We start from the raw sequence: 72,089 nt of genomic DNA on the forward strand, positions 1-72,089 counted from the left end.
TGGAAAGTTGCATGGCAATATATCTCGGAATGGCTATGGAAATGCCATAATAGGTAGGTATGGTGGCTGTTTTGAGGAAGATATAAGGAGGCTTATGTGTGATAGAGCGTATCGTATCACGGGGTTTGGATGCACCGGCAAAGTTTGCACCAACTCTCAAGGTGAGAAAGGGCAATGCACGGTACCGAAGAGGCTAGCAATGATGGAAGGGTGAGAGTGTGTATAATCCATGGACTCAACATTAGTCATAATGAACTCACATACTTATTGCAAAAATCTACAAGTCATAGAAACCAATCACTACACACATGCTCCTAGGGGGATAGATTGGTAGGAAAAGACCATCGCTCGTCCCCGACCGCCACTCATAAGGAAAGCAATCAAATAACACCTCATGGTTCAAATTTGTCACACAACGTTTACCATGCCTGCATGCTATGGGACTTGCAAACCTCAACATAAGTATTTCTCAATTCCACAATTACTCAACTAGCACGACTCTAATATTACCATCTTCATACCTCAAAACAGTCATCAAGTATCAAACTTCTCATAGTATTCAATGCACTCTATATGGAAGTTTTTATTATACCCATCTCGGATGCCTAACATATTAGGACTAATTTTATAACCAAAGCAAATTACTATGCTGTTCTAAAAGACTATCAAAATAATATAAGTGCATCATGAGAGATCAATTATAAAATAAAACCACCACCGTGCTCTAAAAAGATATAAGTGAAGCACTAGAGCAAAATTATCTAGCTGAAAACATATAAGTGAAGCACATAGAGTATTCTAATAAATTCTGATACATGTGTGTCTCTAAAAAATGTGTGTATAGCAAGGATGATTGTGGTAAACTAAAAAGCAAAGACTCAAATCATACAAGATGCTCCAAGCAAAACGCATATCATGTGGTGAATAAAAATATAGCCTCAAGTAAAGTTACCGATAGACGAAGACGAAAGAGGGGATGCCTTCCGGGGCATCCCCAAGCTTAGGCTTTTGGTTGTCCTTGAATTTTACCTTGGGGTGCCTTGGGCATCCCCAAGCTTAGGCTCTTTCCATTCCTTGTTCCATAATCCATCAAATCTTTACCCAAAAACTTGAAAACTTCACAACACAAAACTTAAACAGAAAATCTCATGAGCTCCGTTAGTGTAAGAAAACAAATCGCCACTTTAAGGTACTGTAATGAACTCATTATTTGTTTATATTGGTGTTAAACATACTGTATTCAAACTTCTCTATGGTTCATACCCCCCCTATACTAGCGATAGATTCATCAAAATAAGCAAACAACACACGAAAAACAGAATCTGTCAAAAACAGAACAGTCTGTAGTAATCTGTATCAAACGTATACTTAGGTAACTCCAACAATTCTGAAATAAATTGATGGACATGAGTAATTTGTCTATTAATCATATGCAAAAAGAATCAACCTAAAAGCACTCTCCAGTAAAAAAAATGGCAGCTAATGTCGTGAGCGCCAAAGTTTCTGTTTTTTACAGCAAGATCATAAAGACTTCACCCAAGTCTTCCCAAAGGTTCTACTTGGCACAAACACTAATTTAAAACATAAAACCACATCCAAATAGAAGATAGAAGAATTATTTATTACTAAACATAAACAAAAAGCAAGAAACAAAAATAAAATTGGGTTGCCTCCCAACAAGCGCTATCGTTTAACGCCCCTAGCTAGGCATAAAAACAAGAATAGATCTAGGTATTGTCATCTTTGGTATGCAATCCATAAGTGGCTCTCATAATAGATTCATAAGGAAATTTAATTTTATTCCTAGGGAAGTGTTCCATGCCTTTCCTTAATGGAAATTGGAATCTAATATTTCCTTCTTTCATATCAATAATTGCACCAATCGTTCTAAGGGAAGGTCTACCAAGAATAATAGGACATGAAGGATTGCAATCTATATCAAGAACAATGAAATCTACGGGCACATAATTCCTATTTGCAACAATAAGAACATAATTAATCCTTCCCATAGGTTTCTTAATGGTGGAATCCGCAAGGTGCAAATTTAAAGAACAATCATCAAATTCACGGAAACCTAACATATCACACAAAGCTTTTGGAATCGTGGAAACAATAGCACCCAAATCACATAAAGCATAGCATTCATGATCTTTAATTTTAATTTTAATAGTAGGTTCCCACTCATCATAAAGTTTTCTAGGGATAGAAACTTCTAATTCAAGCTTTTCTTCATAAGATTGCATTAAAGCATCAACGATGTGTTTGGTAAAAGCTTTATTTTGAGCATAAGCATGAGGAGAATTTAACACGGATTGCAACAAGGAAATACAATCTATCAAAGAACAATTATCATAATTAAATTCCTTGAAATCCAAAATAGTGGGTTCATTGCTATGTAAAGTTTTGACCTCTTCAATCCCACTTTTACCAATTTTTGCATCAAGATCTAAAAACTCCGAATCATTGGGACGCCTTTTAACTAAAGGTGACTCATCTCCAGTCCCATCTTTATCAAGATTCATATTGGAAAACAACGATTTAATAGGGGACACATCAATCACTTTTATATCTTCATCATTATTACCTTCTAGCTCTTCCGGTTTGGCAGCCATCTTATTAACTAAGGTGGCCTGGTTATCCGAAATCTGGGCTATTAAGTTTTCAAGATGAGCAAACTGAGATTTCAAACCATAAAATTCCTTAGACATGTCATCGAGCTCTTTATTCATGTACTCCATAAAACCTGTTTGTTCTTTAAGCTCGTTTCTGAAGAAATTATTATGCTCAAATTGCAAAGACATAAAGCTTCTAATGATGTTTTCAATTTCTTCCAACCTTCTAAGGTTTGGATCAACGTTTTTTGGCAGAGCCATCAGGGCAAAGGGCACACAAGAGGCAAGCAGAAAGAAACGAACAAAAAAAGGGAGAATAAAACGACAAGGTTGAAGTGGGGGAGAGGAAAACGAGAGGCAAATGGCAAATAATGTAATGCGAGGGAGAAGAGTTTGTGATGGGTACTTGGTATGTCTTGACTTGGCATAGATCTCCCCGGCAACGGAGCCAGAAATCCTTCTTGCTACCTCTTGAGCATGCGTTGGTTTTCCCTTGAAGAGGAAAGGGTGATGCAGTAAAGTAGCGTAAGTATTTCCCTCAGTTTTTGAGAACCAAGGTATCAATCCAGTAGGAGACTACACGCAAAACCAACGCGATAAAGGGGTTGTCAATCCCTTCACGGCCACTTGCAAAAGTGAGATCTGATAAAAATAATAAGATAAATATTTTTGGTAGTTTTGTTGTATAGATTGGAAAAGTAAAGATTGCAAAATAAACTAGAATTGTAGATTGGAAACTTATATGATGTAAACTAGACCCGGGGGCCATAGGTTTCACTAGTGGCTTCTCTCAAGAAAGTTTGTATTACGGTGGGTGAACAAATTACTGTCGAGCAATTGATAGAAAAGTGCATAATTATGAGAATATCTAGGCATGATCATGAACATAGGCATCACGTCTGTGACAAGTAGACCGAAACGATTCTGCATCTACTACTATTACTCCACACGTCGACCGCTATCCAGCATGCATCTAGAGTATTAAGTTCATAAGAACAGAGTAACACATTAGGCAAGATGACATGATGTAGAGGTATAAAATCAAGCAATATGACATAAACCCCATCTTTTTATCCTCGATGGCAACAATACAATACGTGTCGTTTCCCTTTCTGTCATTGGGATCGAGCACTGCAAGATTTGAACCCAAAGCTAAGCACTTCTCCCATTGCAAGAAAGATCAATCTAGTAGGCCAAACTAAACCGATAATTCGAAGAGACTTGCAAAGATATTTAAATCATGCATAAAATAATTCTAAGAAGAATCAAATATTGTTCATAGATAATCTTGATCAGAAACCCACAATTCATCGGATCTCGACAAACACACCGCAAAAAGTATTACATCGAATAGATCTCCAAGAAGATCGAGGAAAACTTTGTATTGAGATCCAAAGAGAGAGAAGAAGCCATCTAGCTAATAACTATGGACCCGAAGGTCTGTGGTAAACTACTCACACATCATCGGAGAGGCTATGGTGTTGATGTAAAAGCCCTCCGTGATCGAATCCCCCTCTGGCAGATCGCCGAAAAAGGCCCCAAGATGGGATCTCGCGGGTACAGAAGGTTGCGGCGGTGGAAAAGTGGTTTCGTGGCTCTCCCCGATGGTTTCAGGGTATAAGAGTATATATAGGCGAAACAAGTAGGTCGATGGAGATACGAGGGGCCCATGAGGGTGGGGGCGCGCCTACCCCCCTGGGCGCGCCCTCCTACCTCGTGGCCGCCTCGTTGCTTCCTTGACTTCGTCTCCAAGTCTCCTGGATTGCATCTGTTCCAAAAAAGATCCTCGCGAAGGTTTCGTTCCGTTTGGACTCTGTTTGATATTCCTTTTCTGCGAAACACTGAAATAGGCAAAAAACAGCAATTTGCACTGGGCCTTCGGTTAATTGGTTAGTCCCAAAAATAATATAAAAAGGTATATTAAATCCCATTAAACATCCAAAACAGATAATATAATAGCATGGAACAATAAAAAATTATAGATACGTTGGAGACGTATCACATACCCCCCGATACTACCCATAGATTCATCAAAATAAGCAAACAACACATTGAAAACATAATCTATCAAAAACAGAATAGTCTGTAGTAATCTAGAAACTATCCATACTTCTGTAACTCTAAAAATTCCGAAAATTTAGGAAAACATAGGCAATTCATATATCAATCTTGTGTAAACAATTCAGAATTTTATCACGCTTTTGTGATTTCTAACAATTCTACTACTGGGCGCAAAAGTTTCTGTTTTTCAGCAAGATCAAATCAACTATCACCATAGATCATCCCAAAGGTCTTACTTGTCTAACACTAATGAAAACACTAAAACACAATTACTATAGAAGTAATATTGTGTAGCAAAAACAAAAAAAAACATAAAATAAAATTGGGTTGCCTCCCAACAAGCGCTATTGTTTAACGCCCCTAGCTAGGCATATTGCAATAGATCTAGGTGTTGTCATCTTTGGTATTTAATCAATAAGTATCCCTCATAATAGATTCATATGGCAACTTAATTTTCTTTCTTGGAAATTGTTCCATGCCCTTCCTTAACTGAAATTGAATATAATGTTTCCTTCTTTCATGTCACTAATTGCACCAGTCATTCTAAGGAAATGACTACCAAGAATAATAGGACATGTAGGATTCTAATCTATATCAAGCACAATAAAATCTATAGGCACATAATTCCTATTTGCAACAATAAGAACATCATTAATCCTTACAATGGGTTTCTTAATAGAGGAATCCGCTAGATGCAAATTCAAAGAGCAATCATCAAATTCATGGAAACCTAACACATCGCACAAAGTTTTTGGAATAGTTGAAACACTAGCACCCAAATAACATAAAGCATAACACTCATAATCTTCAATATTAATATTTATAGTAGTTTCCCACTCATCATAAAGCTTTCTAGGGATTGAAACTTCCAACTCAAGTTTTTCTTCAAAATATTTCATCATAGCATCAACGATATGTTTAGTAAAAGCTTTATTTTAACTATAAGCATGGGGTGAATTTAGAATGGATTGCAACAAGGAAATACAATCAATCAAAGAGAAATTATCATAATTAAAGTCCTTGAAATCCAAAAGTGTGGGTTCATCGCTACCTAAAGTTCTGACCTCTCCAATCCCATTTTTATCAATTTTTCATTAAGATCTTCAACATCCAAATTATTGGGACGCCTTCTAGGTAAAGTTGACTCATCTCCAGTCGCATATTGATCAAATTTTATATTGGCAAACCAATATTCAATATGAGTCACACCAATTACTTTAAAATCTTCATAATTATTATCACAAAAACTAGAAGAACATGCTTTTACAAACCAATATCTCTTAGCACGTATCCTAGCGTCTCTTTCTTTACTTTCATTAATAGAGATTCTAATAGTTTTTCAAGACTCATTAATATCATGCTTGGGTGGCATACATCTAATCTTCAAAGAATCAAGCTCAAAAGAAATCTTATCAACGTTTCTAGCCAAATCATCAACTTTAAGCAATTTTTCCTCTACCATACCATTGAAAATCTTTTGAGAATTTATAAAATCTTTAATATTATTCCCAAGATCAGAAGGTGTCTTATTATAGCTTCCATAAGAATTGTTGTAGGAATTACCATAATTATTAGAGGAATTACTAGGAAACGGCCTAGGATTAAAATTGCCTCTATACGCATTATTGCCAAAATTGTTCCTACCAAAAAAATCCACATCCATAGATTCATTATTATTCTCAATCAAACTAGACAAAGGCATATCATTAGGATCAATAGGAGAACTCTTACTAGCAATCAATTTCATAAGTTCATCCATCTTTCCACTCAAAGTACCAATTTCTTCAATCGCAAACACTTTCTTACTAGTAGAAGATCTTTCGGTATGCCACTTAGAGTAATTTGCCATAATATTATCTAGCAGTTTTCTAGCTTCTCCTAATGTGATTTCCATAAAAGTACCTCCCGCGGTGGAATCTAAACGGTTTCTAGATGCAAAATTTGATCCCGCACAAAAGTTTTGTATGATCACCCATAAACTTAAACCATGAGTAGGGCAAATTTCTTATCATTAATTTCATCCTCTCCCAAGATTGTGCAACATGTTCATGATCAAATTGCTTAAAATTCATTATATCGTTCCTAAGGGAGATGGTCTTAGCGGGAGGAAAATACTAATAAAAGCATATTTACACTTGTTCCATGAATCAATACTATTTTTAGGTAAAGATGATAACCAAGTTTTAGCACGATCTCGTAGTGAGAACAGAGATAGCTTCAATTTAACAATATCATTATCCACATCTTTTTTCTTTTGCATATCACACAACTCAACGGAAGTATTTAGATGGGATGCAACATCTTCATTAGGACTACCAGAAAATTGTTCTTTCATAACAAGATTCAACAAAGCGACATTAATTTCATAAGATTATGCACTAGTGGCGGGAGCAATCAGAGTACTAATAAAATCATTATTATAAGTGTTGTAAAAGTCACACAACTTAGTATTTTCTTGAGACATCATGACAAAGCAAACAAAAGGGCAAACAAAAAGACGAATGGAAAAAAGGCAAATATTTTTGCGTTTTTTCTGAAACGTTTTAGAAGTGGGGGAGAGGAAAACGAGAAGGAAAATTGCAAATAATGTAAATGCAAGAGATGAGAGTTTATGATAGGTACTTGGTAGGCTTGATGTGTATCCTCCCCGACAACGGCGCCAGAAATTCTTCCTGCTACTTCTTGAGCTTGCGTTGTTATTTCCCTTGAAGAGGAAAGGGTGATGCAGCAAAGTAGAGATAAGTATTTCCCTCGGTTAAGAACCAATGTATCAATCCAGTAGGAGGAACAAGCAAGTCTCCAATAGATGCACCTGCACAAACTAACAAACACTTGCACACAATGCGAAAAAGGGGTTGTCAATCCCTTCACGGTCACTTGCAAGAGTGAGATCTAATAGAGATATATATATAAAATATAAATAAAAGGCAAAATAAAGTAAAGGTAAATAAATTGCCGCAAGGTATTTTTGGGTTTTTGGTTTTATAGATCTGAAAATAATATGATGGAAAATAGACCCGGGAGCCATAGGTTTCACTAGAGGCTTCTCTCTTGAAAGAAAACATACGGTGGGTGAACAAATTACTGTTGAGCAACTGATAGAAAAGCGCATAGTTATGACAATATCCAAGGAAATGATCATGAATATAGGCATCATGTCCGTGACAAGTAGAATGAAACAATTCTGCATCTACTACTATTACTCCACACATTGACCGACTCCTTCCTGCTGATACGTCTCCATCGTATCTACTTTTCGAAACTCTTTTGCCCTTGTTTTGGACTCTAAACAAGAAGGGTGCATGTCTCAAAATATCATTTACCTCTGTTTTAAATATTTGAGCTCTGGCACCGCTGCAAATCACTGCTTCCCTTTGCGAAGGGACTTTCTATTTACTTTTATGTTGTGTCCTCACCCTCTAAATAAGCGCCAGAACCTGAGAGCAGTGCTGTCATGTTGATGCATTGTGTGTAGCTAATGCTGGGTGCATCATGACTGGATCTTTTCTACCATGATTTACAATATTTAGTCGCTGCTTGAACTTTGGAGGTGCTCTACATTTATGTTTTGCGGTCTCAGAAAGGGCTAGCAAGATACCACTATTGTCATATTATATCATGGTTGTTTTGATAACGTGTTGCTGTTTGAGATGTATTATTATTGCTCGCTAGCTGATTATGTCATTGATATGAGTTAATATAATTTTTAGGAGTTATTGTCGGCATGGTTAGTTATAATGTTGGCTGGAAACCTCGGTGCTGTTTAAGCTTATTTATGCGAACAAGAGCAAAAGAGTTCGTAAAAGTTTTTCTTTTTCACTTTCAGTTTATCAACTGAATTGCTTGAGCACAAGCAAAGGTTTAAGCTTGCGGGGGTTGATACGTCTCCAATGTATCTACTTTTCCTAATGTTTTCCCTCTTGTTTTGGACTCTAATTTGCATGATTTGAATGAAACTAACCCCGGACTGACGCAGTTTTCAGCAGAACTACCATGGTGTTGTTTTTGTGCAGAAATAAAAGTCCTCGGAATGGAACGAAACTTTGCGAGGAACTTTTACCCAATAAAAGAGAATTTTTGGAGCCAAGAGCCACCTGAGGGGGGCACCTGGGGGGCACAACCCACCAGGGCACGCCAGCCCCCCCCCCCCCCAGGTGCACCCAGGTGGGTTGTCCCCACCTGGTGGCCCCGCAGACCCCGAAACTGACACTATAAAATCCTATTTTTCCAGAAAAAATCAGGGGAAAAGAATTATCGTGTTCCCAGAGACGGAGTCGCCGTCACCTCCTGTTCTTCATCGGGAGGCCAGATCTGGAGTCCGTTTGGGGCTCCGGAGAGGGGGATCTTCGATCTTCGTCATCACCAACCCTTCTCCATCACCAAATCCATGATGCTCCCCACCGGGAGTGTGTAATTCCTTCGCAGGCTCGCTGGTCGGTGAGGAGTTGGATGAGATTCATCATGTAATCTAGTTAGTTTTGTTAGGGCCTGATCCCTAGTATCCACTATGTTCTGGGATTGATGTTGCTATGACTTTGCCATGCTTAATGCTTGTCACTTTGAGCCCGGGTGCCATGATTTCAGATTTGAACCGTTTGTGTTATCACCATTATATCCATGTTCTAGATCCGGTCTTGCAAGTTATAGTCACCTACTACGTGTTTGTAGCGACCCGACCCGAATGGATCGAAGTCTCTGTGCTTAAGTGTCATCCCTGGATCGGTATGCTGACACACACAATACTCGAGGATTTATAACAGAGGTAAATCACATGTATAAAGTAACGTAAATACTATTACCTCAATCCATATAGCGGAAGTAACAACAAAGTTGTCGAGTCCCAACAACACCAACGGCAAAGTTGACTGTAGACATCATAACCCTAATGTATCCCTTACTCGTTGTAAGATCCCTGCAACATGAGACGTTGCATCCATGTACATTGAATGTACTAGCAATTTCACACCATAGAATAATAAGGAGAGTGTCTATCTCTATATGCATATTTGGCTGGTGGAGGCTCTAAGTTTAATTTTGCATAAAGCTAATTTTTCCCTACAACAAAGGAATAAATTTTATTCACTACTAAGTTAAATTACCCATATTGAGAAGGTAACCCCAACTCAATCCCAAAAATCACCAAATCATTAATAACCCAACAATTTCATTATATAGAGTGATGAGATCAACCAATAATTCAAATACCAGATATTCAAAATTTCCATAACCGAGGACACGACAAATCATGATTTGTTTATACACTATGCAGAGGTTTGCGCACTTTTCCCCACAAGACTCAATCTCCTCCGTTGAATTTCTCGCACTGCATGATGTCTGAGAAACGGATAATCGAGACACGGTCTTTCCGAAGAGGTCCCCTTAACCGATAGATAGGCCGGTACACCTACAATCCCCTACATCTGCTAGCCTATCATGGAGAGGTTTCCCACAACTTACTATCCTATGCCAGAGACCATAATGGCATGTGGCTGCACACGGAAGTTTCTAGCATGAATAATTTTATGATCCCTTTGAGCCTGATACGTCTCCAACGTATCTATAATTTTTTATTGTTCCATGCTATTATATTATCTGTTTTGGATGTTTATTGGGCTCTAATATGCTCTTTTATATTATTTTTGGGACTAACCTATTAACCGAAGGCCCAGTGCCAGTTTCTTTTTTTTCCTATTTCAGTGTTTTGCAGAAAAGGAATACCAAACGAAATCCAAACGGAATGAAACCTTCGCGAGGATCTTTCTTGGAACAAACGCAATCCTGAAGACTTGGAGTTGAAGTCTAGAACTCCGCGAGGCGGCCACGAGGCAGGAGGGCGCGCCCCCACCCTCGTGGGCCCCATGGAGCTCCACCGACCTATTTCTTTCGCCTATATATACTCTTGTACCCTAAAACCATCGGGGAAAGCCACGAAACCACTTTTCCACCGCCGCAACCTTCTGTACCCGTGAGATCCCATCTTGGGGCCTTTTCCGGTGATCTACCGGAGGGGGAATCGATCACGGAGGGCTTCTACATCAACACCATAGCCTCTCCGATGAAGCGTGAGTAGTTTACCACAGACCTTTGGGTCCATAGTTATTAGCTAGATGGCTTCTTCTCTCTCTTTGGATCTCAATACAAAGTTCTCCTCGATGTTCTTGGAGATCTATTCGATGTAATACTCTTTTGCGGTGTGTCTGCCTAGATCCGATGAATTGTAGATTTATGAACTTGATTATCTATGAATATTATTTGGTTCTTCTCTAGATTCTTATATGCATGATTTGATATCTTTGCAAGTCTCTTCGAATTATTGGTTTAGTTTGGCCTACTAGATTGATCTTTCTTGCAATGGGAGAAGTGCTTAGCTTTGGGTTCAATCTTGCGGTGTCCTTTCCCAATGACAGCAGGGGCGGCAAGGCACATATTGTATTGTTGCCATCGAGGATAAAAAGATGGGGTTTATATCATATTGCTTGAGTTTATCCCTCTACATCATGTCATCTTGCTTAATGCGTTATTCCGTTCTTATGAACTTAATACTCTAGGTGCATGCTGGATAGCGGTCGATGTGTGGAGTAATAGTAGTAGATGTAGAATCATTTCGGTCTACTTGACACGGGCGTGATGCCTATGTTCATGATCATTGCCTTAGATATCATCATAACTATGCGCTTTTCTATCAATTGCTCGGCAGTAATTTGTTCACCCACCATAATACATGCTATCTTGAGAGAAGCCACTAACGAAACCTATGGCCCCCGGGTCTCTTTCTTATTAAATTGCATCTCTTTTATTTACATCGCATCTCGTTTATTGTTTTGCAATCTTTACTTTCCAATATATACAACAAAAATACCAAAAATATTTATCTTACTATCTTTATGAGATCTCACTTTTGCGAGTGACCGTGAAGGGATTGACAACCCCTTTATCACGTTGGTTGCAAGGTTCTTCATTGTTTGTGTAGGTACTAGGTGACTTGTGCGCTGTCTCCTACTGGATTGATACCTTGGTTCTCAAAAACTGAGGGAAATACTTACGCTACTTTGCTGCATCACCCTTTCCTCTTCAAGGGAAAACCAACGCATGCTCAAGAGGTAGCAAGAAGGATTTTTGGCACCGTTGCCGGGGAGATCTACGCCAAGTCAAGACATACCAAGTACCCATCATAAACTATTTTCCCTCGCGTTACATTATTTGCCATTCGCCTCTCATTTTCCTCTCCCCCACTTCACAAAATTTGCCCTTTTCTTCCGCCCTTCTTCCGTTCGATCTTGTGTTACCATGTGTCTTCTTTTTGCTTGCATCTTCGCTTGCTAAAACTTTATGGATCCTCATCCACTCGCTAATCTCTTTAAGAGATCCAATTATGATGAACCTATTGCTAGTGAGTTGAATGCACTAGATTATCTTTATGAAGTTTTGCTTGAAATTCATGAATCTAAAAATTGTGATGAAGAAATCTATGAAGTGATTCATGATAGCTCCTTGAATAAAAAGCATGATTGCAATGGTTTTACTATAAATTCTATTTGTGTCAATTGTGCTAATAACATGCAAAACCCCAAGCTTGGGGACGCTAGTTTTGCTATGTCTACTATTTGTTGCAATGATCATGATTGGGGTGATTCTTCTTATAATCTTGAAAATTTATTTAGGCCCCATGATGAATATAAGATTGATAATAGTGTTTGCCATAATATTGAAAGTGGGTTTGAAAGAGTGTCAACTTTAGATCCCACATATTTGGACAATGTTCAATCTTATGAAGTTTTTAATAAAAGTGGGTTTGGAGAGGTCATGACTTTAGTTAATGTTAATCCCACTATTTTGGAAGAGTGTCAACTTTGCATACATGTGGATCGTGTTAAGAATATGTTTTGTGATAGCTATATTGTTGAATTTTCTTATGATCCTACATGTAATTATTATGAGAGAGGAAAATATGGTTGTAGAAATTTTCATGTTACTATCCGCGAGGCTGGAGAAGTCGGCACAAGAAGTAGGCGGAGTAGAGGCAGCAGTTGCGGGCTCAGGTGCGGCTAAATCGCAATATTACCTCTCGTTATGTTGAGATTGCTATTGCTTCTTTCCGCTTCCTTGCATATGCTAGTTTTTGCTTGCCTTCATAATTTGTTTGCCTATAAAATGCCTATGCATAGGAAGTATGTTAGACTTAGATGTGATTTTCATATGCTACATGATGCTCTCTTCGTGTTTCAATTGCTATCTTTTATGTGAGCATCATTGAATTTATCAATGCCTAGCTAGGGGCGTTAAACGATAGCGCTTGTTGGGAGGCAACCCAATTTTATTTTTTCTTTACTTTTTGTTCCTGTTTAGTAATAAATAATTCATATAGCTTCTGTTTAGATGTGTTTTTATGTTTTAATTAGTGTTTGTACCAAGTAGAACCTTTGGGAAGACTTGGGTGAAGTCTTTGCGATCTGCTGTAAAAAACAGACACTTTTGCGCTCACGAGAATAGCTGCCATTTTTACTGGAGAGTGCTTTTAGGTTGATTCTTTTCGAAAATGATTCATAGACAAATTCCGCAGGTCCACCAATTTATTTCAGAATTTTTGGAATTCCAGAAGTATGTGTTTGATACAGATTGCTACAGACTGTTCTGTTTTTGACAGATTCTGTTTTTCGTGTGTTGTTTGCTTATTTTGATGAATCTATGAGTAGTATCGGGGGGTATGAACCATAGAGAAGTTAGAATACAGTAGGTTTAACACCAATATAAATAAAGAGTTAATTACAATACCTTAAAGTGCTGATTTATTTTCTTATACTAACGGAGCTCATGAGATTTTCTGTTTAAGTTTTGTGTTGTGAAGTTTTCAAGTTTTTGGGTAAAGATTTGATGGATTTTGGAATAAGGAGTGGCAAGAGCCTAAGCTAGGGGATTCCCGTGGCACCCCAAGGTAAAATTCAAGGACAACCAAAAGCCTAAGCTTGGGGATGCCCCGGAAGGCATCCCCTCTTTCATCTTCGTCTATCGGTAACTTTACTTGAGGCTATATTTTTATTCACCACATGATATGTATTTTTCTTGGAGCATCTTGTATGATTTGAGTCTTTGATTTTTAGTTTATCACAATCATCCTTGCTGTACACACCTTTTGGAGAGACACGCATGAATCGGAATTTATTATAATACTCTATGTGCTTCACTTATATCTTTTGAGCTAGATAATTTTGCTCTAGTGCTTCACTTATACCTTTTTAGAGCACGGTGGTGGTTTTATTTTATAGAAATTATTGATCTCTCATGATTCACTTATATTATTTTGAGAGTCTTTTAGAACAGCATGGTAATTTTCTTTGGCTATAAAATTAGTCCTAATATGATGGGCATCCAAGATGGGTATAATAAAAACTTTCATATAAAGTGCATTGATACTATGAGAAGTTTGATTCTTTATGATTGTTTTGAGATATGAAAATGGTGATATTAGAGTCATGCTAGTTGAGTACTCCCTCCGTTCCTAAATATTTGTCCTTTTAGAGGTTTCAAATGGTGACTACATACGGAGCAAAATGAGTGAATCTACACTCTAAAATATGTCTATATACATCCGTATGTGGTGACCATTTGAAATCTCTAGAAAGACAAATATTTAGAAACGGAGAGAGTAGTTGTGAACTTGAGAAGTACTTGTGTTAAAGTTTGTGATTCCCGTAGCATGCACGTATGGTGAACCGTTATGTGATGAAGTCGGAGCATGATTTATTTTTTGATTGTCTTCCTTATGAGTGGCGGTCGGGGACGAGCGATGGTCTTTTCCTACCAATCTGGAGCATGTGTGTAGTATCTTGTTTCGATAACTAATAGATTTTTGCAATAAGTATGTGAGTTCTTTATGACTAATGTTGAGTCCATGGATTATACGCACTCTCACCCTTCCATCATTGCTAGCCTATCTAATACCGCGCACCTTTCGCCGGTATCATACACCCACCATATACCTTCCTCAAAACAGCCACCATACTGTGACGCCTGGATAATTAAGCTACAGTAATCCCCTGTTAATGGTGCCATGTCATCACATTACTGTTGCTAATCCTCACTTGATCCAAATCATGATTCAAATTCAAATTCAAATTAAAGTTCAAAGTTCAAATTTCTCAAACATGCAAAATAATATGTTCAAAGTGTGGCAATTATTCCATAACCAATTATGGTGCTGACACAACATTTTGTAAAAGTATTTAAATGCTCATTTGTGAATAAAACAGTGGCTAAAAACAAATTGTTAAATGCTTTTTAAATTATAAAAATACTAAACTATTTTATTTAAACCTCAAACTATTTGTGGCAGTGGCACAAATTACTAATGTTGATTTAGGGGCTATTGTTGTATTTTATAAAACTAAAAATAGAAAGAAACTAAATAGAAAACAATAAACTGAAATAAATAAAAGAAAATAAAACAAAGCAAAAGAAAAAGAAACCCCCCCCCCCCCCCCGACTCCTACTGGGCCTAGCCCAACAGTCCAACCCAGCCGGCCCACCTTGCCCTCCCGGTCGCTCCCTACCCCCTTCCTGTTTCTTTGTCTCGGTCGCTATTGCCCGACCACCTCGTCAGCGCCGACGTGGAAGGGATAAGGATCCCCCGCCTCCTCGGGCTCTCCTCCCACTCCCCCTCTCGCCCAATCCCTCCACCTCGTTCCCCACTAGCTCTCCCCTGCTCGAGATCCAACCGCATCCGAGCGGGGAGCTCGTCGCGCCACCCGTCAGCGTGCTCTGGCGCCACCCCGGGCTGCACCATGACGTCCGGGAGCTCCGTCATGGTCGGCTCCATCATCACGCCGAAGGGCTCAAGCTAGGAGGCCCCGAGCGCTCGCTATCGGTCGTCTTCCCCGCGTCCAGTCGTCCCTTCCCCGCCCCGGATCTCCTCCCTCGGCGCTTCCCCAGCCTCCCGAACACGTCGTCGAGAACCGCTGTGAGGCCCTTCCTCGATTCCGTTGCCGTAGTCGCATGTATGAGCCGGAGTCCGCCATGGCCGAACCTCAGTGTCCGCGTACGCGCGCCTGCTGCTCCGTGTGCTGCTCTGCTTGCTGCCTCTGCTCTACTACGCTGCTGCTGCCTATTGCTGCTCCGCTGCCTGCCCGCCACTCGCCGAGCCATGCCCCGCTGCTGCCCGCCGCTGCCTCCTGTACTGCTGCTCGCCGCCTACGCTGGCCGCTCCCCTGCTGCTGCAATTGCCACATTGCTGTTAGTGCTACCTTACAGCTGCTATTGCTGCTGCTACATTGCTGGCTGCGCTGCTGCTGCTGCTACTTAGCTACTGCCGCTGCGGCTACTCCCTACTACTGCAGCGCTGCTGCTCCTCGACATGGCCGTCGTGGCCTATGTGCCGTGGATGCTGCCCCTTGTTTGCCTAGCCAAACGCATGGCTTGAGCCACTACCAAACGGGCCGGCCATTAGATTAGGATTAGTGTTATTTAACTAACCTAAAACATGTATTAGTACTAACCTACACAGAGTATGACTTATGGGCCCCACCACTAACTAGACTACATAAACAATCTGTTAAAAAATGACCCAATGACACCTGGGCCCCACAGCCCAGTTTTGACCAGTCAACCCAGTCAATGTTGATTGTTGACCCTGCTGACTCAGCACTGTACTGGCCCTGCTGTCATATACATAGGCTAGGGTGACACTAGGTAACAAAAGGTTTTGCTGATTTATTTTCGAATCAATAAAAATTACAGAATATTGCTAAAACTTTAGAAATTCATAGAAATTAATCCGTAGCTCGGATGAAAAAGTTTTATACATGAAAGTTGCTCAGAACGACGAGGCGAATCTGAATATGCTCTCCGTTCATCTGTCAAATGCCCCTAGCATAGCGAACATGCAACCTTTCCGCTCCGATTCGTCTGTCCGAAAATGCCTAACTCCGGAACAACTTTCCGGATGTTATCGCCCTTCGCCGGTATCGTGTAGCACCGCGTTAGAACACCCCTAGACCTCTGTGTTATCGCTGTCATGCATCTGTGTTACATCTGTTTGCATTAAATTTACTGTTTCTTCCCCCTCTTCTCTCCAGTAGACCCCGAGACCACTGTTGATGTCCCTGTGATCGACTACGTCGACGACGACCCTTCTTCCCTTTCATCGGAGCTTACAGGCAAGCCCCCCCCCCTTTGATCATCCCCATATCGCCCATTCCATTCTCTCATGCTTGCATTAGATTTTGCTACTGTAATTGATTGCTCATATTCTGATGCATAGCCTGCTTTTGTAACCTACTTATTGTTACCTATCTGCTTATCCTAAACTACTTAGTATAGGTTGGTTAGTGATCCATCAGTGACCCCTACCTTGTCCTTGTTGCCCCTGCTTCATCTTCGACGACTCGATCAACGTGGTCGATGACCAGAGCCTGACACCTCACATCACATCACACCCCTTTAGTTACTTGACTCTGCAGAGCTACTATCGAGTGCCGAGGGTGATCCCTCATAACGCACTCTTGATGATAATTTTGTAGTGTAGTTATTCGGTCGTGGTCATCGAGGGTGATTTCCTCTTTCACAATTCCCGATACGGCTCTGTCATGCAACACCTCAAGTGTGAACCTCGAGGGTGGTCCCTCTTATGTTGACCTTGATGATTACATTGAGTGGAATCCACCGGGGTGATTCCTCGGGTTTTCCCCTTGATGTTTGGACACACGGTTACCTTGACTTTACTTGAGACCTTTGTTGAAGTCGGGTCGGCCCTGAGGGGTACCCGCGAGTTGATGTGAAAGTCGGGCGGGCCCGTTGAGCACCCGCGAGTTTTCTACATGGCACGGCCGGGCAGTCTGGGCCCTTGCCGTAAGTCCATGAGACGGGGCGACGGGGTCACATTATCGTGAGTCTCTGCTCGTCTCCGCGAGCCCCCAATGCACTAACAGGTTTGGGTATTTGTTCTGAGTTGGCCTTTGGCCTTTACGCACTAACCACCATGCGGGAATAGATATGGGCCTCGACGTCGCAGTATCAGCCGAAGCTTTGTCAGACGTCCAGTTCAGCACTGCGGCACAGTCGGATCGTGCTGGCCATCCGAGGCGGTGCTGGTATCCACCCTGCTCGCAACGACCCGGAGTGCAACGGGCGATGGGCCCAAGACCCCGGGGCACTTAGGATGTAGACCGGCGGGGACCTCTCTGGTGAGCCTAGGTAGGGCTGCGACGTGTTGATCTTCCGAGGCCGGGCATTGACCCCAGAAAGGTGTGTCCGGCCAGAGTGATCGAGCGTGTTGGGTAACGTGGTGCACCCCTGCAGGGAAGACATATATTCGAATACCGTGTCCATGGTAATGGACGTTCAGACTTGTATCCTGATCTTATATAACTAGAAATGGATACTTGAGATATGTGATGGATATGTGGCTCCGAGATTGCTTTCTCGCAGGGAGTCGAGGAGGGATATCTGGGCATTAATGTTACAACATGTTTGATAATTATAAACTGCTATTCTTTACTCTTCCACATGCTACAAGATGCTTGGAGCTGCTTGAAGATGCTAGTCTTCGATAGGCTAGGCCTTCCCCTCTATTCTGGCATTCTGCAGTTCAGTCCACAGATACAGCCCTTCCATCTGATACCAATGCATACTTAGTATAGATCTGATGCTTGCGAGTACTTTGGATGAGTACTCACGGTTGCTTTGCTACCCTTTTTCCCCCTTCCTTCTTCTTTCCGGTTGATGCAACCAGATGGTGGATCCATGGGGCCAGATGCCACGGCCGACGGATACTACTACATGGAGACCGCCGACGACTAGGAGTAGTTAGGAGGTCCCAGGCAGGAGGCCTTGCCTCTTCGATCATTGTTGCTTTTGTGTTTGCCTTCTTAAGGCAGTCTTGTTTAACTAATGTCTGTACTCAGATATTGTTTCTTCCGCTGACTCTTGTGTATCGAGCTTGTATTCGAGCCCTCAAGGCCCCTGGCTTGTAATATAAAGCTTGTATTATTTTGATTTGTCTCTAGAGTTGTGTTGTGATATCTTCCCGTGAGTCCCTGGTCCTGATCGTACACGTTTGCGTGTATGATTAGTGTACGGTCGAATCGGGGGCGTCACACATACCTACCTATTATGGCATTTCCATAGCCATTCCGAGATATATTGCCATGCAACTTTCCACCGTTCCGTTTATTATGACACGCTCCATCATTGTCACATTGCTTTGCATGATCATGTAGTTGACATCGTATTTGTGGAAAAGCCACCTTCATAATTCTTTCATACATGTCACTCTTGATTCATTGCACATCCCGGTACACCGCCGGAGGCATTCACATAGAGTCATATTTTGTTCTAAGTATTGAGTTGTAATTCTTGAGTTGTAAGTAAATAAAAGTGTGATGACCATCATTATTAGAGCATTGTCCCAGTGAGGAAAGGATGATGGAGACTATGATTCCCCCACAAGTCGGGATGAGACTTTGAACAAAAAAAGAGGCCATAAAAAAAGAGACAGGCCCAAATAAAAAAATAATAATAAGAGATAAAAAGAGAGAAGGGACAATGCTACTATCCTTTTACCACACTTGTGCTTCAAAGTAGCACCATGATCTTCATGATAGAGAGTCTTCTATGTTGCCACTTTCATATACTAGTGAGAATTTTTCATTAAAGAACTTGGCTTGTATATTCCAATGATTGGCTTCCTCAAATTGCCCTAGTATTCATGAGAAAGCAAGTTGGATGCACACCCACTTAGTTTCGTTTGTTGAGCTTTCATACACTTATAGCTCTAGTGCATCCGTTGCATGGCAATCCCTACTCACTCACATTGATATCTATTGATGGACATCTCCATAGCCCGTTGATACGCCTAGTTGATGTGAGACTATCTTCTCCTTTTTGTCTTCTCCACAACCACCATTCTATTCCACCTATAGTGCTATGTCCATCGCTCACACTCATGTATTGTGTGAAAGTTGAAAAAGTTTGAGAACATCAAAAGTATGAAACAATTGCTTGGCTTGTCATCGGGGTTGTGCATGATTTAAATATTTTGTGTGATCAAGATAGAGCATAGCCAGACTATATGATTTTGTAGGGATAACTTTCTTTGGCCATGTTATTTTGAGAAGACATGATTGCTTTATTAGTATGCTTGAAGTATTATTGTTTTTATGTCAATATTAAACTTTTGTTTTGAATCTTATGGATCTGAACATTTATGCCACAATAAAGAGAATTACATTAATAAATATGCTAGGTAGCATTCCACATAAAAAATTATGTTTTTATCATTTACCTACTCGAGGACGAGCAGGAATTAAGCTTGGGGATGCTTGATACGTCTCCAACGTATCTATAATTTTTGATTGTTCCATGCTATTATATTATCTGTTTTGGATGTTTATTGGGATTTAATATGCTCTTTTATATTATTTTTGGGACTAACCTATTAACCGAAGGCCCAGTGGCAGTTTCTGTTTTTTCTTTCTATTTCAGTGTTTTGCAGAAAAGAATACCAAACGGAATCCAAACGGAATGAAACCTTCGCGAGGATCTTTCTTGGAACAAACGCAATCCAGAAGACTTGGAGTTGAAGTCTAGAACTCCGCGAGGCGGCCACGAGGCAGGAGGGCACGCCTAGGGGGGTAGGCGCGCCCCCACCCTCGTGGGCCCCACGGAGCTAGACCGACCTATTTCTTTCGCCTATATATACTCTTGTACCCTAAAACCTTCGGGGACAGCCAGGAAACCACTTTTCCACCGCCGCAACCTTCTGTACCCGTGAGATCCCATCTTGGGGCCTTTTCCGGCGATCTCACAGATGGGGAATCGATCACGGAGGGCTTCTACATCAACACCATAGCCTCTCCGATGAAGCGTGAGTAGTTTACCACAGACCTTCGGGTCCATAGTTATTAGCTATATGGCTTCTTCTCTCTCTTTGGTTCTCAATACAAAGTTCTCCTCGATGTTCTTGGAGATCTGTTCAATGTAATACTCTTTTGCGGTGTGTTTGTCGAGATCCGATGAATTGTGGATTTATGGACTTGATTATCTATGAATATTATTTGGTTCTTCTCTAAATTCTTTTATGCATGATTTGATATCTTTGCAAGTCTCTTTGAATTATCGATTTAGTTTGGCCTACTAGATTGATCTTTCTTGCAATGGGAGAAGTGCTTAGCTTTGGGTTCAATCTTGCGGTGTCCTTTCCTAGTGACAGCAGGGGTAGAAGGCACGTATTTTATTGTTGCCATCGAGGATAAATAGATGGGGTTTATATCATATTGCTTGAGTTTATCCCTCTACATCAAGTCATCTTGCTTAATGCGTTACTCCGTTCTTATGAACTTAATACTCTAGATGCATGCTGGATAGCGGTCAATGTGTGGAGTAATAGTAGTAGATGAAGAATCATTTCGGTCTACTTGACACGGACGTGATGCCTATGTTCATGATCATTGCCTTAGATATCATCATAACTATGCGCTTTTCTATCAATTGCTCGGCAGTAATTTGTTCACCCACCGTAATACATGCTATCTTGAGAGAAGCCACTAGTGAAACCTATGGCCCCAGGATCTCTTTCTTATTATATTGCATCTCTTTTATTTACATCGCATCTCGTTTACTATTTTGGAATCTTTACTTTCCAATCTATACAACAAAAATACCAAAAATATTTATCTTACTATCTTTATTAGATCTCACTTTTGCGAGTGACCGTGAAGGGATTGACAACCCCTTTATCCCGTTGGTTGCAAGGTTCTTGATTGTTTGTGTAGGTACTAGGTGACTTGCGCACTGTCTCCTACTGGATTGATACCTTAGTTCTCAAAAACTGAGGAAAATACTTACGCTACTTTGCTGCATCACCATTTCCTCTTCAAGGGAAAACCAATGCATGCTCAAGAGGTAGCAGAGTCTGGGTGGCATTTCATAGGATGATCACACGAATACCCCGGGATCTCCTACGACAACACTGGATTCCCCAGGTGTCCGGGCAAGCCACTGGTAAATCCCAAGGGTGCCCCAACTGTTCCACCCAGATGTGTATTAAAGTAGCCACCTTAAGTTTCCCTTAGTTATTATCTCTCACAACTTGCATGATTCTCACATACCAATCCACGTCTATGAGCATGGCTAAGAAATAAGAGCACAACGTATAATCCCGGGGTGATCAAAGGTAATAGGTTCCTACCTCGTCAACTACATATCAATGCCCCAATTCCCAATCCTACTCATGCAATCTTTGAGGGTAAAACTAATGCATAAAAATTGGGTATGAAAAATATGATCAAAGTGTGAACTTACCTTGTACTGTTGATGAAGATTCGTCGCACTCATAACTCGTGATAGATCTACTTGTCACACTCCGGTCAATCTATCGTAAGCAAGCAATTGCATACATAAGAACTCAAGCATAAAATTCGAAGAGAAGATCTCCGAAAACTTCAAAAAAAAGGCAAATAACTCTTGCGAACAGAAAACAATTTTCAGCAGTATTAAAATTATGTGGATTAGTTCTTAATAGAAATTTTATATCAAGAGCTTCAATCTGCAAAAAGAATCAATTAAATCGGAGTTATAAAACTTAAGTTGTGATCAAAAGAAATTCAAATTCAAATCTGTTTGAAATCAAATTTTAAACCTTCAAAAATACTATTAAGTTGGTTATCTGGATAGAGGAGATCATGACGAAGAATTGGGCGTTGGTTTCGTCGGATTTGGATAAACGAGTAAAAAGTTGTGAGGGTTTAAAGATCAGGGACTAATCTGCGAAGAAAATAATTATGGATAGGTCCCTGGTCGAATATAATAATAAAAAAATATAACGAACGAACGTTCACTACAGAACCTAATCCGATGAATTCCGTTCGCTACAGAACCCTAACTAACGAACGTTCACTAAATAACTAAAATAAAAACGAATCTGGTTTTAAAAAGAAAAAAAAACCTGAAAAACATCGGCGTCGGAGTCTGGCGACGGCGGGCGAACGGCGGCGTCGGCGGCTTCGCACTCGGGCGTGGCTACGGGCGGCGGAGTGCGACGCTGTGGCGGCGTGGCTTCGCGGGGGCGGGGTGCGGCGGCGTCAGCGGCAAGGCGGCCTGCTGCGGCGGGGGGGCGTCGGCGTTAGCGGCGAGGCGGCCTGCTGCAGCGGTGGCGGAGTTCGGCGGTGGCTGCGGCTTGCTGCTGCGGCAGCGGTTGAGGAGGAGTGAGAGGGGCCGGGGGGCTTCGCTATTTAAGGAGGGGAAGGGGCATGGAGGCTTGCGGGAGGGGGCGGCAAAGGCGGCGGCGGTCTCCGAGCCGGACACGGCTGGCGGCAGCGCTGCTCAGGACTCCGTCCCGAGCTCGGGGCGGGGCAGCTGGCCGGCTGGGCCGTGGCCTGGCGATTGGGACCGGCTCGGTCTGGTCGGTCCAAAACTTTTTTTAAACAGACAACAAAAATAAACTAAAACGTCAAATAATAAAAATGATATATAACATATTATATATCAAAATTTTCAGAAAAAGATTTTCTACAACATGAACATTTTTTTGCAGCAAATAAATTTCACAAAAATTCAAGTAAAGCAAAGAGTGCTACTGGTTTATTTAAAAACCAAATAAATTATTTTAAAATTACAAAATAGTTTCAAACTCATTTCTCTCCAATTTTCTACTGTAGGGAATCATTTTACCCTAATTTCCATATATTTTATTTTTGAAGAAAAATAATTTGAATAAAACCAAATAACTCAAATTTGAAAATAACTAGCAAAAGAACCCGTGCGTTGCAACGGGACAAAAAGAATGATTATGTCCATATTCCTAGCTCAATAATGTGAATTAAAAAATGACTTTTTTGAGTAATGCAAAAAAAATGTTGAATAATGTATGAAAATGCATGGAACCAACATTAATACAAGCATTTGATTTTATGAAAAAAAAGGGGAAAAGGTATTTGTTTACCTCCAGCCAGTAGGGCTGTCAACAAAGCTCGCATTCAATGAACTGCTTCGTGCTCGATTAACTATATGCTCAAGTTTGGGTTCAACCTGCTGGCCTTGTTCGGTGGCCAGCCCAAAAATCACACTTTCAAGGTCAATGAAAGATGGCCACTTTGACTGGTTGATACGTCAAATAGGTAATTCCAATAGATCATGATGTATTGTGCTCTAAATTTGTACTATTATTTCATCATTGGTCGCTTATTTCAAATAGGTAAAACCACTATTGGTACCGGGCACACTGTGAACGACTAACGTAACTATCGGTCTATCGGGAAATAAATCCTAGCGTCCATCATTGGATATGCCCTAAGAGAACATGCAATCTGTATATATCCGGCATCAAGTCCCACAAATAAATTTATTTGTAGTTCAATGCACATATATTCTCCCAGCAAACATATATGATTATCTGAAAGATGTGGTACACATATATTCGTATGAAAAGGCACTGCCTTTGTCTTAGTTAATCCATTTATAGCCATATATTCAAACAGAAGGGTACATATAAATTTTGTGTGCCCCTTGTATGATTTTCAAATGATGTCTATGCGGAATAATAGTTTTGAATACATAACTCAATTCGAAAAAATAGTCAACATACAGATGTTACATACCGAGGAATTGTGGTCTTGAAGTTGCAATATACATAATGAAATGTAATGCATGACATGCTTGATCTAAAAAGGTTATGATAGTAATGAAAAAATATAGGCGGCGGCATGCAAGCAAATTTTATAGTAATGTACGTTTATTGGGTGAGGTTGGGATTAGACCACCACTTCCTATTAGGTGTAAGATGCTCCCCTTTCTCAATTTCTTCTAAGCAAGTAACAGATTAGTTAGTGCGATTTGGTCCTCGGCAGCAAATGGAGTCTCTTCCTTCAACAAAAGAAGTGATTTATGACCTGAAAATGTAACCAATAAACAATGAGTGAATAGTATCTTTATTTAAAAGCGATATAAATTATGGTTCTTTGATTGCTCTACCCATTAATCTGGCAAGCATATATCACAGATATATATGTATCATGGTTTCCAAAAGCTATTCCCCAAGAGGATACAACAATAAGAAGCCAGGGGGTGAATCATTATCTTTTAGCATTGACACCATGATGTTTCAGCGTTTTGTCATTGCAATGAACATGAAAGAACCTTCTTGGCACAGGTGCATCACTATTACCTTCGGCAGAGCGAATATTACTACTGAACAACACTCATGGTGTAAGATAGAAATATTATTATAAGGTACGTTAGTTCAAGTGACCATCGATAGCAAGGGAAACATTATGTTGTATCAGTGCTGTTATATATTTGAAATCTCAGTGCACATCACATATATATTTCTAGCAATACCAAGCTTTGATCTCAAACAGAACATGTCCACATTACCCTTGGGATAACTGAACAACAATACCTGACAGTGGGTCACCCAGTTCAATCCATCCACCTTGGAACCAAAATCGAAAGTTCCGGGTAGCTCCAGCTTGCCAAATAAAAACCGAATGATTATGATTTATGCACATAGGTGATATCCCTGTGAGATCATGATGGTTATACTGTACTATTGCCAACTTTGCTTGCCGCATCACAGAAATTAACACCTAAAGGGTTGAAGCACAAAATATTCAGTACTTAATATGAGTAAAGGAAAATCATAAAATTATATCTATGGACTTGCAAAGGCAATCAAGAGCAACGGCTGATGTGAAAGCTTACATTGGCTGTATATATGACTCGTCTTTTCCACCAAATTGTCACTAAGAGCACAAACATTTGTGATTTGAACTAATTGGACAGAAAAATAGGATGCAAATTTATGTCCTCTCGCATGAAACATATCATTACAGCTGCAAAAATCATGTCATGGAATAGAAGCTACAATTAATCATGTTAGTGCAAGAGGCCACAAACACGCTACCTAGATACTCCATTTGGATCACCCTGGTAGCAGCCAAGCCCTCTGTCGTTCTACCAGCAGTGAAGTCCCGGTGGTCCAGCCTGAGTTTTTGCATGGTTCATCTTCTCTGCACTGAACACTTTGGAGATGATATTCTTTGCCTTCTCTGCTTTTGGAAAAAGAAAAAACATAAAAAGGCCAAATCGTCATATATATGACCACGTCAGTTTCTATAATTTATTGTTTCTCTTAAAATTAAATGATGTCTCTTCGTCTCATGTTTGCTTAAATATATAATCAATTGCAAGGATTAGAGGCCGGATGTATGAAAAAAATTTAAGCTTGGCTACTGCACAGTCATTACCAGTTAGATGGACAGCCATGGAAAGAAAGCTAGATAAGCAGGATGCCGCTTTGCAAGCTTACTCATGCATCAATGAACCGTTGAAGAAATGAAATCTACCCACATACCCAGGTCTATGACAGGAGCCTAGAGAAGCCATCTAGTACGTACTGTCACCAAGTGGAGATCACTTCTTGTCGAGATCGATCGAGCCTCTTCTCGAGCTCCCTGGTCCCAATGTGTCATGTGTTCCTCAACCTCAATGCACCGTTCCTCTCCCCTTGCAGCCTCCTCTCTGCTGCATAAATCATATATTGCATTTGTAGCAATATATAAATGCCATTCTCAGTACTCCACAGCTTACAGTAGTAAAATATCTAGCTGATTCTGTACGGTTCCACATGCAAATTGAATACTGGGGAGTACCTAAAACCGAAAGAAGAGAAAGAGCAAGGATGTACACGCCTGCTGGAAAGTACCTACAACTGAAAGAAGAAAATGAGCAAGGATGTACGCACATATTCCCTAAGCAGCGTCTCCACCTTACCACGCTGGCTAAGAAGAATGCCTGATCCTCCCTGTCTCTCACTTGACGTTCGACTCCCTCTTCCCCAAGCTCGCACCTGCACCTTCTTCTCCCTACCTCTCCTCCTCCCTTAATCCTCCTCTTTCTCTCTTTTCCACCGGGGAAAACTGAAGAGCCGCCATGGCTTGGAGCTCTCTACCTGCCAGGAATTCGCGCTGCCACGCCGGATCCCTCCATCTCACACACCCGTCCGCCATCGCCTGGCTCCGGCGAGTTCCTGCCTAGGTTGCCAGATCTCTCACTCTGGATTTCCTCGTCGTCACCGGCGACCCCCGCCTCGCCGCCCGCCTTCGGATTAGCCTCCCCAACCCCTACCACGCACGGATCCGGCCCCTGCAAGCTCCAGTCGCCGCCGCCGCCGTTCTACATCGAGCAGCCGTGCCACCCCCACCGCTCGAGCCGCCGCGTTGAAGGGATCCAGATGGTGCGCTCGAGCATCAACCGCGTGTAGCCGATCGGCGAGGGGTAGGCGCGCCGGCAGGGTGGCCGCTGGCGGCGCACGGCGACGCGCGGTGAGGGGCGTGGCAGGGGGTGGAGATGGGATTGGGAGGCAGGGTGTGCGCGGGGGGGGGGGGGGGGGGGGGGGGGGGGGGGGGGGGGGCAAATTTGACAATTTTGACCTATAATCGAAATCAAATAACAGAATGAACTGGTTGCGAAACTATTTCACTCCCTTGACGGGCGCCACACCCTACGGTGCAGCGCCTAGCTCCGGGGCGTTGCACCACTGTCCACCGTGGCAGCCCACGGGCCCGCACCCAGCCGTGCAACGCCTCCGAGCTAGGCGCTGGACCTGTAATGTGCAGCGCCTAGTCGCTAGGCGTTGCACGTGTAATGTGCAGCGCCTAGCGGCTAGGCGCTGCACTGTGACTTATCCAGCCACTTGGCTGGGCCCCCCCTCCCCCACCCCCCCCCAACCACACACTCTCTCACTCTCTCCCCGAGCTTTGCCCCCTCTCCCACTCTCCCCCCCCTCTCAAATCTTCTTCCAAATCTTGCAAATTTGAAGAATTTGTCCGTGGATTTCGAAGTCAAACACTCCCTCAAGGTAATAATCGCCGATCCCCTTTTTTTGATCGAAGTAAAGTTCTCTCATTGCTCATTTGTTGGTAGTTAGGGGAAACCCTAGTTTTGTTTGGATCTAGAGATTTGCATGGAGATGTGAGATGTTTGTTTGCCAATTTCTATGATTAGGCTTTGTTAGTATGCTAGGGTTATTCTTATGGGTGTTCTTATGTTGGTGCTAGGGTTAGGTTTAGGGCTAGGGTTATGGTTAGGGTTATGGTTATGGTTAGGGTTAGGCTTAGGGTTAGGGTTAGGGTTAGGGTTGTTGTTTCATATATATATTAGGGTTTGTAATCGGTGTTAATCCATGGATTAGTACTCATGGAAGCAATGTTACCTTGTGTTCATTGCTTATAGGGATGGGAAGAACATGTGTGTTTGTTCATGGGGACAAAGACGCCTTTTTGAAAGGCAATAAAGAACCGGACCCGGATGAGTTTGACATGGTGTTTGATAGTAGTCCTAGCTATGCGGAGCTCTTGCAACAAGTTAGGAAAGATTTGAATTGGATGGACCCTAGTGATATCATTGAGTTGGAGGGAAGGCATAATGTTGGTTTTGGAATGCACATCCGTTGGAAGACAATGCGTGTAAACTCGGAGCAACGTTGGGTTGCATACAAGGAGACGGTGGCCGAATCACTAGACAAGGCTCTTGAGTTATTTGCAACGAAGAAGGTTGATTCAAGTTTGCATTTGGACTTGAACCGGAACCCCTCCCCTTTGGTTGCTAGTAGCCCCCCATCCTTGAAGCGAGATGAAATTGTTGAACCTCTTTTGACCCAAGAAGTGAGGCCAACATTGAGCCCGTACAGAAACAACCAAGATGAATCTTTGCAAGAGGACAATGATGAGTATGCGGACGATGACAATGAAGTTGATCTCCATGACAACAATGTGGGTGATCTCGACAAATATCATTTGCAAGAGACAATGGACCATTCCATCCCTTTTTCCCGTGCATATGCATCGGACTCGGATGACGATGGTCCCGATGAACAAGTTGATGCGGAGGGGTTCACGGTGAAGGAGGCCGAAGCTTTCGAGAAGGTATTTGGTCGGGATCATCGGACTACATTGTTCAAGGATGTTAGTCTCGCGGATGAAGCTGTGGTAGATGGTGGCCAATGTGTACCTCTTGGGGTTAGGCCAAGCTCTCACCGTGATTTGGTAGACGACAAGAACCGGATTGCTAAAGGTTCTAAGTTCGACAGCTTGTTGGATTTGAAGATGTGGCTCGACAACTACTCGGTTACGCATTACCGTCCACACAAGGTGGTGCACTCGGACGTCAATGTGCGCTACACGGTTGCATGTGCATGTGAAGATGAAAAGGAGGTCCAACTTGGACTTACAAGAGGCCGTGGTGGTGGTAGAGGTCGTGGAAAGGAGGTCCAACAAGGAGTGGCAAGACGCCGTGGCGGTTGTCCGTGGATTGTGCGTGCAAGACCATGGAAAGGAGGTCCTACTTGGCATGTAGTGAGTTGTGTGCCAACTCACATGTGCCAAGGCAAAAGGGTGGATGGCAAGATTGTGTCCGAAGACCACAAACAACTCACGTCCGAGTTCATCGCTTACAGGCTCTCCAACTCAATATCCACACTTCCAACAATGAGCGTCCAACATGTCATTGACCTTGTGAAAGCCATCTTTCATTACAAGGTGAAATACGGCAAGGCATGGAAGGCGAAGCAAGCCGCATTTAAGATGTTGTATGGTACATGGGAGGAAGCATACAACCGAATCCCTAGGTTGTTGTTAGCCATGGCCGCGACAAACCCGGGCATGGTTCATGTGGTCGAGCCTCATGGGCACCAAACAACGGTTCATGAAGGAAGGAAAGTCAGAGTATTTGGCCGTGCTTTTTGGGTGTTCGAGCAATGTGTGAGGGCTTTCGAACATTGTAGGCCGGTCATCGCAATTGATGGCACGTTCTTGACCGGACAATACAAGGGCACCTTGTTGGTTGCGATAGCAAGTGATGCCAATAACCGGGTGTTGCCATTGGCATTTGCTTTGGTTGAGGTGGAAAACAATGACAACTGGGAGTGGTTTCTGCATCTTTTGAGGACGAAGGTGTTACCCGCTCAAAGGGAAATTTGTGTCATATCGGATCGGAATCAAGGAATTCTTAACGCCGTGGAGATTGACATTCCCGGGCATGCTCCGTTGCACCATCGCTGGTGCATGAGGCACTTTTGTTCGAACTTCTATAGGGCATGTGGCCTTAAGGAGTTGGCCGATGATCTTCAAGATTGTTGTCTCGCTTTCTCCGATAAGCGCTTCGCCACTTTGTACAACAAATTGCTCGCACACAAAAAACTTGATCCCGGGGGTCAAGAGTTTCTTAATAGGCACATTCAATACCGGAACAAGTGGGCACGTGCTTTTGATGAAGATGGCCGGAGATACGGTCAAATGACAAGCAATATGGCCGAATGCTTCAATAGGGTGCTCAAAGGTGCACGTGGATTACCCGTGACGGCAATAGTTCAATACACATTTGACAAGATGAATGCGTACTTTGTAAAGTACTCGATGGAAACCGATGCACAGATAGCGGGTGAGAACCCACGGAAGTACGAGTACAAGGTCCCACCCAAAGTTGATGAATGGTTGCTATTTCAATCACGGAAGGCGGACTCAGAAGAAGCTATATTATATGACAATGAAGAGTGGAAGTACGAAGTGAAAGAGCCAGGAGGAACCACAAATCATGGCCGGCAACATGGAGGTCGGGCTTTCAAGGTGTCGTTAACACAATGTGATTGCTCTTGCGGGAGGCCATTGTTGCTTCATCTCCCATGCTCACATTTGTATGCCGCCGGCCGCGTTAGGAATGTGGACATCAATCACCCACGCACCGTGAGGGAGTCGGAGTTCTCAATCATGACGGTCAAGAAAACATGGGCTCCCCGCTTTCACCCATACTTTGACCAATCACAATGGCCGGAGTATCATGGAGTTCAACTGTGGCCGGATCCGGAGTTGAAGGTTGTTAAACGGGGTAGACGTAAGACAAAGCGTCTTAGAGGCGACATGGACGGATGGGGCCATGGTGGGCGCCGCGAAGCGGGCAACGACCAATTCCAAGAGCCTCGTGAGAGCTCCCGTTGTGGGGAGTGCAAAGATCATGGCCACAACAAAAGAAAATGTACCAAACCAAGGAAAAGGTCCAAGAAAAATGATGCAAGCACAAGCCAACATGGAGCTACACAAGGGAGCCAACCAAGTGGTAGCCAACCTAGTGGTAGCCAACAAGTGCCAAGCCAACCAAGTGGTAGCCAACAAGTGCCAAGGCAACCAAGTGGTAGCCAACAAGTGCCTAGCCAACCAAGTGTTAGCCAACCTAGTGGTAGCCAACAAGTGCCAAGGCAACCAAGTGGTAGCCAACAAGTGCCTAGGCAACCAAGTGTTAGCCAAAGAGGATCTAGGCAACAAAGAGGTCGGCAACTTGGACTTACAAGAGGCCGTGGTGGTGGTAGAGGTGGCGGTGGTGGTCTCGGCCGTGGTGGTGGAAGAGCTCGACGTGGTGGTAATGGCCGTGGTGATGGTCTCGGCCTTGGCGATGGTCTTGGCCTTGGTGGTGGACTTGGCCGTGGTGATGGACAACCGCAGGTTCGTTATAGAGGAATGTTTGGATACCTAGATGGACCGTTTCCGTATGTTCCTCACTAACTATAATGTATCATATGTTCTTGTTTTTTCATATGTTCTTCTTTTTCATATGTGCTTCCATTTGTTCTTATTGTCCTTACTAACCATCATGTTCCACTCATTGTAGGTATGGCGGCTTCCCAACCCAACAAACCAACGATGAAGGAGGATGGCGAAGATGAGATGGCCGGATGGTGGGAGAAGGCTGCGAAGAAGCTTAGAGAGGAGGATGCAGCCAAGCTAAAGAAGAAGAAGGAAGAGGAGCTTGAGAAGGAGAGGAAGCGAAAACAGAGTGCGGCAAATGCGATGCGCGCTAGGGAGCAAGCGTTGATGAGGAAAGTTGAGGAGGCACAGAAGAAGCGTCAACAGGATTTTGAAGAAAGAACCATGAAGCTTTGGGCAATTGCAGCTGAAAAAGAAAGGAGGGACAATCAGATATTCATGGAGAGGGTGGTTAAGGAGGCTCACCTCATAAGAAAAAGGGAGGAGGAAGAGGAAGAAGAGAGGAAGAATAAGAAGGGAAAGGGGCCTTGCTCTACGCAATAGAGCTATGTCTCCTCTTCGATTTGGTTGTGAACTAATATGTCTCCAATGTGATTTGGTTGTGAACTACTATGTGCCGTGCACTACTATGTCTCCTCCTCGATTTGGTTGTGTGAACTACTATGTGCGGTGAACTACTATGTCTCCTCCTTGATTTGGTTGTAAGAACTACTATGTGTCGTGAAGTACTATGTGTTATGAACTACTATGTGTCGTGAAGTACTTGGGCGCTGCTATCTACCATGTGGCGCCTAGCTGTTGTGGCTCTCTGGATAGCTAAAAAATTCACTAAGTCCAAGTCCAAGTGCCTCAAACTGTAAAGTACCTTCTGTTCTGGCTGCATAGCTACAGACCAGTGCAGCGCCTAGCTAGGAGGCGCCACACTGTACAGTGCAGTGCCTGGGGGCTAGGCGCTGCACTGTATAGTGTGGCGCCTCCGTGCTAGGCGCTGCACAAACACTTAGCGAATTTTTTGCTTGAAACTGGAGGCATACCTTCTGTTGCTTGCTGGATACCTACAGACATGTGCAGCGCCTAGCTCGGAGGCGCCACACTCTATAGTGCAGTGCCTGCGAGCTAGGCGTTGCACTGTAGAGTGCGGCGCCTCCAAGCTAGGCGCTGCACATGTCTGTAGCTATCCAGAAAAGCAACAGAAGTTTGGCTAGTTACAGACATGTGCAGCGCCTAGCACGGAGGCGCCACACTCTATAGTGCAGCGCCTGCGAGCTAGGCGTTGCACTGTAGAGTGCGGCGCCTCCAAGCTAGGCGCTGCACATGTCTGTAGCTATCCAGAAAGCAACAGAAGTTTGGCTAGTTACAGACATATGCAGCGCCTAGCGCGGAGGCGCCACACTCTACCGTGCAACGCCTAGCACGCAGGCGTTGCACTATAGTGTGTGGCGCCTGCGTGCTAGGCGCTGCACAAACACTTAGCAATTTTTTGCCTGAAACTTGAGGCCTACCTACTGTGCCTCCTCCCCCCCTCTACTGGGTCTTTTTCAGCCACATTTCAACAACTAGTATAACAAACATTCAGGTACGACATCATTTCTCCAAGTATAACAATTAGTATAAGAAACAAAGGGTTCACAAAAGACATCATTTCATAGAAAGGACCATCACAATAAGTTCCAGTTTACCATAGAGCTACCACCACTCCAAGTTCAACGACATAAAAGGTACGACCACTCCAAGTTCAACGACATAACAAATCGCACTCGAAGTTCAACATTATAAAAAAACTAAGATGACTAGTGCTTTCCACGCTTGCTGGGTCCTCCCCCCCTATTGACGCTTATCTTCTTCACCTTCCTAGGAAGAGGAACCCGCTCCGGCTCCGGCTCCGGCTCCACCTCCGGTTCGACATCGTCATCCAAATAGTCATCCAAAGCCGCCATCCGCGAGGTGCCGACAGTCCTTTTGCCTCTTTGGGTGAAGTCTTCAGGTGTGTACTTGTTGATTCCCCTCCTAGGCTTCAACTCGTATGCAGACCGAGCCCGGTACGTCCCCAAGGTCATATCATCAGCAACCTATGCATCAACAAAAGATATGGAAAGACCGTGTGTGAGGATATAGTTAGCAATGCATCAACAAATGGATATATCGTCATGCCATACCTCTTGGGTGACCCCACCCACATCCTCATCCTCGAAAGGTTCACCATGGCTCTGCCCCGAAGCGGGATCTGATGGTGTCGCCGACCTAGACCGTTCTGGTGATACATACTCGGGGTCACGACAATCGAAAAGGTTTGATAGCCACCTTAACTTTTGGCCCTGGCGCTGCAACATGTACAAGTGAATGAGAAATTGAACGTACCAACAAATGTTAAGTGCTAGTTTGAAGGAGATGTGAACCTTAATGAATTCTCGAAGTGCACCTTCCCCATCGCTTTTGCCAGCCGGGGTTGTTTCCAGAATAGTCTCGGTCTTGTCAGCTGCTTTCTTGATCTGGGCACGCTATGAACAGAAACGGTATCAAAGTGTTAGGCAAGCGAAGATGTGAAAAGTGCGAATGGAAAAGCAAAAAGGGCTAACCACAAAGTTCATCATTGGAGCTGAAGGGATCACCGAGTTGCCTTTCCTGACTAACGCGTTGTACTGGTGCTGGGCTACCTCATCAAAAATGGTGGGTTCTTCCAGAATCTCCTCAGCATACGCCGGCTGGCATACCTCCACGCGGGTACTTGCAAGAAACCATGCGAGATAGTTGTTGAACGCGATCGGGCAGTGCTCACGAAGCTGGGCTCGTTTTCCAGCCCTTGCTTGCTCCACACTAAGAGCGAACTGCACGACATACTTCCTGTGATGGCTGGCCCAATCCTTGATCTTCCGCTGCTTCTTCCTATCCAACCTGCAAGTTAGAAACAGAATATTAGCATCATCGAAACCGTCGAGAAGCTGCTAAGTGCTCAAGGTTAATTATATCTTACGCGTGTAGCAACTTGTCTGTGTCCTCCCACTCCAGCGGGTGTGGCTGGAACAAACCAAACTGGCGGAACACCCGATGTGGCAGGTGAAGCTCAACTGCCCAGTTGCATATCAGTGGGCACCGCATATGCCAGAGATCCCTATCCCTAATGCACATCGGATTAAGCCTGAACTCTATAGGGTTACCAAAACTCTCTCCTTTTCCATGCGGCTCCCATTCCACCTGCAAAATGGGATTGAATGCAAAATTGATATCGAGTGAAGATACAAGCATGATAATCACTTATGCAAGGTCGGTTCACCTGCTCAGGCGTGATCGCGTCCAGCTCGCTCTTGTACAACTTGTACATTACAGAGGGATCATCCGTCGTCTCATTTAACACATCCCACTTGTAAGCCCAAGTGGGGAGCCGTAGTGGGTCGTCTTTATCATCCCAATCCTCATACTTCACGGTCTTAGGTCGTCCAACCGGCAAACGCTCCCAGTTCCATATGGAAAGTGCGAGCAGACAACCACCAATACCTCCAGTGTGCCTACAACTGGCATCGTCCAACTGCACATAAAAAAGAACATGGTCAAATTTGCCGCAAGAGCACATTGATAATGTATCAATGAAGTGAAAAGGAAACAACTTCATACCTGTCGATACAAGTAAGCTAGTGTCGCCGAACCCCAACTCCATTTGCTATCGAAGACGGTCAACGCCTTCAGCCACATCCATGGAGCATTCTTTCCTGTGCCATCAGCAAACATTGTCCTCGATATCACGTACCACATGTAGACACGAGCATAAGTCTTCAGCATGTCCTCATTAGCATCTCCGATCCCCTTTTTTTGATCGAAGTAAAGTTCTCCCATTGCTCATTTGTTGGTAATTTGGGGAAACCCTAGTTTTGTTTGGATCTAGAGATTTGCATGGAGATGTGAGATGTTTGTTTGCCAATTTCTATGATTAGGCTTTGTTAGTATGCTAGGGTTATTCTTATGGGTGTTCTTATGTTGGTGCTAGGGTTAGGTTTAGGGCTAGGGTTCTGGTTAGGGTTATGGTTATGGTTATGGTTAGGGTTAGGGTTGTTGTTTCATATATATATTAGGGTTTGTATTCGGTGTTAATCCATGGATTAGTACTCATGGAAGCAATGTTACCTTGTGTTCATTGCTTATAGGGATGGGAAGAACATGTGTGTTTGTTCATCATGGGGACAAAGACGCCTTTTTGAAAGGCAATAAAGAACCGGACCCGGATGAGTTTGACATGGTGTTTGATAGTAGTCCTAGCTATGCGGAGCTCTTGCAACAAGTTAGGAAAGATTTGAATTGGATGGACCCTAGTGATATCATTGAGTTGGAGGGAAGGCATAATGTTGGTTTTGGAATGCACATCCGTTGGAAGACAATGCGTGTAAACTCGGAGCAATGTTGGGTTGCATACAAGGAGACGGTGGCCGAATCACTAGACAAGGCTCTTGAGTTATTTGCAACGAAGAAGGTTGATTCAAGTTTGCATTTGGACTTGAACCGGAACCCCTCCCCTTTGGTTGCTAGTAGCCCCCCATCCTTGAAGCGAGATGAAATTGTTGAACCTCTTTTGACCCAAGAAGTGAGGCCAACATTGAGCCCTTATAGAAACAACCAAGATGAATCTTTGCAAGAGGACAATGATGAGTATGCGGACGATGACAATGAAGTTGATCTCCATGACAACAATGTGGGTGATCTCGACAAATATCATTTGCAAGAGACAATGGACCATTCCATCCCTTTTTCCCGTGCATATGCATCAGACGATGACAATGAAGTTGATCTCCATGGAGCATTCTTGCCTGTGCCATCAGCAAACATTGTCCTCGATATCACGTACCACATGTAGACACGAGCATATGTATTCACCATGTCCTCATTAGCATCATCGGGGCAATGAGCGAAGTTCAATGATATCCACGTGAAAGTAGCGCCCGCTGCGACTCTTTCCTTCTTCTTATGTTCCCTTTCTGGCTCCCGAGGCTCCGGAGGAACCATACCGATAAGGGCTTGCATCTGCGCGCGCCACCCTTCAGAATCGGTGTTCATACATAAAGGATTGCCATCGATAGGAAGACCGGTGATCATAGCGATATCCTGCAGCGTCACGGTCATCTCCCCGGTCCGAAGATGGAAAGTGTGTGTCTCCGGCCTCCAATGATCAATAAGCGCGGTGAGTGCTGCAGCATTGTTGGGTGGCGTCGACTGGCGGACCAACTCAATGAAAGGGAGAAGTCCTGCCTCCCTAACATAAGGTGTGTACCGCTCATCATAGCTCATCCCTCCAAGGCTGATCCCGTGAGACCGAAGCTTCAGAGGTGCAAGCTCCTACAAACAAACAAATCATAACATTACATATGGGGCATTTGTGTTTGAAAAAACATACAAAATTCATAACACCGGCCACTTTCAGTATTACCCGCTGCTGCACCGACATAGCGTACGACCGGTGTTGATGGCCCCAGTGATCATCGAGAAGCCAAACCATCCTAACAATTTCAACAAAGCATTCTTGTCAACACGATTATCTTTTCAATTCAAAAAAACTAAAGTAGGCCTACTACATGCAAGATCCAAAGCATATGGTGCTTCCCCCTAAAAACATGTCAATCTATGTATCCAAACTATAACATGTCAATCTACTTCTCCATACAAATAACATGTCAATCTACTTCTCCATACAAAAAACATGTCAATCTATGTATCCAAACTATATAAATAACATGTCAACCTATCTATCCAAACCACATTCTAATCTAACAAGGGTCCCAAATCTAATATATGCAAGATTCAAACAAAAGTTGCCCAAATCTAATACATGCAAGATTCAAACAAGGGTTCCCCAAATCTTCAAAATATAATATTTTCTATGGATAGAAAGAAGGGGATCGGAGGAGAGTACCTTCTACGATGGATTGGTGAACAAATGCATGGACCAAATCGTCGGATCGGAAGGATTTGGGAGAGGGGATTGAGAGGGGGAGTGCAGATGGCCGCCGCCCTTTTTTCTGTAACTGCCAATGGGGAGGGTGGGGGAGGAGAGGGCTGGCGCGTTTGCATATAAGTCACAGTGCAGCGCCTAGCCGCTAGGCGCTGCACATTACACATGCAACGCCTAGCGGCTAGGCGCTGCACATTACAGGTGCAGCGCCTAGCTCGGAGGCGTTGCACTGCTGGGTGCGGGCCCGTGGGCTGCCACGGTGGACAGTGGTGCAACGCCCCGGAGCTAGGCGCTGCACCGTAGGGTGTGGCGCCGGCGTGGCGGGCGCTACACAAAAGGGTCAGGGGAGTGAAATAGTTTCGCAACCAGTTCATTCTGTGATTTGATTTCGATTATAGGTCAAAATTGTCAAATTTGCCTGCGGGGGGAGGGGGGCTGATTTTCTTTCCTTTCCCTCGGGCGTACCGGTTCGTGTTAACTTATTGTGAGGACTGCGCATAGAATACCAAACGCAACAGGGGCTTCTTTGCAAAAGTGCGCGATGGTGAACCCGACAGACTCAACCCGTGCTTTATTATTAAGGAAAAGATTTCAAAGGGACTTTAAATTTGATTATTTGAAACTTCCAACTCATATTTCATAGCATTTGAAGAAGTCATTTTATCTTCTCTTATGAGAATCATTGAGTTGCTTAAAGTTTCTGAAGTGGAAATATTTCCAAATGGAATTCAAATCTTTTCAAAAACCTTTTCATTATTTTAAATGGAAGAATTCATATCATCTTCTCTCTAGGGTTTTGTGAAGAAATGAAATTTGAATTCATGGATCCAAAAGCAAGAATGAAAGTTTGGGAAAGTCCTTTTATTCCCTCTCATTTAACTTTCAAAAAGGTTTCAAATTTCACACAAGCAACCACACCACAATACAATCAATCAAAACTATTTATTTAATATCATATTCCAAAATTTAGAATTTTGGGATGTTACAGTGTTATGATCCGGCAACCCCGGAGTGACAATAGTCAAGACCACTCCCGGTGATGACCGTAGTTTGAGGAGTTCATGTATTCACCGTGTGTTAATGCTTTGTTCCGGTTCTCTATTAAAAGGAGGTTAACATCCTTAGTTTCCAATAGGACCCCGCTGCCACGGGAGGGTAGGACAAAAGATGTCATGCAAGTTCTTTCCATAAGCACGTATGACTATTTACGGAATACATGCCTAAATTATATTTATGAACTGGAGCTAGTGCCATATCGCCCTAGGTTATGACTGTCACATGATGAATATCATCCAACAAATTACCGATCCAATGCCTACGAATTTCTCTTACATAGTTCTTGCTAAGTTACTACTGCTATCGTTACTGTTGCACTTGCTACAAAACTACTGTTATCACTATTGCCGTTACCATTGCTGTTGTCACTATTATCAAAACTATCATATTACTTTGCTACTGATCACATTGCTGCAAATAATTAATCTCCGGGTGTGGTTGAATTAACAACTCAGCTGCTAATACTTCCAAATATTCTTTGGCTCCCCTTGTGTCGAATCTATAAATTTGGGTTGAATACTCTACCCTCGAAAACTTTTGCGATCCCCTATACTTATGGGTTATCAAGACCTTTTTCTAGCGCCGTTGCCGGGGAGCATAGCTATATTTGTTGAGTCACTTGGGATTATTATCAATTTATCACTATGAAGAATCTGAAGGATGCTAAGACTAAGATTTATCCCTCTAAAACGAGGGGAGGTAAGGAACTACCATCTAGCTCTAATTTAGATTCACCTTCTGTTATAAGTAAACTTGCAACACCACCACATGTTATTAATCCTGATATGTCGCAAGTTATTGATGATGCTACTTCTGCTATGAATGATACTTATGATGATGATGTGCCACCAGGTGACTTTCTTGATGAACAAATTGCTAGAGTAAGACAACATGATGTTGTTGAAACTGATGATGAGCTTGAAACTGGAAATCTTGAGACACCTACTACAACTAGCCCTCCTATATATGAATTGCCTAGGGTACCGGAAGGCTATGTTATGAATGAGGAGACAACTAGAGACATCCTTGCTTGTAAGGATAGAGATGATCTAGAGAAATTATTATGCAAGTGTAAAGAAAAATCTCTGAATGCTAGAATGCAATATGATCCTAAGTTTGCTACTTCACCTATCTTTATTGATGATAGGGATTATGAATACTCTGTCGACCCAGAGTTAATTACTTTGGTTGAATCTGATCCTTTCCATGGTTATGAAACTGAAACTGTTGTGGCACATCTTACTAAGTTGAATGACATAGCCACCCTTTTTTCCCATGATGAGAAAACTCGCTATTACTATATTCTCAAATTATTTATGTTCTCATTAAAGGGTGATGCTAAAGCTTGGTGCAATAATATTGCTCCTAGTTGTGTGCGTAGTCTCCAGGATATGATTTATTACTTCTCTGAAAATATTTCCCTGCTCATAAGAAACAAGCTACTTTACAGGGAATATTTAACTTTGTGCAAATTAAAGAAGAGAGTCTCCCACAAGCTTGGGGGAGGCTTTGCCAACTGCTTAATGCTTTGCCTGATCATCCTCTTAAGAAAAATGAAATACTTGATATCTTCTATAATGGACTAACCGATGCTTCTAGGGATTTCCTAGATAGTTGTGTTGGTTGTGTTTTCAGGGAACGAACTATTGGGCAAGCTGAAGAATTATTGAATAACATGTTGAAAAATTATGATGATTGGACTCTTCCTGAACCACCGCCTAAACCCACTCTGAAGAACAGGGCTATATTATATCTCAGTCCTGAAGAGATGCAAGAGGCAAAGAAATCTATGAAGGAAAACGGTATTAAAGCCGAGGATGTCAAAAATTTACCTCCTATTGAAGAAATACATGGGCTTAATACACCACTACAACCTAAGGTCGTAGAGGTAAATTCTCTAATGAAATTCAGTGATAATTACAATCCTCACAATATGCACCCTAGCCAATGCCTTTATGAGTTTGAAAACTACATTAGAAAACAAGATCACTTCAATGCAAATGTTATGAAACAATTGAAATACAATTCTAATATGATTGCTTGCTTGAGTGACTTGTTATTTAGAATCTCAAACAATGTTAGAGGTGTGGGAAAGCATGCTTCTATGGTTAAAACTCAGTTAGAACAAGTTGCAAAATCTCAAAAGGAGTTGCTTGATGAAATGAATAATAACATAAGTGACTTTGCTGTTAGAGTAGCAACTAGAGGAGGTAAAATGACTCAGGAACCACTTTATCCTGAGGGACACCCAAAAAGAATTGAACAAGACTCTCAAAGAGTTAACACTGATGCATGAAGTCCTTCTGAAAAGAAAAACAAGAAGAAAAATGATAGGACTTTGCATGCCTCTAGTGAACCTGAAGTACAAAAACCTCCTGATAATGATAAAGAAGTTTCTATCTCTGATGCTGAAACTCAGTCTGGTAATGAACACTCACCTTCTGATAATGAAAAATATAATGATGAGGTTCATGAAAATACTCAAACAAATAGTAAAGAACCAGATAATGATGTTGAGATAGAACCTGCAGTTGATCTTGATAACCCGCAACCAAAGAATACATGATATGATAAAAGATATTTTGTTGCTAGGAAGCACGGTAAAGAAAGAGAACTCTGGGTTCAAAAACCTATGCCCTTTCCACCTAAGTCAACTAAAAAGAAAGATGATGAAGAATTTGAATGCTTTGCTGAAATGCTGAGGCCAGTCTTTTTTGCGTACTCGCTTGACTGATATCTTAAAAATGCCTCCTTATGCAAAGTACATGAAAGACATCATCACCAATAAGAGAAAAATACCGGAAGCTGAAATCTCCACCATGCTTGCTAATTATACCTTTAAAGATGGAGCACCTAAAAAACTTGGAGATCCGGGAATACCAACTATACCTTGCTCCATCAAAAGAAATTATGTGAAAACTGCTTTATGTGACTTAGTAGCTGGTGTTAGTGTTATGCCTTTCTCTTTATATAAAAGACTTGATTTGAATAAACTCACACCTACTGAAATATCATTGCAAATGGCTGACAAATCAACTGCCATACCTATTGGTATCTGTGAGGATGTGCCCGTTGTTGTTGCTAATGTTACTATTTTGACTGACTTTGTTATACTTGAGATGCCCGAGGACGACAACATGTCGATTATCCTTGGTAGACCATTCTTGAATACTTCAGGGGCTATTACTGATTGCAATAAAAGCAAAGTCACTTTTCATATCAATGGTAATGAGCATACGGTGCACTTTCCGAAGAAACAATTCCAAGTGAATGGTATTAATGTTATTAAAAAATCTCCGACAATCACTATTGGAAGCTTTCAACTACCTCTACCTATTGTTAAAAAGAAATATTAAATGCCTATTGTTGGGGACATTCATATCCCCGTTGAGGTAACTTAGTGATTTACGAAAGTTCTTCGGTTTCATGCTAATCGAAAGTGGTTGTTAATAAGACTTGATCAACCTTATTAATGGATCATTTTTTAGAGGTATGAAGTTGATGAATTAGTAAGCACTACCTTATGTCCCTACCTTTTGTCTGTTTTTATTAGTTAAATAAAATAAAATGCAATGTTTTGTCTGTTTTCTGAATTTCCCAAGCAATAAAAAATGACCCAAAAGTAAAAGTTCTCAGAATGCTTTGAAAATTTAATACGATTTTTCTGAATATTTAAGAATTTTTTGTGCAAATAACATCAGAGGGAGGTGCACCAGGTGGGCACAACCCACCTGGGCGCGCCCTGGTGGGTGGTGGTCCCCACATGGGCCCCATGACTTATCTCTTCATCCCACATCACCACCTATCTCCAGAAAAATCAACATTGCTCTCTCTCTCTCTCTCTCTCTCTCTCTCTCGTGTTCTTGCTCTCAAACCCGCGAATTTCGATCTCTTTGCTCGAAGCTCCGTTTCTGAAACTGTTTCGGGGGATTGTTGCTTGGTATGTGACTCCTCTGTTTGTCCAATTAGTTTTCTCTTTAGTGGTTTATATTTTGAATAATTAGCTACTCTTGGTGCTGCTGTAGATGAGCTTGCATGTTGTTGAATTCTTAGAGTTCTAAGTAGTTTGAATGCTTGCTATGGCCTCTATGTATCCCTATGAGTAGTTGCTATCAATCTTGTAAAGTTTTGTTGATAAATTTTTGTCACCCAAAATTTTTCAGAAAATTGTACGCAAATATGATGAACCTCTTTGGAAGGAGGTCTTCGAAGAGGAGATCCTCGGAGGCATCTTCTAGTGACAGTTCCGTTCGTTAGTCTTATGTTGAACCAAGTGAAAGTTCGATACGAGATGCTGCCACCAAAACATGCCTATGGCCATGCGACAATTATATGGTGCGTGTGGGCATTAAGGAGGAAATTGAGAAATACGTTCACAATGCTGGTCTCGGTCCCTACATTTCATATAAGTGCAATCTGTTGGGGATCGTAGCAGAATTTTAAAATTTTCTATGCATCACCAAGATCCATCTATGGAGTATACTAGCAACGAGGGGAAAGGAGTGCATCTACATACCCTTGTAGATCGCGAGCGGAAGCGTTCCAATGAACGGGGTTGATGGAGTCGTACTCGCCGTGATCCAAATCACCGATGACCGAGTGCCGAACGGACGGCACCTCCGCGTTCAACACACGTACGGTGCAGCAACGTCTCCTCCTTCTTGATCCAGCAAGGGGGAAGGAGAGGTTGATGGAGATCCAGCAGCACGACGGCGTGGTGCTGGATGTAGCGGGTTCTCGGCAGGGCTTCGCCAAGCTTCTGCGAGAGGGAGAGGTGTTGCAGGGGAGGAGGGAGGCGCCAAGGGTTGTGTCCTTGCTGCCCTCCCTCCCCCCTTTATATAGCCCCCCTGGGAGGGGGGGCGCCGGCCAAGAACCCATCTATGGGGGGGCGGCGGCCAAGGGGGGAAACTTCCCCCCCAAGTCAAGTGGGGCGCCCCCCACCCTAGGGTTTCCAACCCTAGGCGCAGGGGGGAGGCCCATGGGGGGCGCCCCAGCCCACTAAGGGCTGGTTCCCTTCCCACTTCAGCCCATGGGCCCACCGGGATAGGTGGCCCCACCCGATGGACCCCCGGGACCCTTCCGGTGGTCCCTGTACAATACCGATAACCCCCGAAACTTTCCCGGTGGCCGAAACTGGACTTCCTATATATAATTCTTCACCTCCGGACCATTCCGGAACTCCTCGTGACGTCCGGGATCTCATCCGGGACTCCGAACAACTTTCGGGTTTCCGCATACTCATATCTCTACAACCCTAGCGTCACCGAACCTTAAGTGTGTAGACCCTACGGGTTCGGGAGACATGCAGACATGACCGAGACGCCTCTCCGGTCAATAACCAACAGTGGGATCTGGATACCCATGTTGGCTCCCACATGTTCCACAATGATCTCATCGGATGAACAACGATGTCGAGGGTTCAATCAATCCCGTATACAATTCCCTTTGTCAATCGGTATGTTACTTGCCCGAGATTCGATCGTCGGTATCCCAATATCTTGTTCAATCTTGTTACCGGCAAGTCTCTTTACTCGTACCGCAATGCATGATCCCGTGGCTAACTCCTTAGTCACATTGAGCTCATTATGATGATGCATTACCGAGTGGGCCCAAAGATACCTCTCCGTCATACGGAGTGACAAATCCCAGTCTCGATCCGTGTCAACCCAACAGACACTTTCAGAGATACCCGTAGTGTACCTTTATAGTCACCCAGTTACGTTGCGACGTTTGGCACACCCAAAGCAGTCCTACGGTATCCGGGAGTTACACGATCTCATGGTCTAAGGAAAAGATATTTGACATTGGAAAAGCTCTAGCAAACGAACTACACGATCTTTTATGCTATGCTTAGGATTGGGTCTTGTCCATCACATCATTCTCCTAATGATGTGATCCCGTTATCAACGACATCCAATGTCCATGGTCAGGAAACCGTAACCATCTATTGATCAACGAGCTAGTCAACTAGAGGCTTACTAGGGACACGTTGTGGTCTATGTATTCACACATGTATTACGATTTCCGGATAACACAATTATAGCATGAACAATAGACAATTATCATGAACAAAGAAATATAATAATAACCATTTATTATTGCCTCTAGGGCATATTTCCAACACAATCAGCACCACACCATCACTGAATCATTTGCCGAAGGATTAAATTCCATCCCCGTGAGTCTAGGGTGTCATTTAAACTGTATGAAAATTCATTTACCATATCTCTAGAGAGTTTTGCTCACCACTGCAAAATCCCATTCTGGGGTTCGCTTGACGAACCACCAAGGTCTGACTTCCAAGCATTTTTTACTAGCCTTTGCTACGGTGAGGCGAGGGGAGTGACGCAAGGTAGAATAAAGAGCATTCATTTTCCCGCAATTCAGTACTTTGCAGTATTTAATGGAAAATGTATAGTAGGCAAACAAGATTGTAGTACACTTTGTCCTCCAGACTCGAGCCTCATATGCACCGCTCTCACCGGTGACAGAAGTTATAATCTTGGAGCAATTGTTGCACGCAGGTTGCAACATAGCGCTAATAGTGGCTATTTCTATGGTGAAATTTATGCCACACGTTTAGCAAGAGGGCTCGGTGTTTCACCTTTGCCCTATGACCCTATTCTACCCACGCAGTATTTAGATTTTGATGCTGTGAAACGCCATAAGATCCTTAAAGGTGAACCCCATAATTTAACTTATAAACTGATGTTTAACCAAGATTCCATTGTGCACACATATTTGTCTGCGCCTATTCTTTTTTATTATCATAGCAAGGGAAGATATTTAGTTCTTGAGAGCGAGGCCCGAGCTCACAACACAGCAGTTGTGGCGGCATGGCAGGCCGAAGCATCCACACCGAGAGCCTCCGTGAGCTACCACTCCGACTATTATCCAGGCTACTGACTGATTACCAAGTTAGGCCAAAAGCCTAAGCTTGGGGGAGTATGTATTCCCATCGACATTACATTCACGTTTACACATTTCATTCCAGTTGTCGGTGTCCACACTTCTTCATTGTATTATCCATGGTAAGTTTATTTTCTCGCTTTCTTCTTGTGTGTTTGAAAAACTTTGAGAAAATACAAAAATATTTCCTGCTTCTTTTTTATTTTTCTTTCTAGAGTAATTAGCTGTAGCACTAAAAAGAAAAGCCAAAAAGATTTCCTTGTTCTTCTTTTGCTTGTTGGGAGCTTTCCCGTGTAAATAGTTTTTCTCGTGTTTGTTTTCCCTTTTATTTGCCTGTTCTAGAAAACCAAAAACTCCAAAAATATTTCAGTGTGTTTCTCTGAATTTATTTTCTTTTTATTCGAGTCGTACCGAGGAAAAGACCACGATGAAAATGTTGAGTGGCTCTCATATGCATAATTTTTTATCTAACAAAGAGCCCATATTACCTTGTCTTCTCCTGTTGAATAAAATGTTTGCAGATTCCAACTTAGTCCACGACACTCTTGCACTATTATTATTTTCACATCGTTCGGTCGCAAGTGAAAGGCAATAATGACGATTATTTGATGAACTGGTCGTGGCAGAGAGAAACGGGTATGAACTCGACTTGTTCTGTTTTTGTAAATATGTTTAACCTAGTATGCATGATTCAACCCATTATGATTAAACATGTTTGCAATGACAATTAGAGATCATAGTTTCTCAAGCCATGCATAAGTAGCTAGGAGTGGATAATGATTTATCTTGGATATCAACATTGCGTTAAAATGATTGTGATGTAGTATGATGATATGGTATCCTCCTCTGAATGTTCGAGTGGCTTGACTTGGCACATGTTCATGCATGTAGTTGAATCAAAACCAACATAGCCTCTATGATATTTGTGTTCATGGTGTTCATATCCTACTCATGCTAGTATCCAATGTTACTTATGCATAATGCATATTCATGACCGTTGTTGCTCTCTAGCTGGCCGCTTCTCAACCTATTTGCTAGCCTTCGCCTGTACTAAGTGGGAATTATGCTTGTACATCAAAAACCTTGAACCCAAGTTATTCCAGATGAGTCCACCATACCTACCTATATACAGTACTACCCTGCCATCCTAAGTAAATTTGCATGTGCCATCTCTAAAAACTTCAAATAAACATCCTTTTTGTGTGCCTGGATCATTCATGGAATGACAGGAGGTAGTCGGTATCTTCCATGTTAAGCGGGTTATTCTCAGGATGAGTGTTTATTCACTTGCCATCGCACGAGAAAAGGGTGGTAATAGGGATTCCCAGTCCCGAACTCAAAATTGCAAATAATTAAACAAAACTCCCCCGGGACTATTGATTGGTATGGATGGCACCAGTTGTTTCGGACAAACCGTGGAGTGTGATTGTTGGTGGAGGGGGAGTAAACCTTTACTTTTATCGCTTGGGAACCACCACTAGCGTGTTCAGCATGGAAGATATTGATAACTGATGGTCGTGAAGTAAATAAGAAGGGTGCATGTCTCAAAATATCATTTACCTCTGTTTTAAAATTTTGAGCTCTGGCACCGCTGCAAATCACTGCTTCCCTCTGCGAAGGAACTTTCTATTTACTTTTATGTTGTGTCATCACCCTCTAAAATAAGCGCCAGAACCTAAGAGCACTACTGTCATGTTGATGCATTGTGTGTAGCTAATGTTGGGTGCATCATGACTGGATCTTTTCTACCATGAATTACAATGTTTAGTCGCTGCTTGAACTTTGAACATGCTCTGCATTTATGTTTTGCGGTCTCAGAAAGGGCTAGCGAGATACCACTATTGTCATATTATATCATGGTTGTTTTGATAACGTGTTGCTGTTTGAGATATCTTATTATTGCTCGCTAGCTGATTATGTCATTGATATGAGTTAATATAATTTTTAAGAGTTATTGTCAGCATGGTTAGTTATAATGTTGGCTGAAAACCTCGGTGTTGTTTAAGCTCATTTATGCAAACAAGAGCAACAGAGTTCGTAAATTTTTTTCTTTTTCACTTTCGGTTTATCAACTAAATTGCTTCAGGACAAGCAAAGGTTTAAGCTTCGGGGAGTTGATATGTCTCCAACATATCTACTTTTCCTAACGCTTTCCCTCTTGTTTTGGACTCTAATTTGCATGATTTGAATGAAACTAACCCCGGACTGACGCTGTTTTCAGCAGAACTACCATGGTGTTGTTTTTGTGCAGAAATAAAAGACCTCGGAATGGAATGAAACTTTGCGAGGAATTTTTACCCAATAAAAGAGAATTTCTAGAGCCAAGAGCCACCTGAGGGGGGCACCTAGGTGGGCACAACCCACCAGGGCGCGCCTGCCCTCCCAAGTGCGCCCAGGTGGGTTGTCCCCACCTGGTGGCCCTGCAGACCCTGAAACCGACGCTATAAAATCCTATTTTTCTAGAAAAAATGAGGGAAAAAGAATTATCGCATTCCACGAGATGGAGCCGCCGTCACCTCCTATTCTTCATCGGGAGGCCAGATCCGGAGTCCGTTTGGGGCTCCGGAGAGGGGGATCTTCGATCTTCATCATCACCAACCCTTCTCCATCGCCAAATCCATGAGGCTCCCCACCGGGAGTGAGTAATTCCTTCGTAGGCTTGCTGGTTGGTGAGGAGTTGGATGAGATTCATCATGTAATCTAGTTAGTTTTGTTAGGGCCTGATCCCTAGTATCCACTATGTTCTGAGATTGATGTTGCTATGACTTTGCCATGCTTAATGCTTGTCACTTTGGGCCCGGGTGCCATGATTTCAGATCTGAACCGTTTACGTTATCACCATTATATCCATGTTCTAGATCCGATCTTGCAAGTTATAGTCACCTACTACATGTTATGATCCGGCAACCCCGGAGTGACAATAGTTGGGACCACTCCCGGTGATGACCGTAGTTTAAGGAGTTCATGTATTCATCGTGTGTTAATGCTTTGTTCCGGTTCTCTATTAAAAGGAGGCCTTAATATCCCTTAGTTTCCAATAGGACCCCGCTGCCATGGGAGGGTAGGACAAAAGATGTCATGCAAGTTCTTTCCATAAGCACGTATGACTATTTATGGAATACATGCCTACATTATATTTATGAACTTGAGCTAGTGTCGTATCGCCCTAAGTTATGACTGTCACATGATGAATATCATCCAACAAATTACCGATCCAATGCCTACGAATTTCTCTTATATTGTTCTTGCTAAGTTACTACTGCTATCGTTATTGTTGCACTTGCTACAAAACTACTGTTATCACTATTACCGTTACCATTGTTGTTGTCACTAGTATCAAAACTATCATATTACTTTGCTACTGATCACGTTGCTGCAGATAATTAATCTCCAGGTGTGGTTGAATTTACAACTCAACCGCTAATACTTGCAAATATTCTTTGGCTCCCCTTGCGTCGAATATATAAATTTGGGTTGAATACTCTACCCTCGAAAATTGTTGTGATCCCCTATACTTGTGGGTTATCAAGAGCTTGCTGAACGCTGATGGGTTGGATGAGATTTGTCATGTAATCGAGTTAGTTATGTTAGGGTTTGATCCCTAGTATCCGCTATGTTCTGAGATTGATGTTGCTATGACGTTGCTATGCTTAATGCTTGTCACTAGGTCCCGAGTGCCATGATTTCAGATCTGAACCTATTATGTTTTCATGAATATATTTCTGTTCTTGATCCTATCTTGCAAGTTGTAGACACCTATTATGAGTTATGATCCGCATACCCCAAGGTGACAATAATTGGGATTCTTTCCGCTGATTACCGTAGTTTGAGGAGTTCATGTATTCACTAAGTGCTAATGCTTTGGTCTAGTTCTCTATTAAAAGGAGGCCTAAATATCCCTTAGTTTCCATTAGGACCCCGCTGCCACGAAAGGGTAGGACAATAGATGCCATGCAAGTTCTTTTCCATAAGACTCCACGAACCTCAACTCCAACTCCATATATTCACGTTCGGGGAGAAAAAAATCAGAGAGAAGGATTCAGTGCGTTTTACGATACGGAGCCGCCACCAAGCCCTAATCTCTCTCGGGAGGGCTGATCTGGAGTCTGTTCGGGGCTCCAGAGAGGGGAATCCTTCGCCATCATCATCATCAACCATCCTCCACCACCAATTTCATGATGCTCACCGCCGTGCGTGAGTAATCTCAACGTAGGCTTGCTGGACGATGATGAGTTGGATGAGATTTACCATGTAATCGAGTTAGTTTTGTTACGGTTTGATCCCTAGTATCCATTATGTTATAAGATAGATGTTGCTATGACTTTGCTATGCTTAATGCTTGTCACTAGGGCCCGAGTGCCATGATTTCAGATCTGAACCTATTATGTTTTCATGAATATATGTGAGTTCTTGATCCTATCTTGCAAGTCAATAGTCACCTACTATGTGTTATGATCCGGCAACCCCGAAGTGACAATAATCGGGACCACTCCCGGTGATGATCGTAGTTTGAAGAGTTCATGTATTCACTAAGTGTTAATGCTTTGGTCCGGTACTCTATTAAAAGGAGGCCTTAATATCCCTTAGTTTCCAATAGGACCCCGCTGCCACGGGAGGGTAGGAAAAAAGATGTCATGCAAGTTCTTTTCCATAAGCACGTATGACTATATTCGGAATACATGCCTACATTACATTGATGAACTGGAGCTAGTTCTGTGTCACCCTATGTTATAACTGTTGCTTGAGGAATCGCATCTGACATAATTCTCCATCACTGATCCATTGCCTACGAGCTTTTCACATATTGATCTTTGCTTAGTTACTTTTCCGTTGCCACTGTTACGATTACTACAAAACTGCTACTGTTACTTTTGCCACTGTTACCGTTACTTCCATATTACTTTGCTACTAAATATTTTGCTGCAGATATTAAGTCTTACAGGTGTGGTTGAATTGACAACTCAGCTGCTAATGCTTGAGAATATTCTTTGGCTCCCCTTGTGTCGAATCAATAAATTTGGGTTGAATACTCTACCCTCGAAAACTGTTGCGATCCCCTATACTTGTGGGTTATCAGCCTCCAAGCGCAGAGTTTTGTAGGACAGTAGCAATTTTCCCTCAAGTGGATGACCTAAGGTTTATCAATCCATGAGAGGTGTAGGATGAAGATGGTCTCTCTCAAACGACCCTGCAACCAAATACAAGAAATCTTTTGTGTCCCCAACACACCCAATACAATGGCAAATTGTATAGGTGCACTAGTTCGGCGAAGAGATGGCGAGAAAAGTGTAATATGGATGGTAGAAAAATATTTTTATAATCTGAATAAATAAAAACAACAAGGTAGCAAATAGTAAACGGGCACAAAAACGGTATTGCAATGCTTGAAAACAAGGCCAAGGGTCCGCACTTTCACTAGTGCAACCTCTCAATAATGCTAATTGATACGTCTCCAACGTATCTACTTTTCCAAACACTTTTGCCCTTGTTTTGGACTCTAACTGGCATGATTTGAATGGAACTAACCCAGACTGACGTTGTTTTCTGCAGAACTGCCATGGTGTTATTTTTGTGCAGAAATAAAAGTTCTCAGAATGACCTGAAACTTCACGGAGAATATTTTTGGAATAAATAAAAAATGCCGGCGAAAGAATCAGCATCAGGGGCCCCACACCCTATCCACGAGGGTGCAGGGCGCGCCCACTGTCGGTGTCAAAACCGGCAGATCTCGGGTAGGGGGTCCCGAACTGTGCGTCTAGGATCGATGGTAGCAGGAGACGGGGGACACAATGTTTACCCAGGTTCGGGCCCTCTCTATGGAGGTAATACCCTACTTCTTGCTTGATTGATCTTGATGAATATGAGTGTTACAAGAGTTGATCTACCACGAGATCGTAATGGCTAAACCCTAGAAGTCTAGCCTATGTGAATATGGTAATGTGTATCTCTATCCGGACTACGCTCTCCGGTTATATAGACACCGGAGAGATCTAGGGTTACCCGGAGTCGGCTACATCAGAGGGAATCTACATAGTCGGTTGCCAAGCTTGCCTTCCACGCCAAGTAGAGTCCAATCCGGACACGGGTATAGTCTTCGGTCTTCATGTCTTCACAGCCCATCAGTCCGGCCCAATGGATAACAGGCCGGATGCCCGAGGACCCCTCAGTCCAGGACTCCCTCAGTAGCCCCTGAACCTGGCTTCAATGACGAGGAGTCCGGCGCGCAGATTTGTCTTCGGCATTGCAAGGCGGGTTCCCTCCTTCCGAACTCCAGAATAGTCTTCGGATGTAGTAAGTATATCTGGACCTGTGCATATAATTGCAGAGAATACAATATTCCATGAGTCCAATTTGCTAACAACTGTTTATGACATCGTATCACGCCTGCCCGGTTATTATTTCCAACCGTTGGCTAGCACGTCGCCCCATGTCTCGGGACGCGGTTTTACTGGCACGTCTCGTCAAGGCAGAGATCGTGTCCCCTTATTCACGGGATTTTCATTAATGCAGGCGTGGGTAACCCAACCGTCCCCTGGGTACAACTCTTTGGGGATAGGTAAGTTTCGAGACCCAGGTGGAGATGTTCAATGTTCGGGGTCTTTATATAGGGACACAGACTTGTCTTCTTCCTTTGTGCTTGCTCCTTCCTCAATCCCAGCCACCCCAAGTTCCAACCCTCGGGTCCCAATCACCACTAGCCCTAATCATGTCCGGATCCAGCCGTCAAGGCTGGTGGGTGGCTTCTTCTGTCACAGAGGAGGATATCGCGAAGCTCCGCGCAGCAAGGTATCTGACCCGGGAAATCCTTCATCGGCTTCCTGCACAGGGGAAAGTTATACCTACTCCCAGATCCGGCGAGGGGGTAGTATTTGTGTCCCACTTCCTCCATGGGTTAGGGTTCGCGCTCAACCCCTTCGTCCGGGGCCTCATGTTCTACTATGGGCTAGATTTTCATGATCTGACCCCGGACTCTATTCTTCTCATCTCGACATTTATCGTTACATGTGAGGCCTTCCTCCGGACTCCTCCGCACTTTGGTTTGTGGCTCAAGACCTTCGACGTGAGGCCGCAGGTGACAGAGGAGGAGCAGGCAGAGTGCGGCAGCATCATAATAGTCAAGCTTGCTGGCGCGGTTTGGTTTGAAGGATCTTTCGCCAAGTCCTCCGACCTGTGGCAGCAGGGGTGGTTTTATGTCAACGAGCCGAGAGGCTCCAAGTGGGCGGCTACGCCTGCGTTCCGACCCGGCCCTCCAATTCAGCCTGCTTCATGGATCAATAAGGGATTGGACTGGGGATCCGTCAATGAAGTGCAGACTCTGCAAAGTCGCATCCGAAGCCTTATCGAGAAGGGCATCAATCTTGTCAATGTCGTTCAAGTAATGCTAGTCCGCTGAACCCTGCCATGTCAGCGGTGGCCTCTCCGTATGTGGGAGTTTAATCCAGAAGGGCGGCTGACTCTTCAGCACGTCTTCGGCACCACGCACGAAGGAATGTGGAAATTGTATTTCGGGGAAAGAGAGCAATGGACGGACACCACCGAAGATGTTGGCCTTGACTGCAATCATCCGGACACGGCGGTAAGTATTCAATCTCTGAACACCTTCCATTCAAGCATCTCTTGACAAGGCACTGAACAATCCGTCCCTATACAAGACTGGATAAAGAAAGCGGTGTTAATCTGGTGTCTGGCACCCCTTCCCGAAGACTCTGCGACCGCCCTGCTGACGAGAGTGCTGATTCCGACACCATACCAGGTGTCCACAGAGGGGGGCGAGAGCAGGGAGCCCAGAGGGATACCCGCCCTGAGGATGAATTAGACGTTGTGTTCGGGGAAACCGAAACCCCTTTGTCCAAGGGCAAAGGTGCATAGGAAACCCTCCATGGCAAAAAGAGGGTCGCTTCCGAAGATCAGGAGGGGAAGCCTTCCAAGAGAGGAAAAATGCCATCGTCGGGGGGCTTGGTCCAGGCGAGCGATGCTGCCGTAGGGCTTTGTGACGAGGACGAACCTCTGGCCAAACCGTAAGTGAAGCTGGGGCACTTTTAAACGTAGCTCGTTCTTTTCCTATTAGTGAAGTAATCATCCGACATATGTACATCCACGCAGGTTACGCCTGGTGTTTCTCAATCGTCCTCCTCCTCGGGAGACCTTCTTCCGGAGATGATAGAAAGTGACACGTCTTCTCCGGCCTCCTCACCCAACAGGGGGGATGATACCGAGGTGTTGTCCCGAGGGCTCCTCCCTATCGTCAAGTAGTGCGGGAAATGAAGAAGGCGTTACCCGAAGGCGGTGCCTCCGTCAGTCAGGGTTCGGGGCTCAAGAATGATGGCCCCGAACCGTCCGGTTTATTGTCGGAGACGATTCTGAAGGTGAGTAAATGGATTCTTTCAAAGGAATGCCGTACTTCGGCGGCGGTTTCCAAAGACCCCGGAGCACCGGAAATGCTGACGGACATGCTGCGCCAAGCGTCCATTTCAGAGGAGCACCATGCCTTGATGGTTACGGTGGTCGAAAGGGTTCTATCCGCAAAGAGCGGATTGAACGAGGCCTTCTCGAGCCTTCTAAGAGGTTTTGAGGTTTGTGATGTAGTTTTACCAATTGAATAATATTGTCAAAATGCACCTGTTGTATACATAGTAGCCCCTGAGACTCGGGTTGCCTTCCGAAGGAAGCGATCGGAGGATCAAAAAGATATGCTCAGGTACTAACCTTGATTTAACTTGGACTACAGGTTGTCTCTCCTCATGCGGCTACCCGAAATACGGAAGTGGCCGAACTGCAGCGAAAGCTGGATATTGCGGAAGATGACATTGCATTGATCAACAGGCGTCTTGATGACTCGCAAGGTATGTATTTCAAGCATTCCTTACACCAATGTGTTTATTATTTAGGCCTGACGCCGAAAAGAGTTTTATATGAAATGTGCACGAGTGAAGATGGTGCTGCCGCTGTTGAAGCTCTTCGGGCGGAGCTAGCCCGGGCCAAGGAGCAGGCCCGGTGTAGCGATGCAGCTGCCGAGAAGGCATCGGCTGATCTAAGAGCCGAACAAGCAGCTCGGCGCCAAAATGAGGAGAAAATATCCGTAATGGCGCTTGACTTGAAGAATACTACCAGCCGCTGTGAGTACTTTGAGGAGGAGAATAAAGCCAAAATGGCTGAACTTGATAAGGCCGTACGAGAGGCGAGTGAAGCTCGGTCTGAATCTAGGGCAGCTTGTGAAGAGATTCGGCAGGCTAAGGAGATAGCGGCCGGTAAGCCCTTTTTGCTTCAAGCTAAGTTTGGCGATCCGGACTATGCTCAGCTGAACCAGGTCTAGAGTTCTCCGGTTGAATTTTTGGACTTGTCGAAGAGTTCTTCCGATGCGGCGCAATTTTACCAAGCACAAGAGGGGTATGCAACGGAGAAGCTTTTCTGGTCACAATTTGGCGCATCAAAGCGCCCTTTGTTGCTAAATGAACAGATGTCCCAATGGGCCGAGCTTCAGAGGATATCCGGCGACGCCATGAAGAACATCATAATCCGGTTGTGGCTGAATGAGCCTGTTCCAAAGAGCTACTTTGGCCTGGTGCGGCGTCTTGTTGATGTGGTGCCGTGCATCGATGCTGCGAAGCGGTCGGCGTGCGTTGAAGGTGCACGGATGGACTTTGCCCGAGTCAAGACGTTCTGGGGGAAGATGAAGGCCGTCGATGTTGCAGCGAAGAGTCTGCCCAAGGGCAAGGACCGTAGTGAGCCGAAGCATTATTTTGAAGACGTCCTGGAAGCCGCCCGCCTAATAGAGGGTCAATGCTCGAAGAACATAATGTCCGAGTGAGGTGTATTAGAATTGTAAAAGACAATTTTATAATTGATCTATTTTTATATTTTTGCTCAAAAGCTTGAATTCCTCCTGTGCGACCGTTTTAATATAATCTGAAAGTTTTCCAGTCGTCGGCTTTAGCCCCCTCGTAGGAAGTACGGGGGTGTTCGGAAAATCATTTAATCACTCTTTATCCAACGTCTTGGTCCGTGAAGGAGGTGATAATGCAGCGAACCAGGCAATCGGACTATAAGGCGTTAACACTTTCACTTAGCCATAGGAGTTTTATGGTGGGACTACGACATAGCCCCTGGTATGTATGCGGCGTATAGTGACTTACATATTTGATCTGAAAAAGATCCCTCGTGTGACACGGAGAATTGCTAAGGATTCCAAGAAGTCGTCAAGTGGTTGACCAGCTCTCGCCACATCATGACAGTCAGTTTTCGGCTTTCTCTACTGAGGTGCTCATCCGGTTTAGACCAGGGCACAATCGCAGTAGTTCTCCCTTTACTACCCTAGCCGATAGAGCAGAACGTAGGGTAGCAAGCACAGGAGCCGGGCAACCCAACTATTGACCCAAGACAATGATTCGGAGCTGATGCATATAAGGCCAAACTTGCGACGCCGAAGTACGCTATAGAATTGTTCGGACTTTTGCTGGCAACTCGTTCATTCCTATACCGAGCCCCTGGGAGGGTATGCCGAGGTGCATCTGTAAAGCAGCCGTTGAGGCCGTACTCATTGTTGAAAGGGTATGAAAGATTGGTTCGGACGAGGTTTACTAGGAGCGGAGCAATATGCCAATGATGAATGTATGTATATATATAGAAAAAAGAAACCACAAACCCGGCTATTTGACATGCTCGGGGTCGGGAACAGAGGAAAAAGGGCATAGTACAGGCTTGGAATAAAGAGTGCGGTCTACAAAAAGTTATTTTGGACCTCCTGTCGCACGTCTGCGCCGCCCGTCCTCGGGAAGGGGAATCCTTAATGGAAGTAGCCCCTTAGGTGAGTGTACGGATCCGAACTCTGATAGAGTCCGTTGTAGATGTTGTCGCATTGGTCACCTGTTCTTAAGAGATGATATAGAAAAATAAGAAAAACAGATAAAAACGTTACGGGAATGCTTGCAGGGTTGTCCGTATTGTGATTCCGCCGATGCCCATGGTATCTTGAGTGCGTAGTGATGTACGCGTGGTGTAAATCTTGCCAGTATGTCAGGTGGGTGGCGGAAACTGAACTGCTATTTCCGTTCCGGGAGTGATCGAACTTCCGAGGGAAACTATTTCTGGCCCCTGGTGTTCGGCTGGCGAGCCGCTCCGTCGTCTTTATCGCCTGGTGGCCTCCTCCCCTTGTGATCGGCGTTAAGCTTGCCTGCCTTCTTGAGGACCCAACCGTTTCTGTTGGTATGATTAGCTGGCATATCAGGGTGACCGTGAATCTGACAAGGTCGGTCCAATATCCTGTCGAGGGTGGATGGTCCATCCTTGTCTGCCTTTGGTGGCTTCTTCCATTGACCGGGTTTTGGATTGTGAAATCCTGCGTTGACCACTGTGTCACGTAATCTTTCTGTATTATTGTGACTATTGTGTTTGGATCATCGTGGCTTACCGTTGCCGTCTCGGATTTCGGAAGTGCCCGGGTCGCTGGCGTTGTTGCTTTTACGAGCGAGCCAGTTGTCTTCTCCCGCGCAAAAGCGAGTCATTAGAGCGGTAAGGGCTGTCATGGATTTGGGTCCTTCCTGGCCGAGGTTACGCGCTAGCCATTCATCCCGGACGCTATGTTTGAAGGCTGCGAGGGCTTCTGCGTCCAGACAGTCAAAAATTTGGTTCTTTTTGACTAAGAACCTAGTCCAGAGCTCCCTGGCTAACTCGCCGGGCTCCTGGACAATATGACTCGGGTCATCGGCATCTAGCGGCCGGACATATGTTCCTTGGAAGTTGTCTCGAAAGGCATCTTCCAAATCTTCCCAGTTGCCAATAGAATTTTCTGGCAAACTGTTTAGCCAGTACCGGGCTGGCCCTTTGAGCTTAAGAGGTAGGTATTTAATGGCATGAAGGTCGTCCCCGCGAGCCATGTGAATATGGAGGAGGTAATCCTCAATCCATACCGCGGGATCTTTTGTTCCATCGTATGACTCGATGTTAATGGGTTTAAACCCGTCTGGAAATTCATGCTCCATTACCTCGTCAGTGAAGCAGAGAGGGTGTGCGGCTCCTCTATGTTGGGCCACACCACCTCCGGCGGACTCCGTTTACGGTGTTCGGACAGGGCGTGGTCGGCTCTGTTGTGTTCGAATAGGTAACCATCATCACCGGTCTTGGCCTATCCCCGTGATCTGTATATTGGTTTTGTGTGTGCTGTTCTACCCTCCAGGTCTTGTTGGATGTCGCGAGTATTCCCCCGAGCTGTTTTGTTCTTGTTTTCACGGCCGGATGGGTTGGTATGGTGCTCTGCTTGGGCTGCTGCTTTATCCGGACCGAACTGTGGTCGGCCTGCCGCATTATTCGATGGTGGTGTGGGCTCCAACGCCCTGCCATCGTATTGAGGGAGCCACCTACTCTTGGGGTGGCTTTTGTCTGGGCCGCTAAGGCCGTATTCTTCGGCAGCCAAGACCTCGGTCCATCTATCATTGAGCAAATCTTGGCTCGCTTGAAGCTGCAGCTGCTTCTTCCTTAGGCTCCTTGCAGTGGCTATGAGTCGGCGTTTAAAGCGCTCCTGCTCGAGAGGTTCCTTAGGCACGATAAAATCCTCGTTGCCGAGGATCTCCTATTCCTCGGAGAGTGGGAGATAGTTGCTGTCCTCTGAATCTCCATATGTGGCATGTTCATCATGGCTGTCTTGCCCGCCTTCCTGTTCTTCCTGTTCGGATCCTACCTCAACAGGGTCTTCATTGTCCAGAGTGTTATCTTCTCTGGTGCTGGTATTGTTTTCTCTTGAGCGACGTGATTTAGGGCGGCGTAGGACGCGCCGGTGTTCGGACTGTGTACCAGGGGGTTTATCCTCGACTAGGTCTGCCTTGTCATCGTCGAGAGCGTCGTTGGGTGTGTCTACCATACACACGTCGTACCATGAAGTGGCCAGCCCGCGTCTAGCGGGTAGTGAGTTCTGGCCTTGCCCCTCATCGTCGTCCATACCGTCGATGTCTTCGGGGCCAGGGTCAAGCGTGTTGGTTGGGTCTTCGACAATGGCTATGAAGTGGGTGGCGGGTGGGAAGCAAAATTCTCCATCATCCGCCGCGAGTTCGAACCGAACATAGTTCGGCAGCGAGTCATCTGTCAGGGATAGGTTTTTAGCGAGTTTAGTATGTCGCCCACGGGCGAGTGTTGGAAGATGTCTGCGGCGTTGATCTTGAAGATCGATAACCGATTGAGTTCGCTATCCGCGGACTCGCGGGGTTCAGAACTTGTCACCGGAAACGAGTCCGGGACTCCGTTGATGCAGATGTCATATGAAGTAAAATTTGTGTGCGGCTCAAACGCCGCGGGATCAGCAGCCTCCGCGACGGGGTTGAGCTTCCCATCTTCGGACGACTCGATCTGCTCCAGATCTAAGGCTGGAGTTGTTGCAGGAGCTATCTCCTGGATGGGGCCCGATGACAGGTTTAGGCCATGTTCATCGGGGCGAAGGGGAGCGGTGGCCGTGGTTTCGAATCTGTTGAAGATCAAGTCTCCACGGATGTCCGCGACGTAGTTCAAGCTTTTGAATCTGACCTGATGGCCAGGGGCGTAGCTATCAATCTGCTCCAGGTGGCCGAGCGAGTTAGCCCGCAGTACGAAGCCGCCGAATACGAAGATCTGTCCGGGGAGGAAGGTTTCTCCCTGGACAACGTCATTACTGACGATCGAAGGGGCCATTGAACCTTTCGTCGACGGCACAGTGGAACTCTCAATGAAAGCACCCATGTCGGTGTCAAAACCGGCGGATCTCGGGTAGGGGGTCCTGAACTGTGCGTCTAGGATCGATGGTAGCAGGAGACGGGGGACACAATGTTTACCCAGGTTCGGGCCCCCTCTATGGCGGTAATACCCTACTTCCTGCTTGATTGATCTTGATGAATATGAGTGTTACAAGAGTTGATCTACCACGAGTTCGTAATGGCTAAACCCTAGAAGTCTAGCGTATGTGAATATGGTAATGTGTATCTCTATCCGGACTACGCTCTCCGGTTTATATAGACACCGGAGAGATCTAGGGTTACACGGAGTTGGTTACATCAGAGGGAATCTACATAGTCGGTTGCCAAGCTTGCCTTCCACGCCAAGTAGAGTCCAATCCGGACACGGGTATAGTCTTCGGTCTTCATGTCTTCACGGGCCATCAGTCCGGCCCAATGGATAATAGGCCGGATGCCCGAGGACCCCTCAGTCTAGAACTCCCTCACCCACCCCCCTAGGGGCGCCCCCTACCTCGTGGGCCCCCTGAGACTCCACGGACCTCAACTCCAACTCCATATATTCACGTTCGGGAGAAAAAATCAGAGAGAAGGATTCATCGCGTTTTACGATACGGAGCCACCACCAAGCCCTAATCTCTCTCGGGAGGGCTGATCTGGAGTCCGTTCGGGGCTCCAGAGAGGGGGAATCCATCGCCATCGTCATCATCAACCATCCCCCATCACCAATTTCATGATGCTCACCGCCGTGCGTAAGTAATCTCATCGTAGGCTTGCTAGACGGTGATGGGTTGGATGAGAGTTACCATGTAATCGAGTTAGTTTTGTTAGGGTTTGATCCCTAGTATCCATTATGTTCTAAGATTGATGTTGCTATGACTTTTCTATGCTTAATGCTTGTCACTAGGGCTCGAGTGTCATGATTTCAGATCTGAACCTATTATGTTTTCATGAATATATGTGAGTTCTTGATCCTATCTTGCAAGTCAATAGTCACCTACTATGTGTTATGATCCGGCTACCCCGAAGTAACAATAATCGGGACCACTCCCGATGATGACCGTAGTTTGAGGAGTTCATGTATTCACTAAGTGTTAATGCTTTGGTCCGGTACTCTATTAAAAGGAGGCCTTAATATCCCTTAGTTTCCAATAGGACGCCCCTGCCACGGGAGGGTAGGACAAAAGATGCCATGCAAGTTCTTTTCCATAAGCACGTATGACTATATTCAGAATACATGCCTACATTACATTGATGAACTGGAGCTAGTTCTATGTCACCCTATGTTATAACTTCTGCATGAGGAATCGCATCTGACATAATTATCCATCATTTATCCATTGCCTATGAGCTTTTCACATATTGATCTTTGCTTAGTTTCTTTTCCGTTGCCACTGTTACGATTGCTACAAAAACTACTACTGTTACTTTTGCCACCGTTACCGTTACTTCCATATATTCATGTTAGGCAAAAGTAACAGTAGCAGTTTTGTAGTAATTGTAAAAGTGGCAACGGAAAAAGTAACTAAGCAAAGAGCAATATGTGAAAAGCTCATAGGCATTGGATCGGTGATGGAGAATTATGTCGGATGCAATTCCTCATGCAAAAGTTATAACATAGGGTGACACAGAACTAGCTCCAGTTCATCAATGTAATGTAGGCATGTATTCTGAATATAGTCATACGTGCTTATGGAAAAGAACTTGCATGACATCTTTTTTCCTACCCTCCCGTGGCAGTGGGGTCCTATTGGAAACTAAGGGATATTAAGGCCTCCTTTTAATAGAGTACCGGACCAAAGCATTAACACTTAGTGAATACATGAACTCCTCAAACTACGGTCATCATCTGGAGTGGTCCCGATTATTGTCACTTCGGGGTAGCCGGATCATAACACATAGTAGGTGACTATTGACTTGCAAGATAGGATCAAGAACTCACATATATTCATGAAAACATAATAGGTTCAGATCTGAAATCATGGCACTCAAGCCCTAGTGACAAGCATTAAGCATAGCAAAGTCATAGCAACATCAATCTCAGAACATAGTGGATACTAGGGATCAAAACCTAACAAAACTAACTCGATTACATGGTAAATCTCATCCAACCCATCACCGTCCAACAAGCCTACGATGGAATTACTCACGCACGGCGGTGAGCATCATGAAATTGGTGATGGAGGAAGGTTGATGATGACGAAGGCGACGGATTCCCCTCTCCGGAGTCCCGAACGGACTCCAGATCAGCCCTCCCGAGAGAGATTAGGGCTTGGCGGCGGCTCCATATCGTAAAATGCGATGAATCCTTCTCTCTGATTTTTTTCTCCCCAAACATGAATATATGGAGTTGGAGTTGAGGTCGGCGGAGCACCAGGGGGCCCACAAGGCAGGGGGCGCGCCCAGGGGGTACGCGCGCCCCCCACCCTCGTGGACAGGGTGTGGGCCACTGTCCTTGATTCTTTCACCGGTATTTTTTATTAATTCCAAAAATATTCTTCGTGAAGTTGCAGGTCATTCCGAGAACTTTTATTTCTGCACAAAAATATCACCATGGCAATTCTGCTGAAAACAGCATCAGTCCGGGTTAGCTCCATTCAAATCATGCAAGTTAGAGTCCAAAACAAGGGCAAAACTGTTTGGAAAAGTAGATACGATGGAGACGTATCAACTCCCCCAAGCTTAAACCTTTGCTTGTCCTCAAGCAATTCAGTTGACAAACTGAAAGTGATAAAGAAAAACTTTTACAAACTCTCTTTGCTCTTGTTGTTGTAAATATGTAAAGCCATCATTCAAGCTTTCAACAAAGATTATGAACTAACCATATTCACAATAACATTTAGGTCCCAAATTTACTCATATCAATGGCATAATCAACTAGCGAGCAATAATAATAAATCTCGGATGACAACACTTTCTCAAAACAATCGTAATAATATATAACAAGATGGTATCTCGCTAGCCCTTTCTGAGACCGCAAAACATAAATGCAGAGCACCTCTGAAGATCAAGGATTGACTAAACTTTGTAATTCATGGTAAAAGAGATCCAATCATAGTCATACTCAATATAAATTAATAGTAATGGATGCAAATGACAGCGGTGCTCTTCAACTGGTGCTTTTTAATAAGAGGGTGATGACTCAACATAAAAGTAAATAGATAGGCCCTTCGCAGAGGGAAGCAGGGATTTGTAGAGGTGCCAGAGCTCGAGTTTTGAAATAGAGATGAATAATATTTTGGGTGGCATACTTTCATTGTCAACATAACAACCGAGAGATCTCGATATCTTCCATGCTACACACATTATAGGCGGTTCCCAAACAGAATCGTAAAGTTTATACTCCCCCACCACCAACAAGCATGAATCCATGGCTGGCCCGAAACAACGGGTGCCTCCAACTAACAACAGTCCTGGGGGAGTTTTGTTTGCAATTATTTTGATTTGGATTGAGCATGGGAGTGGGCATCCCGGTGACCAGCCATTTTCTCATGAGTTAGGAGCGGAGTCCACTCCTCTTGGGAATAACCCACCTAGCATGGAGGATACAGACAGCCCTAGTTGATACATGAGCTATTCGAGCATACAAAACAGAATTTCATTTGAAGGTTTAGAGTTTGGCACATACAAATTTACTTGGAACGGCAGGTAGATACCGCATATAGGAAGGTATGGTGGACTCATATGGAATAACTTTGGGGTTTATGGAAGTGGATGCACAAGCAGTATTCCCGCTTAGTACAAGTGAAGGCTAGAAAAAGACTGGGAAGCGACCAACTAGAGAGCGACAACAGTCATGAACATGCATTAAAATTAATGAACATTGAATGCAAGCATGAGTAGGATATAATCCACCATGAACATAAATATCGTGGAGGCTATGTTGATTTCGTTTCAACTACGTACATGCGTGAACATGTGCCAAGTCAAGTCACTCGAATCGTTCAAAGGAGAATACCACCCTATCATACCACATCACAACCATTTTAATAGCATGTTGGCACGCAAGGTAAACCATTATAAACTCCTAGCTAATTAAGCATGGCATAAGCAACTATAATCTCTAATTGTCATTGCAAACATGTTTCATTCATAATAGGCTGAATCAGGAACGATGAACTAATCATATTTACAAAAACAAGAGAGGTCGAGTTCATACCAACTTTTCTCATCTCAATCAGTCCATCATATATCGTCATTATTGCCTTTCACTTGCACGACCGAACGGTGTGAATAATAATAATAGTGCACGTGCATTGGACTAAGCTAGAATGTGCAGGCATCTTAATACACAGGAGAAGACAAGGTAATATGTGCTCTTTGTTAAATCAATAATAATGCGTATAAGAGCCACTTCAACATTTTCATTATGGTCTTCTCCTCTCGACCCCCAAAGAAAAGAAAATAAATAAAATTATTTACAAGGGAAAGCTCCCAACAAGCAAAAGAAGAACGAGAAATCTTTTTGGGTTTTCTTTTAATTATTACTACTACAAGCATGGAAAGTAAACTAGCTAGAAGCTACACTAATTTTTTTTGGTTTTTCTTAAGGTTTTCTTTTTCAAACACACAAGAAGAAGGCTAGAAAAGAAAATAAACTAGCATGGATAGTACAATGAAAAAGTATGGGCAGCGACAACTGGAATGAGTGTGTGAACATGAATGTAATGTCGGTGAGAAATACGTACTCCCCCAAGCTTAGGCTTTTGGCCTAAGTTGGTCTATGCCCAAGGATCAAAGCTACTCTCTCCGGTGTACTGAGAAGGATCCTCGGGGTGCCACTGGTTGGCGATCTCCTCCGGATCCCACTGATAAACAGACTGACGGTGAGGATCAAGTGGTGGCTGATACGTCTCCAACGCATCAATAATTTCCGATTGTTCCATGCTATTATATATTCTGTTTTGGATGTTTAATGGGCTTATTTATACACTTTTATATTATTTTTGGGACTAACCTTTTAACCGGAGGCCCAACCCAAATTGTTGTTTTCTTGCTTATTTCAGTGTTTCGAAGAAAAGGAATATCAAACGGAGTCCAAACGGAATGAAACCTTCGGGAGAGTTATTTTTGGAACGGAAGCAATCCAGGAGACTTGGAGTAGACGTCAGGGAAGCTTCGAGGTGGCCACGAGGCAGGGAGGCGCGCCCCCACCCTCGTGGGCCCCTCATGGCTCCCCTGACCGACTTCTTCCGCCTATATATATCCATATACCCTAAAAACATCGAGGGACAGAATAGATCGGGAGTTCCGCCGCCGCAAGCCTCTGTAGCCTCCAAAAACCAATCAGGACCCTGTTTCGGCACCCTGCCGGAGGGGGGAACCCTCACCGGTGGCCATCTTCATCATCCCGGTGATCTCCATGACGAGGAGGGAGTAGTTCACCCTCGGGGCTGAGGGTATGTACCAGTAGCTATGTGTTTGATCTCTCTCTCTCTCGTGTTCTTGAGATGGTACGATCTTGATGTATCGCGAGCTTTGCTATTATAGTTGGATCTTATGATGTTTCTCCCCCTCTACTCTTTTGTAATGTATTGAGTTTTCCCTTTGAAGTTATCTTATCGGATTGAGTCTTTAAGGATTTGAGAACACTTGATGTATGTCTTGCATGTGCTTATCTATGGTGACAATGGGATATCACGTGATCTACTTGATGTATGTTTTGGTGATCAACTTGCGGGTTCCGTTTGTGAACTTATGCATAGGGGTTGGCACATGTTTTCATCTTGACTCTCCGGTAGAAACTTTGGGGCACTCTTTGAAGTACTTTGTGTTGGTTTGAATAGATGAATATGAGATTGTGTGATGCATATCGTATAATCATACCCATGGATACTTGAGGTGACATTGGAGTATCTAGGTGACATTAGGGTTTTGGTTGATTTGTGTCTTAAGGTGTTATTCTAGTACGGACTCTTGAATAGATCGATCAGAAAGGATAACTTTGAGGTGGTTTCGTACCCTACCATAATCTCTTCGTTTGTTCTCCGCTATTAGTGACTTTGGAGTGACTCTCTGTTGCATGTTGAGGGATTGTTATATGATCCAATTATGTTATTATTGTTGAGAGAACTTGCACTAGTGAAAGTATGAACCCTAGGCCTTGTTTCCTAGCATTGCAATACCGTTTACACTCACTTTTACCACTTGTTACCTTACTGTTTTTATATTTTCAGATTACAAAAACCTATCTCTACCATCCATATTGCACTTGTATCACCATCTCTTCGCCGAACTAGTGCACCTATACAATTTACCATTGTATTGGGTGTGTTGGGGACACAAGAGACTCTTTGTTATTTGGTTGTAGGTTTGTTTGAGAGAGACCATCTTCATCCTACGCCTCCCACGGATTGATAAACCTTAGGTCATCCACTTAAGGGAAATTTGCTACTATCCTACAAACCTCTGCACTTGGAGGCCCAACAACGTCTACAAGAAGAAGGTTGTGTAGTAGACATCAAGCTCTTTTCTGGCGCCGTTACCGGGGAGGTGAGTGCTTGAAGGTATATCTTTAGATCTTGCAATCGAATCTTTTTGTTTCTTGTTTTAGCACTAGTTTAGTTTATAAAAGAAAACTACAAAAAAATGGAATTGAGGGTACCTCATATGCTTCATCTTTTTAATATCTTTCATGAAAATAAGGATTCCAATAATTGTGCTCAATTGCTAGAAGAATAATGCATTAGAATGTTTGGCACTAAATCTCTGAATGATGAGCATGACTGCAGTGTTATTAGTATGAACTCTTTGAATATCCATAGTACTAATGACGATTGCACTAGTCATGATGAAAATGTCTCTTATAAGCATGTCAACTTTTGTGGAGTGCATAGAGTTTGCAAGTACACACCAATTAGGGAAAATAGATTTTGCAAGAGGCATAAGTATTTGGAAACTAAATGGTTGCAAGAAAGGCTAGATGTTTGTGCTGAAAATTTAAACTTTCTTAGCCGTACTTGTGAACTTTGCAATGAACGTGATCATTTCAATACCCAATGCAAATTGTTTCATGATCGTATCGTGTCCAAAAATTGTGATGACTTGATTTCCCTTGCACATCATAATGAACTTAGTTTGCTTTTGGGTTATGAAGAAATGAAATGTATAACTAAGGATCTTCCAGAATTTGTCCTTGACAAAGTTCTTGATTTTGATCTAGAAGAAATTTTTATGTATTGTGCGGTGAATTGCATTGAAAATCCTTATATTGCCAATTACATAAAGAAAAGAAAAGAAATAGAAGATGAAGAGAATACTAATGAAAGGGAAGAGACTTCCCAATATCCTCCTATTATTTCTTATGATGAATCAGGTAACGAGGAGGAGCTTTCTATTCAATCAATCTCATTAATAAGGAGCTCAAAAAAGAGGGTTAAACCCACACATGATGTGAAGAAGAAAAAGAAAAGACGGAGAAGCAAAGGTAGAAAGGTATCCCTCCCAAATGATGTTGCTCCTATCACTCAATGTGATGATGATAATTGCTATACTATTGGTGCTATCCATACTATTAATGATGAGAGTGATTATGCTTATGACATGAAAAGGCCCAATCTTGGGGATGCTATGTTTGATGAGAATGACATGTTTGAGAATATATTTGCTGCAATATGTTTGTCCCAAGCTTGGGGATGCTATGTTTAATGAAGATGATATTTTTAGCCTCCCAAGTTTTGATGAGCAAATTTGTTATGATGATAGCATGCCTCCTACTTATGATGACTATATTGATGAAAGTGGGTTTGGAAGAGTGTCAACTTTAGGAAGTAATGATCCCACTATTTTGGACGATGTTGAATCTTATTGTGACAATTATGAAAGTGGATTTGGAGAGGTCATGACTTTATTTAGTAATGATTCCACTATCTTGGAAGAGGTTTCAATTGATTATGATGAGAACAAAGTTGCTACTTATGATGATTATTGTGATGAAACTTATGCTATAAAAAGTAGTGATGATTATATTTATAAAACTTGTCATGATTATGATTACCCTTTTCTGAACATTACTCTTTTAATATGGAAACAATTTATAGTATTTGAGTTTCTTATGATACTCCCACTATTCTGAAAGAGAAGAATTTTGCTTATGTGGAGAGTAATAAAATTTCTGTGCTTGTAGGTCATGATAAGAATGCTTTATGTGATGGTTATATTGTTGAATTCATTCATGATGCTACTGAAAATTATTATGAGGGAGGAACATATGCTTGTAGGAATTGCAATAATATCAAGTTTCCTCTCTATGTGCTTAAAATCTTGAAGTTATGCTTGTTTTGCCTTCCTATGCTAGTTGATTATTGTTCCCATAAGTTGTTTGCTCACAAAATCCCTATGCATAGGAAGTGGGTTAGACTTCAATGTGCTAGTCATATTCTTCATGATGCTCTCTTTATGTTTCAATTCTTATCTTTTATGTCAGCATAATTGAAATCATCATGCCTAGCTAGGGGCGTTAAACGTTAGCGCTTGTTGGAAGGTGATACGTCTCCGTCGTATCTATAATTTTTGATTGTTCCATGCCAATATTATGTAACTTTCATATACTTTTGGCAACTTTTTATACTATTTTTGGGACTTACATATTGATCCAGTGCCCAGTGCCAGTTCCTGTTTGTTGCATGTTTTATGTTTCGCAGAAACCCCATATCAAACGGAATCCAAACGGGATAAAAATGGACGGAGAATATTTTTTGAATATTTGGAGAATATGGGAAGAAGAATCAACGCGAGACGGTGCCCGAGGTGGCCACGAGGCAGGGGGCGCGCCTGCCCCCGAGGGCGCACCTCTGACCCTCGTGGGCCACCCGTAAGGCGGTTGCTGCTCTTCTTCGGCCACAAGAAAGCTAATTTTCGGGAAAAAAATCTCGGCAAAGGTTTCAGTCCAATCGGAGTTACGGATCTCCGGATATATAAGAAACGGCGAAAGGGCAGAATACTAGAACGCAGAAACAGAGAGAGACAGATCCAATCTCGGAGGGGCTCTCACCCCTCCCATGCCATGGAGGCCAAGGACCAGAGGGGAAATCCTTCTCCCATCTAGGGAGGAGGTCAAGGAAGAAGAAGAAGAAGGGGGCCCCTCTCCCCCTCTCTTCCAGTGGCGCCGGAACGCCGCCGTGGCCACCATCATCATCACCGCAATCTTCACCAACACCTCCGCCATCTTCACCAACATCTCCATCACCTTCCCCCCTCTGTCTACAGCGGTCCACTCTCCCGCAACCCACTGTACCCTCTACTTGAAAATGGTGCTTTATGCTTCATATTATTATCCAATGATGTGGTGCCATCCTATGATGTCTGAGTAGATTTTCGTTGTCCTATCGTTGGTTGATGAATTGCTATGATTGATTTAACTTGCTTGTGGTTATGTTGCTGTCCTTTGGTGCCCATCATATGAGCGTGCGCGTGGATCACACCATAGGGTTAGTTGTATGTTGATAGGACCATGTATTGGAGGGCAAGAGTGATAGAAGCTTCAACCTAGCATAGAAATTGATGCATACGGGGTTGAAGGGGGACCAATATATCTTAATGCTATGGTTGGGTTTTCCCTTAATGAATGTTAGTAGTTGCGGACGCTTGCTAATAGTTCCAATCATAAGTGCATAGAATTCCAAGTCAGGGATGACATGCTAGCAGTGGCCTCTCCCACATAAAACTTGCTATCGATCTAGTAAAGTAGTCAATTGCTTAGGGACAATTTTGCAACTCCTACCACCACTTTCCCACACTCGCTATATTTACTTTATTGTGTCTTTATCTAAACAGCCCCTAGCTTTTATTTACGCGCTCTTTATCTTCTTGCAAACCTATCCAACAACACATACACAGTACTTCTAGTTTCATACTTGTTCTAGGTAAAGCGAACGTTAAGCGTGCGTAGAGTTGTATCGGTGGTCGATAGAACTTGAGGGAATATTTGTTCTACCTTTAGCTCCTCGTTGGGTTCGACACTCTTACTTATCGAAAGAGGCTACAATTGATCCCCTATACTTGTGGGTTATCAAGACCTTTTTCTGGCGCCGTTGCCGGGGAGCAATAGCGTGGGGTGAATATTCTCGTGTGTGCTTGTTTGCTTTATCACTAAGTAATTTTTATTTGCTATTCTTAGTTGTTTTCTATCTTTAGTTATGGGTAGGAAACGCAAAATACCAAAAGAAATTAGTTGTACCTACTGAACCAATGGTTGAAGAACCACTTAAAATCTATCGTACTCCTGAAGTTTATTACTTGGATTATCTTCGATCCCTATGTGCTCGTGCTGAAACCCCAACTAGCTTAGTTGAGGGCAAATCTTTAGATGAGCGTGCTTGTTATGTGCGACACCGCATATTAGAAAAAGGGAAACGTTTACTGGATCAAATTCATCGTTTGCAATGCTATGCTTGGAATTTATGCAAAATATATGATATTACTTGTTGTTCTGAAGACCCTAAGAAACACCTTACCTACCAATGTTTGTTTAGCGATAATGGAATCGTATCTTCTTATGCTAAGGGTGTTTACAATTACTATGATGTTCAACAAATTCAAGAATTTGTTGCTTTTAAGGGTGCTTATGAAATTGCTTCTTTGATTGAAAAGTATGATGCTACTCTTTACAAGTGTGAAAATTTTGCCATACTTGAATATTGTTATGATAATTATGCTTCTAATTCCTATGTTAAACCATATATTGAGGACTCCTCCGTTGTCCAAGAAGAGACTAATATTTTGCAGGAGTCTATGGAAGAAGAAATTGATGAAACTGTGAGCTCATTGGATGAAAAAGATGATGAGGAGAGCGAAGAACAAAAGGAGGAAGAGCGGATTAGCTACCCGTGCCCACCTTCTAATGAGAGTAACTCTTCAACTCATACATTGTTTAAATTCCCTTCGTGCTTACCGAAGGATGATTGCTATGATGACTGTTATGATCCCATTGATTCCCTTGAAATATCCCTTTTTGATGATGCTTGCTATGCTTGTGGCCAAGATGCCAATATGAATAATTCTTATGGAGATGAACTTGCTATAGTTCCTTATGTTAAACATGAAATTGTTGCTATTGCACCCACACATGATAGTCCTATTATCTTTTTGAATTCTCCCGACTACACTATATCAGAGAAGTTTGCCTTTATTAAGGATTATATTGATGGGTTGCCTTTTACCATTGCACATGATGATTTTGATAAATATAATATGCATGTGCTTGCTGCTCCTACTCGCAATTATTATGAGAGAGGAACTATATCTCCACCTCTCTATGTTTCCCACATGATAAAATTGCAAGAAACTGTTTATAGTATGCATTGGCCTTTACTTTGTGTGCATGAATTGTTCTTTTATGATATGCCGATGCATAGGAAGAGAGTTAGACTTTGTCATTACATGATATATGTTACTTTGTGCTCACTACTAAATCACAAATCATTGTTAATTAAAATTGGCTTTGATATACCTTGGGATCCGGGTGGATTCACTACTTGAGCACTATATGCCTAGCTTAATGGCTTTAAAGAAAGCGCTGCCAGGGAGACAACCCGGAAGTTTTAGAGAGTCATTTATTTCTGTTGAGTGCTTTCATATAGTTTAAAAACAAAAAAATAAAGAGGGGAACCCAAAACTTTTCAAAAAGAAAAGTGAAAGTGAGATAGACGAGCATTGTGAAAGTCGGGGACGTCCTTGAACTTTGTTCATGCCCATGGAAACTTTGTGAATCTTAATCACAGAAACTTTTCAACAAAAATAATTATCCCCTTGTACAATTCCATTGTATTATAAAAATAATGTGCCAAGGTTTGCCTTTAGGATGTTTACAATGCTTGTTGGTTTGTACGGTGCAGGACAGAAACTTTGGCTGTAGTGCGCGATTTTTAGTTTTTGACTGGAATGTCAAACTGTTATGATTCTTTTTGCAATGTCTTTCTATACAATTTTTTTATTTTTCATAATTTTGTCAGAATTTTTGAGTTACCAGAAGTATGGTTAATGTTCAGATTGTTACAGACTGTTCTGTTTTAGACAGATTCTGTTTTTGATGCATAGTTTGCTTGTTCTGATGAAACTATCGATTTATATCAGTGGATTAAGCCATGGAAAAGTTATATTACAGTAGCTACAATGCAAAAACAAAATATGAATTGGTTTGCAACAGTACTTAGAGTAGTGATTTGCTTTATTATACTAGCGGATCTTACCGAGCTTTCTGTTGAGGTTTGTGTGGATGAAGTGTTCTATGATCGAGAAGGTCTCGATGTGAGGAGAAGAAGGAGAGGCAAGAGCTAAAGCTTGGGGATGTCCAAGGCACCCCAAGTAAATATTCAAGGAGACTCAAGCGTCTAAGCTTGGGGATGCCCTGGAAGGCATCCCCTCTTTCTTCAACAAATATCGGTATGTTTCCGGATTCGTTTCGTTCATGCGATATGTGCAAATCTTGGAGCGTATTTTGCATTTAGTTTTCATTTTTATTTTATGCACCATGCTGGTATGAGATAGTCTTTGGTTGATTTATAGAATTCTCATTGCACTTCACTTATATCCTTTGAGTACGGCTTTATAGAATGCTTCATGTGCTTCACTTATATCATTTGAAGTTTGGATTGCCTGTTTCTCTTCACATAGAAAACCGCCATTTGTAGAATGCTCTTTTGCTTCACTTATATTTGTTAGAGCGTGGGCATATCTTTTGTAGAAAGAATTAAAATCTCTTGCTTCACTTATATCTATTTAGAGAGATGACAGGAATTTGTCATTCACATGGTTAGTCATAAAATCCAACATAAAACTTGTAGATCACTGAATATGATATGTTTGATTCCTTGCAATAGTTTTGCGATATAAAGGTGGTGATATTAGAGTCGTGCTAGTTGAGTAATTGTGAAATTGAGAAATACTTGTGTTGAGGTTTGCAAGTCCCGTAGCATGCACGTATGGTGAACCGTTATGTAACGAAGTCGGAGCATGAGGTGTTCTTTCATTGCTTTCCTTATGAGTGGCGGTCGGGGACGAGCGGTGGTCTTTTCCTACCAATCTATCCCCCTAGGGGCATGCGTAGTAGTACTTTGCTTCGAGGGCTAATAAACTTTTGCAATAAGTATATGAGTTCTTTATGACTAATGTGAGTCCATGGATTGTACGCACTCTCACCCTTCCATCATTGCTAGCCTCTTCGGTACCGTGCATTGCCCTTTCTCACCTCGAGAGTTGGTGCAAACTTCGCCGGTACATCCAAACCCCGTAATACGATACGCTCTATCACACATAAGACTCATTATATCTTCCTCAAAACAGCCACCATACCTACCTATCATGGCAT

General features: G+C 43.2%; 2 long non-coding RNA genes across 5 annotated transcripts; one reads left to right on the forward strand and one right to left on the reverse strand.

The window, feature by feature from the left end:
* The first annotated feature begins 15,278 nt into the window (after window positions 1–15,278).
* Window positions 15,279–18,669, forward strand: LOC141041598 (uncharacterized). The gene is made up of 3 exons (XR_012202244.1): window positions 15,279–15,627; window positions 16,742–16,822; window positions 18,397–18,669. It is a non-coding gene; the product is annotated as an uncharacterized lncRNA (long non-coding RNA).
* Window positions 18,670–24,190: 5,521 nt separating this feature from the next.
* LOC109744898 (uncharacterized) lies at window positions 24,191–27,034 on the reverse strand. Of its 4 annotated transcripts, none has more exons than XR_012202245.1 (7): window positions 26,433–27,034; window positions 26,312–26,370; window positions 26,014–26,180; window positions 25,564–25,708; window positions 25,362–25,492; window positions 25,060–25,246; window positions 24,191–24,550 (listed from the first exon to the last, which is right to left on the reverse strand). It is a non-coding gene; the product is annotated as an uncharacterized lncRNA (long non-coding RNA). The 4 variants fall into 4 exon arrangements; XR_012202246.1 differs by having other exon boundaries at window positions 26,057–26,183; XR_002228404.4 differs by having other exon boundaries at window positions 26,014–26,183.
* Window positions 27,035–72,089: the final 45,055 nt, after the last annotated feature.

Source organism: Aegilops tauschii, chromosome 2 (genome assembly GCF_002575655.3).
Source record: "Aegilops tauschii subsp. strangulata cultivar AL8/78 chromosome 2, Aet v6.0, whole genome shotgun sequence".
Taxonomy (NCBI): Eukaryota; Viridiplantae; Streptophyta; class Magnoliopsida; order Poales; family Poaceae; genus Aegilops; species Aegilops tauschii.